Genomic DNA, 61,194 nt, shown 5'->3' with positions numbered 1-61,194 from the left:
TAATAATAAATGTATGTGTCCAAAGGGAAAACTGAATTCTTGGTTTATTGAGACTTCTCTTAGACTGCATTTAGTGATATGATGGCAGGGATAGTGAAACTCTTTCGAAGATCCCATTTCTCTCTGAAATGTGATTACATGATATAAATGTTGCTAGATAGATACTTTATTAATCCCGCAAGGGGAAATTTGTTCGCTACAACGGCAAAATATATACATAAGCAATCAAAGTAACAGAGTAAAAAATATTAAGTCTAAAAATGCACAAATATACGATAAAAATAACAGTAAAACATATTAAATGTAAAAAATGCACAGTACATACAATTAATTTTTTATATTTAATATGTTTTACTCTGTTATTTTGTATTACTTATGTATATTTTCAAGGTAAAAAAGACAACATAATAACAGGTCTCAACAGGAGGACAGCTCTCTCCATCATCCAGGATGTCCGCCAATCAGAATCCACGTAGGGAATCGGCCGACCAATAGGAACGCCCGGTCTTAGTGTGCTCCGTAACCAAGGACCGAGTAACAGAGCTCATCCACAAAAGAGAGTTCTGCTGCACGAGGATCTTCCTTAGTAACCGTGGATAAACATGAGTTACTACAGTATAAGGTAAAGTAAAACATAGTATTTGTATTTGTTCCGTTTGGCCAAACTTGGGCACGAGATGCTAACCGGTGTCTACCGTTTTCTTTTACCCGTAAAAACTTTTATTTTTTTATAAAGGCACCATTGCATACAGTAGAGGCAGCTAACGTTAGCTTCTAATCGCAACAAGCTAGCTGTAAAAATTCCCAGCAGGCGGATAAACACAGCTGACGGATAACATGTCTTTTCTCCCCTCATTTTGACGATATATGTGACTCATTTAATGTCAAGCTAAAGTAAGCGAGCTAACGGTCGAAGTGTCACAGCACAACAAAGGAAATAAATGAACTATTCGGCTACATTAACGCTATTACAAGTGAATAACGTGCTTTAATAGTGTTTATGATGGCTCGCTAGCCAGTACGAATGGAACAACATTTGGAAAGCAATGGACTGTCTAGTTACGTAATATATTTTTGCATTTCTGTATTTTGACTTGCAATTTCCTGCGGTATTCCCGTCGATACAATGTAGCGACAACTTCGCTCAATACGTAGCTTTGCGTGGAGTTTTGGAATGTGGAATTATGCGGCGCCTTCCGTTTAATTACAACGTATCACGTGTTATGCATCGCAGATGGTGGAAGGCACACGGTCACTTCAGAGCCCTGGCTTTAGGTTGAAGTAGCTTTAAGTCCAGTGACGCAAGAGGCATAATTAAAACAAAACATTGCATGTCATGTAAGAGCATGTCTTTCTGTAGCCTCTTGTCTATTCTTGTGTCAAAGAGTTCATGTTAAGTAGTTACGTTACACGTCCTCGCCACGTAAACGAGCAACTAAAGTTATTGACCTAATATATCGATAACCAAGTGAAAGAAAGTAGGGCATTTGAAAATAACAAGAGGGATCGATTGCACGCATGTAGCAGAAGCTTGGTAGTCATTGTCAGACTCAAACACATAATTCACCTCAGCATAATGCACAATAGTGCTTCCTACACGTTCCCTCTGATGTCCACTCACTGCTGGTCATGCAAACAGGTGTTGGAAAAAAGGATCGTGTGTGTGTGTGTGTGTGCGTGCATTTCAAGCACTGGAGCAGTGGTCTGCTTTCATTTTGCAGAGAGATAAAAATCAAAGTACCTCCCACTCTTTCCTGTTACATTCCCAGTCTGAGTATTTGTTGTTTTTTCTTCTCCAGTTTGTCAACCAGAGCTGCCATTCAAGGCACTGACGCATAATGCAACATATTCTTGATTGTAGTTACAGTGATGTTACTGCAAACAAGTATGTGGCTTGCTACATCCGTGGTATATTCTTGTTAAATTGTCTTTGTACTACATTCATCCTAAGTGGTGCCAGTCAGTGTCGGTGGGTTCGTGTGTTGTATAAGAAAACGACGAGCTACCACCCTGGTAATGTTTTCCCCCAGATGTCTATAACAAACACTGGGCTTTTGAAAAAGGGAAACTCTTGGCTTTATAGAAATGTGAGACACAGCAATGGACTCACTCCTTATGAGCCCACACGCTGTGATGCACTCTGCTCATCGGCTCGACGAACCCAGACAGCTTGTGTTATAAAGTTCACAGATGGCTGACTCAGCATTTGTAATGATCAACCTTCGTACAAAGTTGAATAAGGGGCCTTTTCTCTGCATCTTGTTGCTTTTTTTTTTTACTATCTCTTACAAATGTATTGCTTACTATTAGTATTACTGTGACACAGAAGTATTTCCAAAGCACAGGGACGTTACAGGGAAGCTTTTACAAATACCGGAGCCTGCTCGCAGAGCTGACACATCCGAGGAGTGGCAGCTTTTCATAACATCATCGCAAGTGTAACGGTGGAGTGACTGATAACATGAGTGTAGAGTTGAAAGTTTTCTGTTTGCTTGATGCATTATCGTTGCCAGGGTTAGCGGTAAAAACGACCGAAATGAGAAATGGAGAAATCTGTACTTTAATGGCACCTAAAGACTTCCTGTGTCGGGTAGAAGGTAATGAAAGCCAACACGTTTCCAGGTTGTTATTGTTGACGACTGAAGCTAGGTCTGCCATGGCTCTTAACCCTAGTCGGGCATTTGTTTTGCTATGAATCTGGGTACAATTACGTATCGTATCACCGAGTACCATCAGTGTTACTGTCCAGAATATCCTATAGAGTGGGTGCAATGTCAAGGTCAGAAAGATCACAAATGCCACAGGAGTTAGCAAGCAACTAACTGTTATGTGCAGGAATTGTCATCACGGTTGGAAATGCAGCTGACTAAACTGCCAAATGTATAATGTGTCGGTTCCCCAAGAGGAATCGATGTATGAAAATTAATTCAGTACTTCAGGACCTTCTCTAACTACACCGTGGCTTGTGGTTGAGTTGTGACTCACTGTGGTGTCCACACACACGGCCCAGCTGGCCAGAGTATAATCCTCTCTGCTGCTCAATCACTGAGACACTGAAAACACATCCCTGGTGTTTGTAATGGACTCACTTTGTCTCCTGGTTGAATGCTACCACACGGGATACATTTCACTGAAGACGCAGTTTCTGCTGCGTGTCCGCGATAAGTCGGTGTTTCTGCATGATGTTACGATCAGTGCAGTGTCTTCTTCAAAGCAAAGCGTCACTGTCGGAGAGAGTGTTTCCCTTTGGAGTCCACAAGGGACACGGTATCATCATCAACTCTTGTAGCTTTTTTTTTTTTTTTTTTACATCATTTGTTTTGAGCTCAATAATTACTCCCTGTGGTGAATAATTCCCCCGCTTATCATCCGTTGACTTGTATGTCAGAGCTGTCTCTCAGGACAGATGTACACAAACACATTCTTCATCTTCATCTTCCTCCCGCTCTTGCAAATAGGCTCAGAAAAAAAAAAAACGATTGGGAGGCTCATGGTTTCCTAGCAACTGGATTAAGGTCCCCACACCATGTCTGTTTTTAGAAAGGAGTAATCTATAGGTTTCACTCTGTTGAGTTACCTTTTTTAAATATGAGGAACACCGACTGGCACGTCTTACTCATATGCTGAGATTTAGGCTATTTAAAGCTCAATAAATTCCCACTATTGCATGTAAGTGAGATGCCAGACAGATTGTGCATCCGTGGCGTGATATATCAGTGGCGCCTTATGAGTCAGAGGATATGAGCTGTGCCTGCCGAGTCTTTCAGAAAGTAGCCGGGCAGTAAAATAAGAAGAACTCAGGTGACGGCAAGCTGTCAAATTGATTTTATTTTGGAAGTGTATCCAGCCACTGGGATATGGGGCGATGTTATATCACACATAAAAACAAGCTCAAACAGCCAACCGCTGCACTCACGGTGTCAATCCTGCTTATGTCACTTCACTGACATTCATAGAAAATTCAACCTTGTGCGACACTCGTATTCAGGCCGATCGCCTTCATGCCTACCCCCAGTTGAACCCTTGTGAGTTGCCCGAGCTGTGAAGTCATAGCAACAGCTCAAAGCCTCCAGACCTCAGTCGGTAGCTGTCACTCCCCTGGGTGGGACATAGCGACTACATAGTCAGTGATCTTGGTGCCTGCGGGGCTTACTTACTGTCAGGTAGGACCGCACAGTAACTCTGAGCTCCAGTGTGAATGAAGATCGGTGTGATAGGAGAGCCCTGGATTAGCATTCCTGCAGCCGCATCCATGGACGCTATAAAGGATGGGGGAGCTCAGCCCGTCTACAGCCGCTGGTCATACAGGTATAGCTGCGCACTGGCACACATATGTTATGCTCTTTGTACTATAGAGTGTTGTTTGAAAGTAGCCTTCCTTGTGTGCTCTCCAAGACTTATGGTTTATTTGTTCCAGCAGGACAACTGGCTCCTGCATCAACACACACACACACACATGGACCAACACATTTTTCCTTTAGTCCTCCAAGCTGTATTGACTTTGCAGGATTGAGGATTGCACAGTGGCCTGTGCCAAGACGAGAGGTCAGCGCTACTATAATGTTTCTTCCAGCCGCGCCGCTCCATCCCTCTGGCCAGCCGAATGGCTGACCTGCAGTCAAAGATGTGCCTCTCGCTCATGTTTCCGCCACCGCGTCGTTACTTATTCAGGCCGTGACTGAGCTGTAACCAGAGTTGGTGATTTTCGTGTCCAAGCTTCTGGCTGCTTGATTGAAACACTTATGTCACTGAGGATGTGCTCAGAATATCCATCCAACTGATTACTGCAACAGCTGAAATGACTGTGACTGTTCAATGTGTCCTCTTAGCATTTCCTTTGTCAGGGCTCAGCGATGTCTAATTTCTAATGTAATGGCAGTGCGTCCTTTATTCGTGATCCAGTGTGTTGAGGGTTCAGCTATACGCTTTGTTGTTCAAAGCACCAACAAAGGGTGACGTGAACCCCTAACTGTGCTCCTGTGCTATTTGCACATATTTAAATTAGGTAATATGCAAACAGTTGGTGCAAAATTGTCCCCTTTCTATGCAAATGAGCCACAGTGCAAAAACAGTACAATTCACAAAGATCGGCACTTACAGCCACACGTGGTGACAGTGAAATTATTAGCATCTTCTGGGAACTGAAGTGCATTTATGAAGGCTGTCTCACTCAGACTTTCCAGCGATCATGCCAGCAGTGATTGTATTGCATCGTCATGACATCTTCTTTTACAGTCTGACGGTGTGAGACCGACAGACGGGGATATTGAATCCCGAGTACGGTTTCTCTCACGTCACGTTTAAATTTGTTGCCTGAAGTTCTGCCTCTTCACCTCGTCGGTCAGGACCTTCAGCTCTTTTTCATTTTCTTTTTGCATCTCTGCCATTGTTCTGCCTGCTCAATATCTACATGGTGCTATCAGCCACCCCAATCCATTCTTTGTGAATTTTCCTCTTAGGGTGGACGTGGTTCTACTCGGGGTTGCTGTTTCAGATCAGTTTTACACAAGTGAGCTATGTAAGACTCCACAGGGAATCAGGCATTTAATCTCATCCGTCCTCCTTTTATTCTGTGTCCTCTTAGATGGAAGCCGAATGGCCCGTGGCAGACATTACGTTGTGCTCAGTCAACTTTAAATTCCTCTTTGAAGTGGCAAAGGCTTTTAATTAAAACGAACAGCAGCTAAAAATGGCCTGTGCTCCGATGAGAAGATAATGCCATGCAATGTTTTTTAATAGCTTTGATATTGTCATCTTGTCCTCCTTTGCACCCTGAACCCACAGTGGTGTGATGGAGAGTTATTAACATGTCATTATTTGCAGCATTAAAATCACATTATATCTATTATTTATGTGCAGCCCAGCAGTAATTAGACCCCTCCCTCTGTCGCTCTGTAAATCCTTACAGCACAGTGTTAAGACCTCCGATTACAGTGAAGCCCAAGAACTGGCTGCAGGCTTTTAATCAATGCTGGTGGAGGTGCGCTGTTGACGGAGCTCAAGTCTCCATGGCTACACAAGGAAGGGACAACAGGGGCCCGTCCTCCTCTTGTCACCCAAGCTGTGACGGACTAATGAAACATTGATCACTCACAGCTGTGATGAGGCACAAGTGTGTGTGTGTGTGAACATTTGCAGTAGAGGACATTCTCTCAACCCCCAACAGATTGAAGTATTTGTGATAATACTCTGTCTTTTATTTTATGTTGCACCTGTTCTTCAGCTGTCCTGTGTCTTAATGATCGGCTTGCTTGGCCTCATCAGATCATTACTGTCCTCCTAAAAGCATCACCTCTGTTAGCTTTTGATCATGTTTCTCAACTCGTTTCATTCTCCTGTCCTCACTGCCGCCTTGGTGCCAAATTGCCGTTGTCCCTGAAGACCCTCGAGCTCTGCCAGCTTCTCCAACTCAACGGCAAGGTAGGAAGCGACACACTCGCACGCACACACACTCTCTTCTCACAACCTGTGTCTTGAACTACCAAGTTAACAGACGTCTAGTTCCATTTTCAAAGGGCATTTTATCCGTTGTGTAAATGCCACGTTTGTCACATGGCTTAATGTCATGTCAGAGACGCTTTCATCGTTTATGATTGCTCTCTTGGGACTAGAGTGCTACAGAGTGGCACGTCTTTGTGTGGGAAAACATGCTCGACTATTTCGAAGCCACCATAAATACATTTAATCGCATTCTTTTCGGACAAAGATTGCCTCAGGGGTGAACCGCACACTGGGTTTGAGGTTGAAAACATCAGGGAAACTCTCCGATATAGAGGGCGTGTCTTCAGCCATTCACGAGACTGTACTTTGCATGGAAACAGCATTATTAATAGCACACAGCACAATGGGAAATCTAAGTCAACATTTTGTGGCTGTCCTTTGGTAGAAGTAAGTACTCATGCAGAGACCCGTAGTGCCTTCTGCCGTGTCTCGCTGTTCACCTGCACACATACGAGATGACCCATCTTGACGGAGAAGCGACTGATCGGAGGTGTTGGTCTACGGGCTGTGAGAAGTGGAGCGGGCCTATTGAAACGAAACTCGTCACCTTTTGACATCCAGCGACCGTTCTCCAGTGCTGAGCGGTGATGTCAGCCAGCGTTGGGCTTGAGGTCCGTTAAGTAGTGTGTGTCATCACCTACACACTAGAGCTGTGGAAGGGATGTAATATAACTGAGGGAAATAGAAATGGGGGGGAGTCAGATATCGGATGAGCTTACCTGATGGAGAGATAGGCCGCCTGATTTGACGACTTCTCATCCTATACCCTTAATGAAAAGATGAGAGAAATGGAGTTAGTGGCCTGCCTACACATTACATCAGCCTATGTGAGAGACTGGGATACTGCAGGTCTCTGACTCCCGACAGTACAGACTCCTGCTGTTGCCCTTCTCTCTCCTCACGGTAGCTGAGCAACACGGGCCCGGTCCCTTCAGATAGGTGTCCAGGGTGAATTCCCAGAGGACCCAGACTTCAAGGCATCCTCTCAGCTGGAGCGTTGTATTTTCTTCTTTTCCCCTTCTGTCACTTTCAGAGAATGACTCATGCCGTGTTTCACCAACAAGCTCAGAAGGTCACTTTTTCACCTGCAGATTTGTCGTTATTTGGTTTTATTACACGTTTAAAACTGCCACTACTGTGACTGAACCCTGTTAACGCCTTAATTGGTTTATTTCATTCAAGACCACGCAGGAGACAAAGCCTTTATTGCCTCGTGTGCAACAGCAGTGGTGACCTCTGCTGGTTTGATATGGAAAATCAAATTCAAGTGTCGATCCTTTCAGAGATTAGCATGTGTGAAATCTTTAACTCTTTATAAGACAGGTTTCTTCTGTTTTCCTCTGCAGTGGCATCGAAGATGACGGCACCAGTCTTATGCAGCAGAAGCTGGAAAAACAGGTAGGAAGCCAAAGTTCATTCACGAACACACGCTTAGCGTCGAGACCTTGATGTCTCCACTCTTTCATTATCGTAGTTTTAAAGCAGGGAAGCACCAAGGCTGATATCGGGCCGATACTGACTCCAGTAGCTGGATCGGGTCTCGGTGGCACTTAAAAGAATGATGCCAGTCACTTCCACACAGTGAGACAAACAGCCAGTATCGGCCAAAACCCAAAGCCAGGTATCGGTACCGGGACTGGAAAAGTGAGATTGGTCGCATCCCTCCTTCAAAGAACATCTGCTCGGCTTCATAGCTGTTGTGCTGCACCTTTAGCCTGATTAAGCCCTCCAACTCACACATAGGTGGTGTTTATGAGAGCTAACCTGTTAGTTGTCTATTTGTAAGCACCTGCCAACATTTAGCATGAATACGGGGACATTAAAAGGGCTGAGATGACTCTGGGTTCTGCCACTCCGGTGTCAACAAAGGGTGCCTGCTGTTGGCAGGAGCAGCTTCAACACCGCCGCAGTTTAGTGATTAACGACGGGTTCGGAAATCTCCTGTTTTTCACCCGCCCCGTCACTTGGAATTTTAAAGCTCACTCACTCCTGAGACTGAATTGTTTCCTCTTATCCACCCTTTACCTGACATAGCCCTTCTTCTGTCACACATTTGTTCTCTTTTCAACAAACCCCCCCCCCCCCCGAGTCTCTGTAAGACGCTTTATCCCAAACCTCGCTGAAGAGCCGCGGTGTAGAGCTTTGATTTAAGCTGGAAGCCGTTCTCCACTATCTCACACGTTAGGCAGAAAGGAGCGGGAGGTGAGTTCAAAAGAGAGGGAAGGATTTAGTGCGGGGCGCCTGGCTTTGTGTGTGTGTGTGTGTGTGTGTGTGTGTGTGTGTGTGTCCCAAGGTCCCACTGTGGCTCAGTTATGCTGCACACTTTCAGTTGAGTCCAAACAGCCTCACTTGAGAGTCTTCTGTTCTTATATAACTCATCATGAGGACAAACACACATGCTGTTCTTCCCAGAGGGGGGGGGGGGGGGTCACATGCAGGTTATGGAAAATTTATGAATATTAAATAAAAGTTAAATCTGTCTTCTTTTCTACGTTCTCACTGTTTCACTCCCCATTTCAAATAGTAAAATGAAAACCATTCAGACAATAATACCGGGAGCACTGTGGCCGTGACCGTATCTCACTTTGAGTGCACCTCACAGCCCCTCTCTCCCCTCTCTCTCCCCTCTCCCCCCTCTCCCTCTCTCCCTCCTGCCGGAGCACTAATGACGGCTGATTCAGTTAGCAGCACACACTGGCGCTCCGTGTTTGGCTGAGAGCCAGACCCCTTTTTGTCTGTCAGAGGACCACATAGTGCAGAGGAGGCTGTTAGTTTCTCGACTGTAAAACTCCAGTTCCAGAGGAGGAAGGAGGGACAGGGAGACCGAGTCATGAGCGCTGCTCTTTGGGGGAGACAACGTGCTTTCATCTGACCTCAAGACAAGTGGGACCTGTAATGTCTGTTCTGTAAAGAAACCGGTTAACTTTGGCTCACACTCAGGATCTCAATGGAACGGGTTGGTAATATCTAATGTTTCTGTTTTTGATATATATATTTTTTACTTTGTGAGGATAACAGTTTGTATGAAGTGTGAGGCTGTTCACCTTCCTGTCTGACTCTTTTTCAAACTTTCTGTCTGAGGTAGGAAAGATTCAGACACCCAGTAATCTCTCACTGACCACTTTTGTCGTCAGATTCTCTGAGAAGCCACACATTAATAAACCGTATGTCTCCTCTAATCAGATTTATAGTTTAGTCTACTTTACCTCATGTTTTGGCTGATACAGGAAAGGCTGTTAGAGCCTGAATGAAGTCACATCCTGCTCTCAAAATGCCAAGTACAGAGTCTTAACAAAAGAATGCAATATTACAATAGATTGGCTTAAAATGGCAGCGACACAAACTGTTCAGGCTTTGATTGTATGAAGAATTAGAGTGTAGACTCACTGATTGTCTTGTTTTCAGTTGTGCCTAATCAATCTAATTCAATTCATTAAAAAGTCACTATCTCGACAAAGGGCAGAATAACTGAATGTAGAAAATAACACTTAATTCAAGAGAATCTTTACGATATGTTTAATTTAATGGTTTGAAACCACCAATAAAAAGATGGGCTTCAGGCCATATTCATCTTTACATACAACTTCACCATCATCAGTAAACATCATAGAACATTGGCTGTATTTCCACCTCTATTTATGACCCTACCAGTAATGACGTTATTATGATAATCTAGCTGTATGTTTCGTTCATTTGTCGCCTTTATTTATAACCATATAGCGAGCATGCAAATCCAGAGTCTTTTGAAATGATAACAAATCTCTTTTCATTGAAGAACTAATGTATTCAGTGATACAATTTCTATTGCCTTTTGTATTATTAGTCATACCTCCTATATATTCCCATCGGTTGGTCAATTCCACCGTGCCTCTTTGCAGTCATGGAGATTGTTCTTTTTATGGTGCTGGTGATGTAAACTCTTCACACTTATCCGTTAACCTGTTCACTGGTAAGTCATAACGGTGGTAGCAGATGTTGTGGTTGCACAGAAACCGTGAGACGGATTTATTAGAGACTGACTGATGAGTTATGAAAGCTGTTTTTTGTCCGGCAAATATGAGACAAGGCCTCCTGGTCTCTTCAAGCTCGCTTAAACAGCATCACCAAACAGGACTCGTTGTGCACTTGACGCGCTAATTGATGTGCTTGCGTAATCCATCGGCTGCTTTGACCACAGAGACGGACCTGTGGGCAGTGGACACAGCATGTCCATGATGAACACCGCCACCTGAAGCACATACTCAAGCTGCGTAGTCGAAGGGCAAAACATACCAGCTGAGGAAAAGGAAAACAACTTAACGTCACTGATCACATTTAGTTGGAAACTACTCTTGTTGGACGATATATTGTCCCATAAATAATTGTGATTATTGTCATTTTAAGCCACTGATATAATGATAATATGAAAGCAAAATAATGCAAGTACACCCTTTCAAAGAGCAATGAACGTTAACGATATCCAGACACTGTCCATACGTCGTACGATAAGTCGATAACGTAATTATCATGACAGGCCCAGATCCTCAGAGGCCTCACTTCTATAAAACCTCATTGGATGGAATGTTGGCCATTCTCTGTTATAGAATAATACAGCATACCACCAAATGAGACTCTGGCAGCAGCCGTGAGTTTGTCTATTCAGTGAACCCGTTCAATGCACTCAGAGGCATTCATGCCTTGGCATGATTGTTGGGTTTTATTATGGCTTTATTTTTTTTGCCTTCATCTTTTGGCTTTACGCTGCTTAAGGGTATTTATTTTCTGCTGTGCGAGTCATCCTGTATTCACATTCACGTCACCTCTACCGAGTGTTTGCATCACCCCATGCAGTGCGTTCCATCACTGTACTCATTGTGTAAATAAAGAGATTCACGTTTTCTATACCATGAAAGGTTGCTTTGTCTGAAATGTAAAATATTCGTGTGGCTGCAACACTATGTTTGAAAGTAAAATATGTTTGGTGAATGGTAAAAATGGTGAATCCTTGCCCTTTTATCATTTAACATCACCCTCAGCTGTTTATTGAGAATAATTCTAATTGTGCAGTTGTCGCCTGTACCTTTTAAAGTGTCCCCATGTTTAATATTTCCTTTCTGGCTATTTGTAATACCTACTGATAGGCACAGGTTGGAGCTCATCATGCATACTAATGTAATTACCCTCAGCTCATGGAGTCAATGTTCTCCGGCTTGGCTAAATCCTCTCTTGTAACATTTAATAGAAGCCTTGTGTATAAATACGCGTGTGATTTCCCGGTAGTGCTCCTTGAAACTCCTTCCTTTCCCCCCTGTTTGGTGCACAGAGGGCACTGCTGGAGCAGAAGCAGCGGAGGAAGCGCCAGGAACCCCTGATGGTGCAGCCCAACACAGAGGCTCGGCCCCGGCGCTCCAGGACGCGGCGTGGTGAGGAGCAGGCCCCCCTGGTGGAGTCCCAAGTCAGTATCACCCACGATGTCATCATGGATGGTGAGGAAAATATCCTCTTGTTATTATGTTGCATCATTTCTGAACACCACATGAGGGATATCCTTCCTCTCTGCATAGAGAGTTGGCCTTGATGTGCTACGTTCTGTTTATGGGAACGGAATGATATCTATGTGTTTAAAAGCCAGCATTATAATACAAAAAAGACATTTATGTAATTTATTAACCAGAACATGAGACCGTTAACAGCTGAGGTAACAACTGACTGGTCTCCCCTGCTGCAGGTATCGATGGCCCAGCAGCTTTCTTGGGCTCAGAAGCCCCTGATCTCGGAATAAAAATCCTGTCAGTGAGCCAGTTCCAGTCCCAGTCCCCTGTTGCCGAGGAGCCCGAGAGAGATGGAGACACTGATACGCTGCTAGAACCCAAGACAGATATCCATGAATTACTGCAGAAACAAGGTGAGTCCTAGCAGAGCTTAATACTTCATTGGCTTTTCAAGAGAAACTACACTTCCTCCATTTTTCTGGAGACACAGACCAGCCAGGTTGCCGTTTTCAGGTGGCCTCAATCTCCCCTCATTTTGACCCAGTTGGTAGTAAAATGCACTTTGACAAAATATACGAATCTAATCTCATCAAAACATAGATATCGTTAGTGAAGTAGAGCAACAAGTAAACGCTCTCTTGTTTGGAACAATGCAGCAGGAAAAATCACCCACAAAGACCTTTTAAAAGGGGAAGCGCACTTTTAATTCACTTCACTGAAGGATTAGTGAGGCACTACTTCTCCATTCAGACATTTTAAATCCATTGATTGACTTTTATCCTGTGTTCAGGGAAGATGCGTCTTCAGTCAAATATCATTTGGTTTCATGAGCACGCCTGCTTAATTATTTGCCTTCCTCGCTGATTCTGGATGCTGTTTCCCAATCCACTCTGTTTTCATGTAGTCGGAGTTCTCAGTCACTCCAGATTAGCAGCTGTTTGCCAGACTTCTTGACATTTCCTACAATTCTAAGCACTCTGCTGCGGCGTGGAACAGGGACGGAGACAGTGGTGTGTGATGGATGGTGACGCAGTGAGAAATGGGTCATTTAATAATAGGCCAGGGCATTGTTCACACTGCAGTGCTCATCTATGGCATCATTATAGATACGGCCACCCACACTCACCAGCTGGCTGGCAGGGACTCTTAGAAGGTTTATGGAGGATGCATTAAAACCATGCCCGAGTGGGTCGTGTACTCTTCTGATCCACCTGCTGCTGTGGAGCAAAAACAAGTTTCTCCATCCGAAAAACATGTTCATTTAAAACCATAAAGTTAAAGTTTGTAGCAGCTCCACAAGTGTCTTAGTGTTTGCACAATTGAATCCGAAGTCGAATAACCAAAAGCTGCTCATATTTAGTTTTGACCGGGCTTTAGGGAGACGTAGTGCCACGGTGGCAAATGTCACTGTCCTTCTCAATAATGCAAGGCCTCACTGCTAACACCAGCCCAGTTTATCATAGGAATACGTCCTCAGGACTTGCAGAAGGTATTTTTGGCTCCCTGTCCTTGCATAACACCCCAACCCCCCGAGAAACAGAAAAGTTGTGGGACACTCATATTTGATCAGCTCATTTTTGACTTCCTGTGAAACATATTCTTCACCAGCTGCGCGTTGATAATCATGTAAATGTGTGTGTTCTTTGGAGGGTTTATTCAGTAGGTTGTTGGTTAGCCAATTATGAGTCCTCTCTGACATTTCCAGATGGTTGATTTCACGAGCCACTGGCCGACTTCTGCGCGGCGGTTTCATTGGAGCCCCGGTGTCACGGTTAGAGGGAAGATAACATTTGCAATCTGTGTTTCATGATGGTACTCGCTGTCTCGCAGGGATCGCTGCATATCCTGGATCCATCTCTTGTAAATACCCCAGGATAAATATTGTGCTTGGCTGCGTTTGTCTGTCACATTGTTATTCTTGTTCAATACTGCAGAGGCCGGTGCTCTCCCACCGCTCACGCTCGCTAACCGGCCGATGACGTGTTGGTCCAGGTGGAGGGAAGAAGTGGCAGACCGGCTCGTCTGTGTGCCGAGTACAAAATGCTCTCTGTGTAAAGAAGTGGGCTTTGCCATTTAAATCAATTCGAAGCTGAAGATTATATTTTGGGAAACTGGTGCAACATGCTCTATCATTTTCCACCAAACCACATTATTAGCATTAATGTAATTTCTGGTCAAGCAATTAATTTTACAATTCTTAAACATTGCAAAGCTCTGGTGACACAAGCTCCCCTGCTCAGTGGTGGACCACCGCCATCCCCTGACAGCACATTCAAATGGGCTCTATAGCTGCAGCCAAGAGCAGCGTCCTGGCTGATGAATCCAATTATCAATGAAGAGACAGATGTGTCAAGCAGTCTCGACTGGCTGCAGCGAGCCAAGGCCCATTTTACATCTGCGTGACTGCGCCGGAGCTGTCTCCTCACAAGCACGCAGATGCAAGCTGCGCATCTCTTCGCATTAATCTCACCATTGCAGGAACTGACTTAGAAAAAAAGATGCATTGTTTGTGACAGGTATTGAGGCCATGCCCGGATGTGAACTTTCGGTTGGGTGAGTGCTGAGCAGAGCCCTCTGAACCACAAGCGGTTTCAGGGCCTTTTTTTAGTTTTTGGTCCTCTTGTCACATTTTATTCACTGTGTCTATTGCAATATAATAAGTCCTGCAGGTCTATGGAAACAGCTGGTGTTAGTTAGAAGTTGGGAAAACTCAAAAATGTCTCTTGTGCAGTATTACACAGTCGCGATGCCATAAATCATGAAACAGAAAGAAGAAAAAAGATAATTTCAATGTTTTTGATCATTTATTTTACAAAAATTGGATAAAATATATAATAAACATTTTTCCAAGTGCCCACAAGTGTAACCAATATTGACAAATAAATGTGGACATTTACAGTTTAGTTTGATGTCTCAGTTGGATTCACAATGGTTTGTTCATTTCCCTCTTTTGCTGTTAAAGAGATTAAATAAATCTCCCGAGTAAACCAAATACCCTGCTTAATATTTCTGAGAAATATCTTTCTATTGAATAATGCACTACTTTTGCTTCAGCCGTTGCATAAGTATTGCATCATTTCTAATTGAGCTTTCATACATCAAAGACCGTAGATGAACCAAAAAACGGTGAAGTACAATTTTGTACTTGAAAACTAAAGAACCTCTGGGAAGTCTTTACACAGACAGAGCTTCTGGGATCTATTTTCAACGTCTAGTCTGGTGTGTATTTTTGTGAAATTATAAGAGGCCTTCATGTGGCATTAAAGCTCCGTCCCACCATTTGCCTCTTCTTCCTCACCAGGTCTGTCTGGCAGTATGAACTTCGATGAAGACAGCGAGCACGAGGACGATGCGGAGGAAGAACGTTCACGTTCTCTGTCCCCCAACGCAGACAACACCAGACCCGCCTCCGCCACCAGTGGCAAGGACATTCCAGTGAGTAGCGCAATAAAAGCACTTAACCAACACGCTTTTAACAAAGACGAATCCCAACCCCAACACTGAATATTGTGTTCATGCACCGTGTTGTGCCCAGGAGGTGGCATCCCCCGGATCGCCCACAGCAGAGAGCTCACTGATCGATGTGGACAATCCAGAGGAGATTGTCTTGCGTCCGGCTCCACGCAACGTCACCGTTAAATGTCGAATCACCCGGGACAAGAAGGGCATGGACCGCGGCCTCTACCCCACCTACTTCATGCACATGGAGAGAGAGGATGGCAAGAAAGTGAGTGTGTAGCCATCTAGGAAAAACAACTTTAATATACAAAACTGACTTACTTTCAAGATGAGCAAAGAATTAAGCTCTCAGGAGTACAGCATCTGTGTACAGTAGATATATAAACATTTTCTGTCTCTTTTTCTAGGTCTTTTTGCTGGCAGGAAGGAAGAGGAAGAAGAGTAAGACGTCCAACTACCTTATTTCAGTGGATGCCACTGATCTGTCGCGAGAGGGAGAGAGCTTCATAGGAAAGCTGAGGTAAAAAGCACACTTTCTCTCAGATCTACCTGCATCCACGGAGGTCATAGCATACCTGAATATACATCTCAGGGTGCTTTCTCCCATTACCTGTTTGGTTCGGTTAAAACAAAACTCGCCCAGTTAGTACGGTACATTTGGGCTGGTGGGAAAGTTGTCACTGGAACCCCGGTGTGGACCAACAAGCGAGCCGAGACCGCATGAAAATGTGGTGTGAAAGCAAACGAACTAACCACAAGATTTTATGTGAGCAGATGTTTAATTTTTTATCTTTCAGACACTGTGCAGCGACTGTTAGTAATTGCTGCTATTAAACTGTGTACAGGTATGAAATGAAACCTTGCAGTGGTTATGTTTGGTTGGTTTTAAGATGATTTGCCTTCTCCACTACACGTGATTAGGATGTTAAAAATGCTGCCAGCAGTGGACAAAATGTGAAACGGAGGAAACATTTCATCTCGGGTGTGTATTCTATCAGGTCCAACCTCATGGGCACCAAATTCACAGTGTATGACAACGGCACCAATCCCTGCAAAAACCCCGGCACGCTGCTGGAGGAGAGCAACACGCGACAGGAACTGGCTGCCATCTGCTACGTGAGTGAATGACAAAAGAAGCACACACAAGCTTCCGCTGCGTCCCGTGTTCATTGCTACTATGAAGTGAAATTGTGACGCTCTCTGTACCACTTGGCAGGAGACCAACGTGCTGGGATTCAAAGGACCACGTAAGATGACCGTAATCATCCCCGGCATGAACATGAACTTTGAAAGAGTCCCCGTAAGGCCTCAAAATGTGAGTCCGATGCTCCCGGAATCATTCCGTCGGAACCAGAGCATGGGCCGAATGCGTAAACATGAGTGTGATTGTGTTACAGGAGCAGGAGAACCTCCTGAGCAGGTGGCAGAATCACTCGCTGGACAACCTGATTGAGTTGCACAATAAGGCCCCCGTGTGGAACGATGACACCCAGTCGTATGTGCTGAACTTCCACGGCCGCGTCACCCAAGCTTCGGTCAAAAACTTTCAAATAGTTCACGACAACGACCGTAAGTATTCATCACTGTTCACCGTTTGTCCCCCACACATTTTCATGCTTACAGTGACGATTAACAAGACTGTGTGGTTGTTTTACCGCCCCCCCAAAACTCTAGCGGATTACATCGTCATGCAGTTTGGCAGAGTGGCTGAAGACATCTTCACTCTGGACTACAACTATCCCATGTGCGCTCTTCAGGCCTTCGCCATTGGCCTGTCGAGCTTCGACAGCAAGTTGGCCTGTGAATGAACCGCCGGTTTTTAGCTCCACACCACAACCTTATCCCTGTCCCCCCCCCACCCCCACCCCGTCAAATCTCCTCTCACGGGACTGTTTGGAAGCCCACAGCTACACTGCTTACATCATCAGGGGCCGGATCACGCAGAAGTCAAGAAACACATATGAGACTGAAGAAAAGAGCAGGAAGATACTGATAAGAGATGGTGGTGCTCTGTTGTGCCGATCCAAAACGCCCTCTTTGTTTCTGTGCGGAAGCTTTTTTTATCATATCATTTTAGTGGGGTTATTTCAGTATCAATCTAACCATTTTGTACAGTTTACATGTACACATGTATACAAAATAAAAGGGAAAAGACAAAGCAGAACACACCCCTCTTGTTTGTGCCAGACACAGGCACTCTTGTCAGACATCTGGTGCAGAAATATCCGATAATAGATGTATGACTCGGTCAATGTTTGCAGGAGGTGATGTGCGTATTAACGATGTATTTTCTGTTGCCTTTGAATTTGGTTTCCCTGCGTGTTTTTGCCACACTAGCGATTTGGCTCCAAGGACGGCAATGCCGGCCGAGATTTGACTCTCCAGAGCATAAACCATATTTAACGACGTAACAACGTGGCCTTTCCTCTGGCACCACCCTCAGGCCAAACCTCAGAGTTATCTGGCAACAAGGGACTAAGAAAGCAAAGTTGTTTTTATGTTTTTCATAAATCAAACTGCAAGTAAGTTGCATCATGGTCAGAATTTCAATCTTTATTACATGTTTAAATGTGACGACATGGTTTAATCTGCCGTCTGTCATCGTTATCGTTCTTTTATTGTATCGTCAACCTTTTTTATATTCTTGTGTGGAAAGTGCATTATTCAGAACAGACCTGTGTTATGGTTTTTGTTTGGGTTTTTTTTGTGAATAAGTGTAATTTTTATTACTGACGAGTTGGATTATCATGAGAGAAAAAAAATGCAGAATTGCACATGTAAACAGAAAGGATATACATACTGTATATAAAACACAAGGTAATGCCTTATTTGATCTCTTCTAGCAGTCTTTAAAAAAACACAAATTACTAAATGTTATTTCAAGACATGGAATTTTAAAATATTGGAGAGTTAATACACGAGATAGAGCTTATATTTTCACTGGTGCACAAATACAGAGGTCGCCCCAGACTTTGTTTGTATGAAGAAAATCAAGAACTGTTTCTACATTTGAGTATTCAAGATATGAGGGAGCTTTTATTAAACTGAGATAGAGGCCGTTATGTACAGCTCACAGGTTTCAACAATATAACTGCCAGTGTCTCCTCCCTTTAGAATTATAAGGGAAACTTAAGGGAAATCAATACAGGATGGCGTCCTTTACGGGTCTATATGTCATCATTAAATGTCTAATATTTTGTTATTTCAGTGTACTGTATGTCTGTGAGGGACATACAGTACATCTGTTTAGTACATAAATAATTCAGTTATTTTAAATCAGTCTAATCTGGATCCTCGAAAGAAAAGAACGTGTGTTATTCAGGGTTAAATATAAATGCTACTTGATGTCACAGATACAATCAAGAGTACAAACACCTGGTTATGTCTTAAGGGAATTAATGTTACATTTTTTCAAAGAAAGTGTGCCAGCAATTTATGAAATTCCTGTTTTGTCATTTTGTGTGCAATGGAGTTTTGAGGAGAGAGAGAAAGAGTTTATCGCAGATATTTTGAAATATAAATGCTTTTACTACAGGAGGCTTCTGTGAAACACATTCCAGTCTGACGACATGTTCATGCGGTTTTATTGGAACAGATGAAAGTGTAACAGTGGGTGATCATGTTCAAATACAGAGAGATGAGTGGATTCAGTGAACAGGTTATTTTCATGAACATGACCGATGTCAATTTGATTCAGAACACCTTTGAGAGGAAAACAACAGTACTTATTTACATCGATGTAAAATGTTTGAGTAACCAAAATAAAAAAACGTTTTGAAAAAGTGCTTCGAAAAGTTTGAACTACATTTGAACCGTCTGCTTACATAACGTCGTTGCACATAATCTACATATTGATCTTTTCTGCAAGTGATAACATTTGATAAACATTTCCGACAAAACACTTTTAACACTGTGTCGGAACAATCAACAGCTAACTAAGGCCTGTCCTCTTCTTCATCAAATAGTAATCACGTTGGGCAGGTCTCTGTACTTGATGAGGTAGTATGGGTAGCACTGACAGCTGTCAAAAACTACAAACATGGTGGGCTTGTCAACGTTGTCCACGCAGGTGTCGTAGAGAAGGAACTGACTCGTCCTGGAGTTGAGTGGCGGCGGCCGGCGGTAGTGGCTCCTTCCGAGGCTCACCTTCCCCACCAGGACTTTGGCCAGGAACATGCAGCTGACCTCATCCGTCCCCGACTTGGCTGAAAAGGTTTTGGAGAAAGAGGCGGCGGGGGCGAAGTAGGAGCCGAACCCGTTGGATGTTCCGTTGACCCCGGCCATGCGGGGGTCGAAGTTGTTGTGGCAGATGTCCTCCGAGGGGTCTTTGGTTGTCCCGTGGAAGAGATGTCTCTCCAGAGGCTCCTGAGACGTGGCGTGCTGCTTCTGCATGTACGCCTTGTGCCTGCAATGACAACGCAGATCAATGTAGACGGTGTCTTTTGGACATGTTTCAGTATGTTGTGCTGAAACAAGCTTTAAAAAAATCAATGTAAACTTAGTAACTAAAGTAGCTGGACCTTTGGTACTTGTCCCAGTGGAGGAGGTTCTGGACCTGCTGGATGCTGACGACGTCCACCTCGGTCTCAGGCAGGCTCTCGTAGAAGAAGTTCTGGACACTCCGGTAGGCCTGTGTGCCGGCCGGAAGGTCCACCAAGCTGTAGTCCTGTGCCGAGTCCAGACACCACACGGGAGGATACCAGGAGCTGAACTCCTCCAGAGGGTCCACGCTGAAGTTTGCCCCGGGGGGATCGCCGACAGGCTCAGTCAGGATTCCTGTCCTGGGTGTAAAGTAGAGGATAGGGAGGATATCATCGCGATGAAGAGGAGATACAGGACGACTATACGTGGAACCTGACAATAACTACATCATGCGACTGAAACAGAGACACAGAGAAATGGATACCGACTGCAGGTAAGGCCGCATGGAATCGGGGGAGCGGTAGAGGGGTCTGCAGCGAACATTTCTGCGGAACCCTGTGGTGAAGTTGGTCTGGATCATGGTGGTGAAGTCCACCTCGTAGTCCTGGGAGCCAATATCGAAGGTACACTCGAGCTCCTTCTCGCTCATACTCTTCAGCAGCGAGGCGGACGCATCCTAACAGAGAGATGAAGCAGTCAAGTGAACAAGGAGCCGCTGCAAAACTCATAGCTCAGGGAGCGTTTAGAGGTAAAAGGAATCATGCCAAAGGGGGCGATAATGGAGATGAAAAGTACGAGATAGAGAAAAATAGACACCTTGTTGTACTCTTCCCAGTCCTGGTTGTTCCACCAGTAGATTTTCCATTTGCTGGGAAAGTACGGGTTTATGACCAGGCTGTCAGAGTTAGTGAGTCGTCTAACTCCGTCATACTTCGATGAGTCGTTAATCTCCATCGAGTCAAAGACCAGACGGCAGTGGAGATTGCTAGAGGGAGTGTTGCACAACAGCATTGTAAGGTCAAAATGAAAACACACCAAGTTATATTTTTGACTCAGGGGAAACCAAACTTGCTGTCAACAACCCAAATGCAAAAAATGGGGACAAAGATAATTAGTTTGTCAATTTTCCGACTCAAATAGAAACTCTTAAACCAGAGATTCGACTCCAGTTCTGCGCTCTCACTCACCGATCGTCGATGCAAATGGACTCTTCTTTGATGTTGCAGTAGCTCTTCTCCAGTAGGACCTGAGAGCGAGAGGGGATGTCGATCCACTGGTGGGTGACCACGCTCCACAGCTGCCAGTGGAACGGGTAGGGAGTGTGGTGCATCGTACACTTATTCCCTGCGTCACACAGACTCAGGAGGAACTTGTCGCAGACCTGGACGTTAGAGGAGGTCTTGGTGTGGAACGGAGAGGGGACCGGCCCTTCGGACGGGGCCTGCAGCTTGGTGGGGGTGGCCGTCGGGGTCTGGATGGCGGGTAGGACCCGTCTCTTGGTCGGGGTGCTGGGCTGATGTGCGGGCTGCGGTTGGGTGATGATGAGAGGCAGGGAGAAGATGAGGGAGGTGGCCAGTGTGGGGTTTGCAGGTATTATCTGTGCTTGACCCGGAGGGATCGGCAGCAATTGCGTGCCGTTTTGGGAAAGGGCGAGCAGGACGCAGGAGGTCTGGGAGGCTCCATGCTGCGGAGTGATGGACTGGATGACCATCTGAGGCTGCAGGGTCCCGGAAGAAGGCGCCGAGCTCTGCGCCACGCTGGAGGCGCCTTCGGTTTGGGCGGGGGTTGCACTCTTCCCTTGCTTCGAGGTCGCGGGAGTTAAATGCACACCGATGCTGTAGGGGTTGACGGTCCAGGCGATGTCCACCTCCTTGGACCTCATGGCCTCCCACACTGGGAGGCTGGTGTTGGCGTCAGTGGGGATTTCCAGTAGGAAAAGAGACGGGCTCAGGAAGGTGACTTTGGAAGATTTAGACGGGGGCTTCAAAACTGCAACGTCGTCCGCCATCTTTCTCTTTGAGCGTCTGCTGGATGAAGCTTTGGGCATCTTGGACCTCCAGTAAAAAAAAAAAAAAACACACATTGGACTATTTATTTTGAGTAAATTAGCCCAAAGGACATGGGGACATTAAGTGAGTTTAGCTCAGTATGAAGTTAAAATGATATAAAATAGAATCAAACTACAAAGAAATGTGTTTTTTGTTAGCGGCTGTATTGAGGTCATAATTCATGTACATTTATCTTTTCTAAACCTTTCACCTTCAACACGTTTTAACGTTCTTGTGAATTGAATACACACTCTTGGCTACCTGCACCGTTAGCATTGCGGCTATAACGAGCTAATGAAAGCGTATCAAACAAGATGGTTTTGGGCTAACCTTACCGTGAACACCCGCCGAGGCCCTTTGACGTGGAAATGTGTTCGTAAAATTAAAATGCAGCTTCAAAACGAATTCACTGCAGTCCGACAGTTAAAGGAAGTAAAGTTCACGACTTGTTCGGAGTAATTTACAGACTGGCTGCAACTGTTCTGCTCTCAGTGAAGAAGGTGTCGACGTGCCGAACGAGAACGACACAATGTAACGTTTGTGGGAGTAAAAAACTAAACAGCGTGATGTTGCCACTTTAACGAATTTTCAGTAAGTGAGTAGTAATTGCACGTGCAGATTAAATAAACTGCATTTACTGGAGCATACAAACCAATATCATAGGTTTTGCTTTATATACGGCAGTAAAAAATAATCTCCCATAATTCCCGAATTATTTACTTTTTCAATAGTGGAATCACATTGTGAAATGCCGGTTTCACTATAACGATGTTATTGTGATATCTATAAAAAATGTTTTTAAATAATAATAATGCAATCAGTCAGATTCATCTTTAACTTTGTTTACTGTGCGTTTTGTCTCTTTTATGGGCAAATTAATTACACTTCAAATAGTGAAGGGAGGTGAGGAGATAAATCTGCAACCATAACTGTATATATAAAATTATTTAAGAGGCACTGGATTATTTAAAACAATGCAATATGTGTTAATAACAACATTATTATGTTATACTCAATACCTGCATATCGCGACACTAATAAACCAATTTTAAGTAACAAAGCTGTCAAAACCCTGTTGCCATGTTTGTTAATGCAGTAGCTGACAAGAAGTCATCTTTTTTAAACCGGTTTCACATTCTCATAACCCATAAAGTCATTGACACTTAAACAGTCATCGTTTTATTACAGGCCAGACTGGATTTGCAGGTTGCACAAAATAAAGGGGAAGTAATGAGATCAGCAAATCATTTATTTGTAGATTAGTATTCTCATATTAGTATTTGCACATAAAGCATATTTAGTCTTTGCAATATATCTGAAGCTGTAAACAAAATTGGGCTTCACAACCAACATTCAGAGTTTGACATGCAAATTCAAAATCATGTTACAAACAAACTAAAGCCACAAGTTTGGTTACTTTTTAAAAACACACATTATGCTTTGCATGAAACAATTTTGAAGAAAGTGCAGGACTTTTTATAGAAGATTAAAGTGCTGGGATCCAATTGTGTATCCATTATGTTTGAAGCTGGTCGTATTAGACATTTCATTGGACCAGGAAAGAAAGTGCTGAAATTATGCAATTTTAAATTCTGAATGTTCCCCTCATACCGTCTGAAAAATGAAAAAAAGTTCCTACTGCTTTTGTGCTGAGCAGAAGTAAAAATTGTGAAGCGGAAGAGCACTTTCAGAAATATTCTACAGCCTTCACAGAAACTTCCAGCGGCTCCAGCGTCAAAGGACACTGCTGACAACCCACCCAGAAGTACGGGAAGACTCTCTCGGTGACGGCGTGCTTGAAGGTGTAGATGTGTGTGTTGTCATCCGGGTCGTAGAAACACACCCGGCCCTTGTCACAGTCCAGCTGCACTCTGATCCTCTGCGGGTTCCTCTTCAGGTTGAGTCTCGTTAGAGGAGAGGTGCCTGCAAAGTACATCTTGTGGTAAAAGTACACGCTCAGGTAGCCGTTCTTCAGCACCGAAGACACTTTCTCTTTCCTCTGGATGGATTCTTTGGCCACGCCGACGACCCACGCCGTGTTCTCTCCCACGGTGACGACCCAGGCGTGCTTGCCTGAGGTGAAGCTCTCGCGGCCCAGCACACCGGTGTCGGGGTCGAACCTCTCCGGGTTGTCGGGCAGCTTCTGCTTCTCGTCACTGTCACAGACGCTGGCGAGGTCTTCTGACAGGATGAGCCACGGGGCGGCGGTGTTTGGGTCCAGAGTCACCGGGGCTGAAAACAAAAACAAAACATGGCAGACTGTCAGCCGTCTCTGGTAACACACTCTGACTGTAGTCCACTCAGCATCACAATCTTTTACGCACCTCAGGAATACATGACAGTCTGAAGGTCTACAGAATAAACCGAGAGCTGTGAAGCAGGATAGAGGATGTACTCACTGAATTTGACGGTTTGATGCATCTTCTCCCACACGTGGAAGTTCAGAGACCCCAGACATCTGGCCACATCGATGAGTGCTCCGGGAGGCATGACTGGATCTTCGATTGGGCTGTTAACTCTGCAGGGAGCAGAATCAGGCAGTTTAAGCATCTTGTTGTGAAAGCAGAGAAAAGACAGAAAACTTTAAAAAGTAAGGTTTTTTTCACCTTGCCAATGTCGTCTTGCATTTCTGAAAAAAAGAGGCAAAGTCACAACATTTTTAAGAAAATAAATGGTATATTTATGAGAGTATCTTTGCGCTTATTCATATTTTAAACGTTTACAAACTCACATGAAGGACAGAGATGCCCTCCAGAGCCATCTCCTCCTCTAAAACTCTGATGGATTCGGACACGGACGTTATATTCCCGACGATTTCTTCGATCTTCTGCATCAGCGCTCGACTCTTCTGCTCCTCCTCCCTCTTCAGCGCCTCCATCCTGGCCTCCTCCTCGGCGTCAAGGAAGCTGTGAAGCTTTTCGAACTCCTCCCGGGTCCGTCTCTCCACGAAGCGAGCCTGGACCTGAGGTAAAAACCATGCGTGAGCATGGCTTGGAAAGGCCCAGCGCTGCTTAATTTAATGAGTGCACGATCTTTAGCAGAAATGTCACCTGAATGTATGCAACAGCATCCTCGTAGTTTTTCTTCATCTTGTCAAAAGCGTCCCTCTTCTCCTGCATTGAGCCGAGGGCAGACTTCATCTTCTCCTGAGAAGGTAAATAAGAGAAACTTCATTTGAACGCTTGTTTGATTATTAAACTAGGTTTTAGACACAACGGCTGCTGTATGTACCTTCACATCCACGACAGCCTCGCTGACGGGGCAACAGTCGTGCTGTTTGTGCTTCCTGGAGGTGTGGCAAACCACACAGATAGGCTCCTTGTCCGGGAGGCAGTAGAGCTTGAGCCTCTCGCCGTGCAGAGGGCACATCTCCCCCGGATCGCAGTACAGCTCTCCCCCGGTGTCCTCCGGACCCTCGCCCTCCTGGATGTAGGCCTCACACAGGTTCTTCAGGGTGAGACTGGGCACGGGTTCATCCACACTCTGGGTCCTGCACAGGGGGCAGTCGCGTCTCCGTGGCCCTTGGGTCCAGTACTGCTGCAGACAGGGTGCACAGAAGCTGTGGCTGCACTTGAGGACCACCGGGTCCCTGAAGATCTCGCAGCATATTGAACAGGAGAGGTCCACCTCCGGGAGGGAGAGCCTGCCTGCCATACTGACACTCTTGTTTTGCTCTGAAAATGAAAGCAGGGCAAAGGTAGGCACAGATCAAAACACAAAGCCCTTCTTCATACCCACAATCCCCTGTAGTCTATTTACTTCCCCCTATGACCACACATTAGTCTTTGAAAGCATTTGAGTGCAAACTGATTAACTTTATGAAACTGACAGTCGGAGGCAAAACATACCTCACACACAGAGTCCTGTAACAGATATCCGAGCTTAGACGCAGACACTTCCTGCTTCCTGTTGATGAGTCATGATGAGTCACCCAAAGGGGGCGGAGTCTCAGAGGCAGAGCAGGCGTTTTTAACCCTTACAAGGCATTTACAGTCCAGATCAGTGGCTCTAAAAACACTAACTAAAACCAATCTGAGAAGATTCTTTGGTTGAACTGCTTACAACTCTCATTATGGGGGGGGGGGGGGGGGGGGGGGGGGTTTGAACAGTTGAAACTATAAATAAGAAATCTTAAAATTGTATATAAGGCTATGCAGTTAAAGCCAATATGCAAACATGTGCATTATGAAATATTGAATAATCATGTAGCACTTTGGTCCCAAACAGCAGCCTCTTCGCATTAGTCTCTGGTGGTGTTATGGAGTCCTGTAAACTGCTTTTAGCATATGTTGCCATCTAGTGGCAAAAAGCAGGGAAGAGTTTATCATCAGTGTGCAACCAACGCCAACTGCTGAGCAGATTATGCAGTCGAATGGGCAGTGTAATCAGTTAGCAAATTTCTGTTTTTGCCTGTTATGAAGGTTAGTGATCGACACACTCATTTGGTATTTCCGTCTTTCATTTAACAACAAATACGGCAGTTTGTTCCTTTCCGATTTATGCACGGATCATTTGATTTTATGAGAAAACTTTTCTGTGGATTTATCATTCATAATGTATGTTGAAGGGGTAAAGTTGTTAGTCACACTCAGGCATTTCTTACATTTCTTTCAGGATTCTCATCTTCATTCATCACACAGTATGCTCCAACTGTCCAAAAAAGACTTTCCTGTACGTCTTGCTGTTTTTATGCTCCAAAGAACAAAAGCAGATAAGAGTCTGCTCACTGTGGGTTCTTGCTCCTTGATAAATGTATTGTTCAACTTTAGGGCATCAGTGTGCAGACTCTATTCATCTTCATTTTTCATTCTGTCCACTTGGACCCATCTACAGCCTCCACATGGCTTTTGGGATTGTAACTTGATTAACTGTGTGTAGCGGGAACTTTTCTTGATTGTTTGGAAGCTCCTCGTCAGGAGCCCGGGGGCCTGATGATGTGCTGTGTTTGACCCTATTGTCCCTCTCTGGTGTCTGATTTGCGCCATGGACTCCTCACCTGGTCAGCACCATTTGAGTAATAGGGAACATTTTGGAAAGAAACAAAAAACACGACACATTAACGGATCCCCCGACCAACCTTGCATTGAAACGCAAGTCTATCAAGAGCCGTTTTTGGAAATGTGGGTAAAGAGAAGACACGGTGGCAACATTTAACTCTTTTTCCAAAAAACAATTAAGTTTACTTTCTGCAGGAAATATATCTTCTCTAAATGCATTGCTTGGATGTGGTATGTGGAAAGATCATAAAATGCTTTATACGGTATTGGGAGAATTTTGATCGCCTCTCAACAGTTCGCAACATGGCGAAAGGCTGAGCCGGCGACTTGCAGCTAACGGTGATAACAGCGCAAACATGCTCACAGAGCTAACAGTGTTTACCTTGATCAGCTGCCACCACCATCTGAGATCAGTGCTGGGCCAGTGGGACACTCTAACATGCACGGAAATGCACTAAAAGCACGCACGGCCGGACCGGCTACGTCAACAAAGAATGGAGAAGCTCGGATAACAACACACAGAGGGCAACATTACTCCACTGTATATTTAGCTAATAGCTGTTTGCTGCTATATTAATGCTCTGAATACCATATAGGGTGAGAAAATGTGCCAGTTTAATCAACCGACGACCCTCCGCTGTCCTCCAAATGCCCGAGGGACAGCCTCAAACACAAATCAGTTTCTACATTTAATTTTATTTTACTGGCTGTGTTATTCATGTAATCATTCAACACTTCATTAGTCACTTCTTTGACACATTTTGGTATGCCACAGGGACTCAAGAGTCTCCAGTTTTTCATTTAAAAAAAAAAAGGAGCTGCAGAAGATTATTTTAATCATAGATTGATGGTAGTCTGTACTCGGCCATCCTGTCACCTTCAAGAACAACGTCAGCTTTCCAAAACTAACTTTTAATTGAGCTGCGTTTTCCTCAGCTGATAGCGCTATACTAGGCTTCTATGGTTTTGACACGAGTACAGCAACATGCACAGATGGCCCGTTTGTCATTTGTAAAGGAGGGTTTGGAGTTTCCAGCAGATGCTCTGGTTGTTAATTTCTTCACTTCCCTCCTGGAATGACTCAGAGTCTTTTAAAAAGGCCTGCTGAGCGCCGCTCCAGTTTGGGTCAATGAAGCATTTACTCTGTTGATGCTCTGTTTAAATACGACATCGTGAAAATGCTGTAATGTCTTTGCTGGCCTGCCACTGTTCATACAGTAAGACACTAATGCTTTTTACGCCCGAGGGTGGAATTTATGTGACATTGTGCATCATAAAATGAACTTGTTATATGCTTGTTATTGTGCTTGCACTGCTTCGCAAGTCTTTATGAGCCATATGTCATGTACATATTTGTTTCTCGCTAACATTACATAATCAACTCCTTTACACAGCAGTACAGAGTATTTGTCACTTCTGAAGTCTGGAAGTTGGCATCTCACTTTATTGGGGAAAAACGAAATCATATTTCTACTCACATGACACCTTGGACAATAAAGACCGACACCATCCTTGTACTGAGATGAAATTCAGCACCTTTCTCCCTGATGTTGTTATTATCATTCGCCACTAGATGTCAGAGTGCACCCACGTATGGTGAAGTCAGCTATAAAGCACCAATAAAAAAGGTACTTTATGCCGCAGCATTTATGCAGAAGTCTCCTGATTGCTTCACATCTAAAATGACTCGAGGTAAACCGACAAATATCAGGAGACAACATGTAATCTGTGTTATCCTCCCATGTTAGGTGCTTTGGAAAAACCTGTGCCAACTCTGAACGAAGCAGTTTAATGCTCAAATGTACCTGGACGTTGCCTGTCCAACCTCTCCTTCCCTGTAAATTGGCTGTCAGCCGGTGTGACCCAAGCTAATAGTGATTCATTATTGCTCACACCCTGCTAGTGTTCACAGAGCTTCACAGGGGCTGAAGAGGGGGGGAAGGGGAAGGGGAAGGGGGGGGGGGGGGGGGGAGGTCTGTGTCAATCTCACAGCATCTAATGAGGACAGGCAGGCTAACACACAGCAGAGACAACTCCAGGTCGGACCCGTCTCTCGGCCCGATACTTTGCAGAGAGCGTCGCTCTGACGGATACTGTCAGCGGACGGAGCGCCATCCTTCTCAGGTTGAGGAAAGTATTGATGATTGCAGCCGAGGAGGTGCATTAAAAAATAATTAGTGAAACATAATTCAATATTTACTTCATCCTCGTACAAGCCTATATTTGCACACTTGTGACAAAAAGTCAATAGTCTGCTGTGCAGTAAAGCTGGACAGCAAAAAGTAAACTAAAGCCAGTGAATTATGGGAGACTAAGAGGAAGGAGCGAGAGAAAGGTAAAGAAAGACAAAGAGGTATTTTATTGTAGCTATAGATTGAGCATGTTGGCAGGCCTCCTTAGAGTCCCCAGCACTTGCTTTCACAACACCTGTTCAGTTTCCCCTTGGTTACATATCCCTTTATCAAGGTCCCACTTTCTAACCAGTCTTTGCAATAGTGACTAGTGCCTGTTTTAGTGGTCGATGCTTTGTTGATGAATTAAGCAAATAAATGAATGCTACTTAAAATGACAAAACCTGCATTAACTTCACTTTTCAGCCACTTTGTGGCAGCAGAAGAAAGCTGTAAAGACCCCCCCCACACTATATTATCACCTTCTTAATTACTTGCAACTTAATTACCCCTTTTATGCAGTATACCTCAGAAGGTGGTGGCGGCGTTTTTTAATCCTCTGAAGGATTTGTTTGTTTTGAAAGCTAAGCTTATTTCTTCCTCTCTTTATTCGCATGAATTTGACTGAGCAGTCTGTGTTTTGTTATTTGTACAGACATTAGCTTTATATGCGACCACATCAAATCCAACGTCAACGCTCGCAATGTATCAAGTCGAACTTCGTGGCTCAGTTGTTTCCAATTTGGAGAGCTCCTCCTACTTGACTGCAACCATACTTGTACATTCCTCTGAATACTGAAATGACTGCAGTAGGCAGCAGCTGAGTCAGAGCGTCGTGTGGAGAGGACATAAGATTAATCTCAATTGCTACCCGGGAGACGAGACAAAGAGAGAGGGACAAGGGCACCAGAACTGATTTATACTTTGCTGTATAAACATTTGATCTTTTTCAGATTAAAATACTTGTGACGCATTGACAAATCATTTTCATGCTCTTCACATTGTGACTCATGAGCAGAGAGCTCCATCGTCGTCAAAGGGAAAATACATCCATTTCATCAGAGGACGCTTTCATTCCGTCTCTTCTTTGACACATGAATTGAGTGCTCAATATAAATTGGATTAAATGCACAATTTCACTGGGGCTTGCGAGGCACTGTCACCAAAGACCAGGGACCCTTATTGTTAGTCATATATTGATTTTTGCCCTTGGTAACAGCTGAGAAACTTTTGACAGCCATCTCACACTGACACCGCAGGAGATGTAGTAAGAAGCAGTTTAGTTCTTTTCACTGCTGGCTATTTTTAGTGTGTATTTGGAGGTGTGTGGACTGAAACGACACACTTGCATGTTACACACCCACACACAAATGTGCCTGCACATGAGCACCCCGGCATTTTTACACAAATGCGCACTGAATTCGAGGTGAACTCCATCTTATTGGAAAGGCTGCTGGAAGAGCCTGGGGCTCAGAAAACCTCTTTCAGTCTCTGGAAGGTTGCCAGGCCCTCCAGATTCACAGGAAAACCACAGTTATCAGTATTTCCCCTCCCCTGCCCTCCTCCACTCTCACTCACACACACCTGCACACAGCGACCCAACCCACTGGAGTTTAAAAAGGAGTGACATCAATTCAATAAGCCCGGGCTGACAGGGACAGCGCAATACGCCACAGCACAGCTGCTCTCTCCATCTCTTTGCTAACCCATTTCCCCTCCTGGCTTCCTCCCTTTCCCTTTAAACTCTAGCTCAGCAAAGCAGAGTGATGACAATTTTGTTTTAGCCGGATGAATCTGCTGTCTGATGACCCAGATCTTTATTAGGTTTTTGTCACTGCTTTGCTATCAAAAAACGATTTAGAGTATGTCAGGAAATGGTTTCCCCTGTCTGGAAAATTGCTGACAATTATTTTCTGCTGGAATTGAGTTACATGTTCCTTTTTTATTTTTCTTCTTAGGATGTCATGTCATTTCGAGGAGGCGAAGTGAGATGTCAATTAAATTGCTCTCATTCCTGTAAAGATTCATGATATCGAAAAATAATCTCAATTACATCAAACAGATCGAATTGTAGACTTCTAAGGCGGATCTTTGTGGAGGCTGTCGCAGGGCCAGGAGGACCGTGCACCGGCCGTCTCTATGTGGGTCATTTGGCTCAGCCCAGGCCAGAGCCGCCTGTCACCGTCGATGTGTCAAATCAGCTGTGGCACGACAAGATAGGCTGCGGGGCTGAAGCCAGGGATCTAACATGGCGAAGCGACATGCTCGAAGCCCGCAGAACGCTCGCACTAATTGTGATCAGCACCTGCATCATGGCCGACTTTATCTGGTGTATCAAAATCCACTTTAAAAAAAAAAAAGGAGCAGAGCAAAAGCCTGTGAGGGGTTTTGTTCTCCAGGAACAGATTGGCCCCCAGCATCTTCTCATTTCATCTGGCGGAGGGAGGCTTGGGTCTCTTTAAAGCGCAGATGGATGTGCTTGCTCCACCAGCATGACACCCAAAGGGCCTCTGCCACGTGATAGTGCACATTACGAGCTGAACCCGTTGACAAATACCCCGCCCTTGATGGCTCTATGTTGGGGCAAATATAAGATATGGATTGCTGGATGGAGCTGCACAATCCCCCACTGACCCCTGCAAGTCCTCTATGTGTGCACACGTGTGTGTGTGTGTGTGTGTGTGTCAGTATATGTGTTAAAAAGCACAGGACAACACATCGAGGAGTGGGTGATAAATGACCTGATGGCCTGGACAAAACCGTGGCAGAATACAGAGCTCACTTTAAAAAGAAAACACGAGTTGCTTGGGTCGTCGTTTTCAGACAACTCAATCAAACACACCTACGCTGGTTAAAATACTTGCCCCGCTTTTCCTGACTGTACTTTTTGTGACCTCAGCGTTAACATTCCTGGGGCTGCACATGTCAGAATGATTTCAGCCACTGATAATTCTGTGGGATTATAATATATATCGTTTTGTATCTGTAGCTCCATGGAGGGTATGAATGATATGAATCCCCATTGCCAGAAAACGGATTGGAGCTTTCGCCGGACTTAAAGGTGTCGAACCGTCCGTGATGGCTGTAATCCTGTAATCTGGTCAGTCAGCAGCACCGCAAAAGGTCCTTAAAACAGTACGTACAACACACACAAAGAGACGGACAGAATATACGGAAGGACAGCACTGCCATTAAGACTAAAGCTGCCACACCAGCAACACCACCGCCCACATCGCATCTGCCATCATATCCCACCTCGCATTGCTCCATTTTACCCTCGGCTGAAATCACCGGGGTGTTGGCATTTTCTACGGGATTATAATAATGTTCACGCTCCCTTTCTCTTTGAATGTTTGTGCTTACATTCTTACATGCGATGGGTTGAGTTTTATACACAAAAGTAAATAGACCTTTGGGCACATTCCGGGTTCCGTTTGTATTGCTGTCCTTAAACCTTTATTAGAATGGTCATAGAGATACAGTGGGCTTCTGGGTTCCGGCAAACTGTTGCACCAATGGCACTAAAGGTTTGCCCTGACGCATGTGACCTACTGGAAAGGTGTTATTTAATATTCACTTCAGCTAAGTTTCATAGTGTTCAAAATTACCCTCAACCAGAAAAGCTAAAACAGCAAAGAAATCTCAGAAGGGCCTAAAGACTAGAGTCTAAAACGAGGTCTGCAACAAGTCAAGGAAGGATCCGAAGGACCCGACTGTACAATTCCTCACCTCTCTTAAGCCCTAAAGAAGGGGCGTCGTCACACCCTGATTGGCCAAGAGGGGAAATGCACCAAGCTGCTCTCAATTCTTAATTAGGAGCCGGTCCTGACACCCCGCGCAACAGGTGATCTGAATAACCCTCCAATCAACGGTCCTGACCCCTTAATTAAAATAAGGGTTTGCTCGTCCTTTGAAATTCGACATCTTGTTTGCAGTAACTGCTGGGCAGAAATGAACTCACATTCCTCTCGGTAACCAGCCCGTCCCCTCCTACTCCCTCATGTATAGGCTAGCAGAAGAGATTTAGAGGCTTGGGAAGAGGGACACAGACATGTTGCCGGGATACCAGAGAGCTGAATACGCTGATTGCATCTTATGCTTCAAGTTGTATGCTGAATCGGATTACGGTGGCTGTTTGTACCTTATTAGTGTTGATTTGTAAAAGAGGACGACGCTGTCCCCAGATGACTCAGAGAGTTGGCGGCATTTACATGTCAGACTACCGGGGCTAATAATCTTTTCCTTGACATACATTTTATGCTCATGAAAGCGGAGGGAAAAATTGCAGATGGCGGACAGAGAAACTGATAAGAGACCTTCTTTTTATCACTGCGGCTCCTTTCAAGAAGAGGAGACACAGCAAAGTCTTCAAGTGAAGCCGCGACTGAATGCATTTGATGATAGCAATTGCATAACTGGACTCTCCTGAAGCTTGGCTGAGTACCTCGACTTGAAAAATCACAGGTTTAGAGTGGGCGAGTCGGAACAATGTTTGAAGTCTTTGTTGTGGTCCTTCTTTTCAAATATTAATAACTTTGGGATGGCCTAAATCTAATAAATGTCACATCGAGTTGAAGGAGGCTCCTCCGTTTTCCAGTTTCTTCCTCAAAATATCGGCCCTCACAACAGAAAAACACATCTTTCAACAACCTTTCTTTTCCATCTTTTTAGCTCATAAGTGGCTTATAATGGGACAAACGTCTGTATCGACTCACGCCGCTGTAGTGCTGCACTTGGGTTTGCGACGAAGGCCGCTTAAACCACAGCAGGAGCAGTAATCAGCCATCGATCCGCGGACAGAGGAGTAGCTGTATTCAGTTAGGCCTTTTCGATTTTGATAAAACAATGATGTATGGTGGGTGAGCAGTTGGGGAAACGAGCTGAGATAATTATTTTGTTGGTGTTCCCTCCCTGACCACACCGTACCCTCGGTGGAGGTCACACCTTATTGAGTGTTTGGCAGCACTTGTGAACATAACCGCGCAGTTATGCGGAGTAGCGTTAGCGATCAACGCTGTTTCCGGCTGTGGAATATTCTATTTTACAACATTCAGAAAATGTCTCTGAAATATGCAGTGACAAAGAATGTTTTGAAATCTTGCGGTGGCACAAAAGCTTATCCGTCAGGGGTAATGAATTTTTGTGTTTTCAGGTGCACGCTTAACCTGCCAGTTGTAAAGTCTCATTATCATAATGCTGGCAGACTGGCAGAGTGGAGATTCGATTGAATTTAAGGCCACAGGAGTAGTAGCTGTGAGGGAGACAGAGACACCATAAGCTAGATGGGGAGTATTAAAGCTGCAGTTGGTAGCTTTAATAAAATTAACTTTACATAAAACGGATAATCTGTGAAAGAAACAGGTTCCTCTGCCTCCTTTTAGTGCTCCTAATGGCATTTGCAAGATTCCTCTGTGCCGGGGAAAAAACAACCCAAAAACAACAACCAATCAGAGGCAACCGAGTTGCGTTTATATCTCTGAAACAACCACGCGGAGGCTCCGGAGTCCGGACTAAGATGGTAACTTTATTACTTCGTCCAGCCTTGACAAAGGCAGCAAAGACAAGATCCTCTCCTTACATTCTTACCTTTTCAAAATAAAAGCTTACATTTTCAGTGCTGTTTATTGGTCACAACCAAGTAATTGCTCAGCGGCTGTTCAACAAAAGTTATAGGCTGGCTTTAAAAAAAGAATTCAAACCAGGTTTACTCAAAACCTAAAACAATTATTATACATCTGGCAGTGTGGGAGAAATGTATATGCATTTATTCTGTGACATATTTTTGTACATTAATTTTTGACTGCGTATGTTGGCACCATCATTTTTAGTTCCAGTTTCTTTTCCCTCAATTTGTTTCCCATGTATAACACCCATTTACAACAGTGTACTTTGCATGCATTTTTAAAATGAAGTACAGTTTATTGTTTCAATTGATGTAAACAAGTGGAGAGCTAGATAGAGATTAATTGGGAATGGACTCCACCCTGATGTCCTCTCTGCCATGCCGACAGATTGAAACCTCTTCAGTGAGCGATGTGCATGATCCAGCCAGTGCTTGGGTCAGTTGTCTGCAGTCTGTCTGCTCTTGTGACTGATGGTTATGGGGTGTTAAAGGTCAAAACAGTCTGGCCTAACCTGCTCGGACTGAGGCTATAGCCTCAACCTCATTGAGTAGAAATCCCAGAGCTCCTCTCGGTCCAGACGCATTCTCATCTATATTCCAGGAGACACTAATACAGACATCAATGTGGCTGGCGCTCTGCTCCGTCTGCTCGGCTAAAATTGACCCAAATAAAACACAAATGAAACACATATCACTGCAGCGGCTTTGCTTGGGTGATTCTTCACAGGGTGCCAGCCATAAGATTTGACTTGTGAATGCAAATAGCTCAAAATGGTCCATATATATAATGCTGCGATCAATATTCATGCTTAGTCGGAATAAAGTTAAAGGCTTATCTTTAAAAAAAAAAAAACATTCAGAGAAGTTTTTGGGGAAATTAAAAGTGCATAAAAAAATGTTGCCTTTGTGGTTAAACTTACAAACCCACTCATCCAATTTCAATAATGTAGACCATTTGGGAGGCTGCATTGTGATGCAGCACATTTAATGCTTGCTAATGAGAATACAGAAGTTGTATACCTCGGTGATAGATGGAAACTCATCAGTAAGCATTAAAGCATGGGGCACTGCAATGCAAAGGCGAATCCTTACACTTTATTGCTGCAAGAATGTCCAATTCCTTCCGTGACAAATTGTTCACTGCTGCTGAAGCACGTTCCCGCTGAGGCTGCTGCATGTGGCTTCATTAAAAATGGATGCTAATCAAAATGAGCTCGGCGTACTGTGATAAAAGTTAAGTCCCTATTTACAAAGACTCTACTTTGTCTCTAATTCGAGCCGGACGTTGGTGCGTCTCTCTCGTTGCTAGCTTCCTCCCAGCATCATGACCATTTGTTAGAAGCTGAAGAATGTGCCTCCTATTTACGAACATGTTGGTCACGTTCATCAAGATTGAGTAAATTGACTTCTGCAAATACTGCAGGCAGACTGGAGCAAGTCCTGCTAATTAAAAGGCCGACAATTCCCTCCTGTTTTTGTTTTCAATAATGTCCCGTGTGTGTGAGGAACCCTGGACGAATCTGCAGTCCGCAGAGCGCTGATTGCAGATGGTCCGAGCTGTGTTGTCAAGATGGACTTTTATTTACGGTACCGCCTCCTGGCTTGACAGTGAGCACCTGCAAAGGGCAGGCCCAGCGCCCGCTCAGCTGATGTGTGTTTACACGCTTGGCCGACTCGGAGAGAAGCCCGCGACTGGGGAAATGAGGGAGAGGAGGCCCGGTGCCAATCACAGACACTTTTTTAGCTGTCTCGCTAAATCCCACCGAAGAAGAGAGATAAAAACAAAATCAAGACGAACCCATCACTTTTGCATATGGTCCCCATCACCCACATGCTGTCTCATTACCGAAGGTGTTTCTCAATCTTTTTTTGGAAAGGTGGAACAGGGCTGAATTGCTGCTGTGGCTCAACCTCTCTCCTCAGTCATCCGGCGAGGTTGCGAGTGGTAATTTATTTTCTCATCGATTGCGACTGCAGGCCCTTCCAAACACTGACAACTGGTGATCAGCTGGAGTGAGACAGAGGTGTTTTATTATGAGGGTATTGACTTCTATATAAATTCACTTCAGTACCACAGGTAGGTCATCTTCGTACAGAATCCTGAAGCAAGGTGACGGTCGGAGCAAGTCGCATCACACAGAATCGGATGTTTGCATCTGTGCGGCGTCGACACAAAGCGACAGCAAAATCAGGTGTGTGGAAAGGGGGGGGCCTGATGTCCTCGGGTCAACGCCTGCTTTCCTTCAGCGTTCCCTCGGAGGACGCGGAGGCGGAGGGTTCAGCGTTTGGCCACATTTCGCTTCCTTCTTCCTCTCAATCGGTAGATAAAAGGGCTGTGCAGTGCCAAGTAAACAGCCCCCCAGCCCACTGGCTACAGACTAGATGACTGGGAACAAATCAGACAGAAAGACGAGTGCTCCCTCGGGGGTTCAGTCTCCATCAGTGATAGCGGTGATCCCAGGCAGTTTTGCCTTTTTTTCCGCTTCTCAGCTCGGCACTAATCCTATTGTCAAAGGTGACTGCTGGGAACACCGAGACGCTCCCAGCACAAGCACAGAGCGCTGTGTTTTTTGGGATGAGGACACAAACAGAACCGGGCAGATGATATGTCATTTAAGTTTTTCCTCACCTCTCTCACTCCGGCCCTCATTCTGTCTCTGTAGTTTTTATTTTTTTTCACAGCAATTCTCTCACTAATTGGCCTCAAAGCTTTTGTGTGCCATGCGTGCATTTTCTTTCTTTTGGAGAATGTGGTTTGTTTTGACAACTGAAAGTTTGGATTGTTGACTTGCCTTTGAGACATCGGGAGGAATGTGTTTTCTGTGGAATAAAATATGGACGGCTGTGTTTATTTCAGCAGAGCAAATACCCGAAGGGGAGAGAGAGAGAGAGAGAATCCATAATCCCAAAAACAGTTAAGAACAAAACACCAGAAACTACGTATCTTGTTTGAAAAGTATTTTTAAGGCAGACTTCTGGACCATCTTTTTGCCATTTGATCTCCTCCGGTTGAGTTTTTGAACTTACACATTTAGCAAATAGGAAGCTTTACGAGATCCAACATCTAAAGTTTGTTTTTCCCTCCAGCTGTGGATATTTCTTACAATAACTGACACACTGTGCTGCGAAGAATCCCCTTGCCCTCTATAAACTTAGTTCGGCGCGTGTCTTTCAGTGTCTTTCACAAGTTATTAATTGTTTTGTTTGAACTATGGCTTGCTTGAAGCTTTTATACATTTTCAATTTCTGTCATCATCTCTCCTACCAGATCTCATCCTCGATTATCTGCAGCGCTCACCATCAAATAACTACAAGAAGCATCACGCACATTTTCCATTTCCAATCTAAGCCTTGTTTTTCAGAAAAGAACACTTCATAATTCTTCTGATGACTTCTGCTCTATAGCATAAGATTGAAAAGCCATTAATGAGAACATACGCAGGCCATACCGGGAACACAGAATTAAGCCATTAGAGATTAATGAGTTTTTTGGGGGGAAGCGTACGGAGGCAGATAAACGCTGGGCGACGGGGCCAGACTGTCGGCTGGGAGACGAATCGGGCGAGAGCTGTTTTTTGCCGACGCTGTCACGCTCCGCCGGCCACGCTCGAGTGTTTTGGCTCCTTCAGATTAATTGTCAGTCATAAATTAAGTTTTGCAGTGTTTAAACAGGACAGCCAAAACAGGAGCTCTCACTGACATGCTTATACATGAGTATAGGAGAGGACATGTTCGATTATTCTGGTTGGAGTCGCATTAAAAATTCAGCTGAAAAAGTTCTGAGACGTTGTACACAGCAAAATGAACCCTGCGCTGTATCAGATTCCCATTTGCATGACTGGGAGCAGCCTCCGCAGTCTTTCACCCAAGAGTAACTGAAAACTTGACATCCTCCAAGATCCCCTGGGGATCACTGGCTTCCAATACGAGGGAACCACATTATCATACAAAAGTATCAGGCTGATGAATCAGCACTCATTCGTTGACACTCTGTTTATCTTGCTGATCAATACGTTTCCACCATAACACTGCTGATGCTGTGCTGATGTGTATGATGATTAATTAGCATTAACTAGATTTCTAATGGAGATTAAATACTGCATTAAGGACTGAATAACAATTGCAGCTGTGGTCTTGGAAGCATTGCAGGTAAACCGTTATTGCTTCTTACATTGCCTTTCAATGAAAATGTGAAAAAGTCTCGCCTGAAGCTGCTCGCTGCCAGAAGAGAAAGAAAACATGCCAATCATACTCCACGGGGAATACCAGGATGGTCTTTGGAAAGTAAAAAATCTCTTTACCATTATTAGCTTGGGCACAGGGATTTAAATATTAATATTCAGCTCATGCTTTATTAATGAAACTGAGCCTCTTGTGAAATGAAATGGGCATTGTGGAATACCGTTCATTACCTCACGCGGAATAGATGAGAACCATAAACTTCATCTGGAGATAAAGGTTGAGCTTTCATAAAGATTTGTGATGGGAATTGACTCCTAAAGCTGCAATAATCAGTGTTTCAACAGTAAAAAATGGATAAATTACTTTTTGTACTGTGAAAGGGTTCGCTTGTTGGGACAAACCCAGAGAGAATTATCGCCTGACTATGCAGTGCCCTTCAGGTTTACGGAGTGTTTTAGCTCCTTTTAGCTCATTGTTTTGGTTTTCCAGCCCATAACTTTTATTTCCATTGCTCTTATCAACCTAGTTTTCAGTGGAACAGCTCTACTAAACCCTCCAATGTCAGACAGGCAACATTAGCCACTAGCTGGTGAACACAGTGGAACGTTTAGCTAATAAAGACTCACATATTGTCTTCAGTTGCACTTCTGGTTCCCTCGTCTCAGTGAGTGTATTGAATGGGTTTTTGGTTAGATGCCTGAAATAAGGTCCGAGGTTAACACAAGCTTAAGAGATTGTAATGTTTTGTTATACAATATGAAATACCTCACTTAAGTAAGTATCATAAACGTTTGTTTGCCACAGATATGGTATTTATTTTTGACAATAATCCCATTGGCTTTTTGTGGAGGGATACAGTACGATGCCGACTTCAAGGGTGGCCTACAAAAATACGTCATTGCAGCACTTTTCTGTAATTACTAATACCAATAGTGCTGCTTCTATCCAGCACATGTGTACTTTAAGGGCCCTATATCCTGAGATCTGTCTCTCCACTTCTCCTGATAAGATTTCTTTTTGTAGAGCACTTCACTATCTCAATCAAGGGCGCAAGGACAGAGTGTGTGTATTGCAAAGCTTCCCGATACAAACTTGTGATTGAGGTCGAAATAAACTTGACTTGACTCAATAGGTGTCGGGTAGACAGCTGCATACAGTATTTAGCCGAGTACAAATTTAAATGGCGGTCATGGCCCCACAGATGTTTAGAGAGTGTGTGTGTGTGTGTGTGTGTGTTTTTTCCTGTGTTTGATATGACTTACGGCTTAGCGGGGTACATTCTGTGAATCACACTGTCAGGACATTTTGTTCCTGCATTTTGACCTCATGCACTATCTTCGTATGAAGAATAGCATGTATGCACAATAGCAGTGAAGAAAGCTTATGCCCTTAACTCTGGAATATGTTATATTATTGGAGGTTCCAATAAGCTTTCTCATGATTCTTTTACCTCCAAACAGCTTTTGAGTGATTTGGGAGGAAGCTCTGAGACATAGCTATTTTCTCTCCTTTTCTTACGACCATAAATTCAATCTCCATTTCCTTCCAGACATGCTGCTGAAATTGAATACTTGCTTATAAAAGAAAGGTGCGGAAAAAAGACTTTTCGACCCATTTTCCGGCTCTCTCATCTGTGCGGATACTTTGTGGTGTTTGTGTTGGGGAACGACGGGATGGAGGGGCAGAGCCGATGGATCTGTGGCTTAAAAAAAAAAGAAGAAAGAAAAAAAGACCGTGGCTGACTTCGACAGGCTGATTTCATTTGGTTTCATCAGACTCTCACCGCAGACTGGCCCAGTCAGTGCCGTCTTTTTATCGGGCTGCAGGCGGACATATGGTAAAACGAACAGGGTGAGCGGGGCTCAACGGTGACTTCATCCCCGGCTCTGTTCAGACTCACAACGACAGCAATAACGAGGGAGCTTTTGGACTCCATATAAAGATCATATTTCACTCAAACTCTGGTATATCAGTGTAAACTGGTTTTCTGGAGCCTCTTTTGTGCTTTCAGCTGGACAGAGAACCTCTCGGCCATCGAGGATCTTTTTTCATCATTTTCTTTTTATCGTTTGTCATATCTCATTTAATCAAATGTGGGAAGTGATATCATTGGAGAAGCTCCTCGTGGATGGCACAAAGCATATCACACACTTAGGGTAGGGCTGGGGGGGTGCAAATGGATGAAATCTATTATTAATGAGTTGAATATGAGACGGCAGCAGTGGACTGGTATATCATTATCAGCGGGGGGGGGGCCATGAGTCATACTAATTACTGGCCATCACTGAAATCCCCAACAGTGCAACATGATGCTGAACATGTGGAGCTGCATTGTTTGCAGCTGCATCACAAACATTCAAGGCAGCAGGAATGAACAATGGACCGAAGTGCAGGGTAATTATCACAAAAACACAACAACTTTATGCAGAAAAATTGAGATCGGAAAGACTTTCATTCCTCATTTGTAGAATTACCGAAAACATATTGTTTTTTTTTGATGCTATTTGGCTACGAGTGCACATGGAGTGAAGCTTAATTCTCAACTTTGTTCAACTGCTTGTTCTTGTCCAAAAATCAATGCCTTTATTTCTGGCTTAATCTATAGACTTTAGATGAGGCATAACTTTCTGCAGCAGATGCGCCAAACAGCCTAAAGGCTCCTTACTAAATCATCCATTACTTTGCTGCTGGTCTATTGCTCGCCAATTTCAACAATTTCTCAACACAGAGCCTCTTTGATGACTTTCAAAACAAGCTTTCAGTTGAAAGTCAAAGGGTGTTTGAGGCCTCTCTTGAAATTCATAACATTATCACATATCACCTCTTTACCCCCCCTCATCATTTTTATATCAACCTGAAAGAAGTTGCACAGCGTGGTAGGGAAGAGTTGATTCTTAGACTTGAAAGGGACAGTTTATTCCAAAATAGAAAATGTTTTTTCCCTGTATTGCCATTTATCCATCTACATTGTTTTGGTGTTAGTTGCCTTCTCTTATGGAACTAGAAGGCACCTGGCTTGTGGTGCTCCAAGCTTGACTCAAGATAATCCACATATCATGTTGTGAACACTTTCATGTAGGAACTATTTTTATTCTAACGGAAATTAACCCTTCAACAGCGTATTTCCAGTTCATGAAAGTAAATTGTAACCCTTTTGGTTGCCTAAAAAGGACTTATTTAGCATTTGGTTGTACTTGGTTTCACTCTCTCGTGTCACTTCTGGTTGCAGAAAGCTAAGATGGTAGTAGCCAAAACCAAAAATGGCAACAGCCAAAACCAAGATGGCGACGGGCAAAAACCAAGATGGCGGCGGCCGAAATGCCAAACTTCAAACTTCAAACCTGTAGTCCCCAACGACGCCACAGTGGCTATGTCCACTTGTTATATACAGTCTATGATCCCAGCTCAGCCAAGGAGGATGTCATTCATATTTACATCTCGTGTAGGGAAAACATTTCAAATTTAGTGTAATATTAATGGTAATCAGAGGGACTTGTGATTTGCTTTTAAAGACGAGACTCATCTTTGACTTAAAAACATCCCTGGTGGGAAGATTCTGCCATTAGTTTTAAGAACGAGCTGATCATTGGTGACCATTAATGGTAATTTGTGTCCCTCTTTCAGAATTAATGACGCTGAGTTTCCATCACACTTTTTAATAGTTTTTGAATATGCTTCCGCCTGTAAATGACCATTAAAGTAGTGAAATGGTGCATTATAATCACATTGTGAACAGCTGTGTATCACCTTAACAGCAGGCTGGCACTAAAATGTGTTATCTAAAAATGATGTGCTGAAGAGCTGCTCTCTTGGCACTATGAGTTATCGGTGCCAGCCCCTCCAATCAATAATGCGAGCCAGAAAAGACAGCCTTATAAAGTGAAATATGGGAATATCTCTGTGTGTGGACTACATAGAGTTCACAGAGGTGGTCAGACATCAGTATTGTACATAGTTCTTTGTGTGATCTAATGGTAGACTTTATTGATTGTGTGTGCTGTAACCTGTCAATCCAGGCTTGTCCAGATGTGGCAGAGTGCCAGTGCTGCTCTATAGGGTCAACTCCAGCCATCTGCCATTCCAAACACCCTGAGAGTACAACACACACACGTTGTTACCACACTCCCTCTAAAAGCATATCTGGCCACAAACGAGAGCTAAAATGGATCGAACTAGAAACACGAGAGGAGAGAGATGAGAGAGAGAGAGAGACAGACAGACGGTAGATTAACTGGCTCATAGATGTTTAGGTGAGTTATCCAAATTCATATTTGACAATTAAAAGGAGACTCTTTCATTTTTTTTTTAATGAGTTAGTTTGTTTATCCCCTCCGATACAAATAGCCTTCTACTTGGAAATCAAATTGTCACAAAAACAGTGATTTCGCTGGCTTCAATCACTGTAATCACATAGTTTAAGACCTTAAACCCAGCATATAAAAGAAACAACATATTATAAAGTTAGACAACCCTTCAATCTTGCGACAAAAACAATGATTGGAGATATACACACTCAGATTTCATTCACACATGACACAGAAAACATGTTTTCTGCATTGCTTGCCCATCTAAAAAGCTGGAAAACAAAATGCAGAGCCCAGCTGCTGCTTGTCAATATTTTATTGATTGCTGTGGTTGGACTCAGTTTTCCATGGATCAACAAGATATTTTATATAACTCTGTGTAGTTTGGCTGAGCTGCTGCTCCCAGCCTGCTCACTCCGTGGGCTCATAACGGCTCCTACAGACACATTTAGCTGTTGTGTGTGTGTGCTCGCTCCTCCTGAATATCTCCCTCCCTCCCCCCCCTGTTAGCATTTGGATCAGTGGCTCTCCACCGTCTCCCTTCTCATTCTGTTTATATGTATCTGTGCATCACTTTTTCTCTCTCGGCTCTGTCTCCTCGTCCCCGTGGAGCTCCCGGGCACTTTGGCTCTTAACTGCTCTCTTCCTTCCTCTTTCTCTCACACTCTTCGTTGGCAATCTCACATCTTCTCTCTGGTGTCTCAGTGAGTGCCAGGCAGGGGCGTCCCTGGAGTGACCTTGGGGGTAATGAGCTCCTGATCACGAGACAGGAAACCCGGCATTCAACACCCACCCCCCCCCCCTCCTCACCCCATGCAACACACACAAAAAAAACGAAAAAAAAAAAAACTACACAGCTATCGCATGCTCAGCCCACAAAGAGAAGTAGTATTGGAGAGGCAGGATAGAGGGGCAGAGGTGCAGATGAAAAGAACCTAGAGAAAATACTTCTTCAAGCTCTGATATATACAACTACCAGACCTCCAAAGTAAAGTAAGTGGATTTTTCTTCTCTGGCAACACACTTACAGATGCATGGCTTTCGTTGGGTAGGTGTGATTACATGGTGAGGGGGTTTCTTGAACAGAAAAGTTTGGAGTTCAACTGTGTTCTCTGCAGAGAGACTCGGCAGTACAGGTGATATGAAGGCCATTTCTCTGTGTGTGTGTGTGTGTGTATCTGTGCGTATGTTGGGGGTGGGATTTATGCGATTTGCAGAACTGCCGATATCAGCCCTCTGTTGTGCTCATGTTTTTAAATCTCACAATAAGAGAATTTTGCGTGAAGTTGCAAAAGAAACTCAGTTAAAAGTTTTTTTGCCGATCAAAACATTGTTTTGCATTCCTGTAATTTTCCCTAATATTTTGCCTGTTTGTTTTTACCATTTCATGCTTCACCAGAACGCTTCTGCAGACATGGTCCTAATCGCTTTTTTGTTGCTCTTCCCATTCTAAGCAGATTTTGCCCCGAGGCTGTTGATAAGAGATAATAAACATATGAAAACATAAAAGACTATTAAGCTTAAAATGCTATGAATTATAACTGCAGATGGAAAAGTGGCTTGTAGACATATTGGGTAAACAATCGGAAAAGTCACAATAATCCAGCAGCCATGGGCTATGGACTGTGGTATTAAATCATTAACAGGGCCATCTCCTCAGTGATTAGACTTCAAACATCCATATGTTTTGTTTATTATCGCTATCAGCCAAATATATGCAAGCCCAATTAAAGCATGTCTGTGCATGTGCGCTGGTTGAAGTAGGCCACTTTTGCCGGGGATGTCGTAATTTGGGTCAGGCCTGACTGGAATGACAAACCCGGAGCAGCCGTTTTGTATCAGCGCTATGTGGTCCGGACAGACCTTCTGCTTGCGTTGCCATGGCTTTCTTCAGCACTGGTATAGCAACCCGAGTCAGACCAAACAGTGTTCCTCTCTGTTTTATGGGCATTCCTGCTGTGGACAATAGCTTTCTCCGGCTCATTCTTGCTCAAAATGAGGTGTCCGCTTCACTTCTTTAGAATCAACACATGGTGTGGTCCTAATGAAAGAGCTGTGGGAGATTAAACATGAGGTGGAGATGAGCTTGAGAGACCAGCTTTGGGTCCGTAGGAAGTCAGAACACAATGTGGATTAAGCTGGATGACAGTCAGCAGGGCCAAACTCATAAACCTGCTTTATTTTTAAATAGGTCCTGGCATCTTCCTACTAAGATTACCATGAGGAGGCCATTAAGAGACATTTTACACATTCTGCTCTTTCCTCTTGTTAAACGCTTGCCCCGCAAACTTCACCACGTGATCGCGCCTATATATACATGTCAAGACTGAGCACAAAGCCAGTTCATTTCCTTCTGTGTCTTCACAAATGCTTTGAGGAGACTGCTCTCCATGGAGGAGCTGGAGCAATAAGGCATAGAATTGCACTGTTAGGGCTCTGAGAAGTCCACTCCAGGGGGGAGGGAAGAGCCGTGAATGGAGCCAATTCTCATCTATAGGGCACAAGTAAGTGAGGGAGAGAGAGAGGAAAAAAAAGGGTAGGGGGATGAGGACATACACAAAGATCCTCACATTGAGTGGCTGGTTTATTCTTGTAGGGTACGCAGTGACCCCTCACATGTGGGATGAACAGAATGAGCCTTGATGGGGTCCGGAGGGCCTCCAAAGAAAGGGAGGACGGGATAAAAAGAGGAGTAGAAGAAAGGAGGAGGGGAGAGATGCCAGTAGAGAGGCCGGTCAGGGAACCATCCTTCATTGCATCCATTTGTAGACGTCATATCCGAAAAGCGTCAAAAGTTGCAATAAAGTAGAGCTTGAAAAGCTAATGATACAACCCTAAAGAAGGATTCTGGGGTATTGCAAATTGGGCCTTATTTTATTGGATTTCTTTCGGTGATAAGTTAACTACTGAAATCTGGGAACATGGTGAAAAGAAGAGAGACAGAGCAAGAAACAATCATACAGGTTTTAATTCACAAAAAAATAAGCCGATACATCCTGACATTCCGTTCTAGGCCAAGCTCCAAAAACCCTGGATCCTACACTTGCCATTATGTAACTCAGAAGTATCTTTTGTTAAACCCCTTCCTGCCTGGTAAACAGTGACTGGTAAACTCCAGAACACCAGCTTTTATTTTGCAATGCTATTTCCTTCCTCTGAAGCGTTCATTCTATCACCAAAAAAAAAGATATTACACGGCTCTTTTAACAGGCAGAGTAGTAATTTCAGATGACAAGTAATCGCAACATGATGCATAAAATCGGTAGGTTGCGACCCGTTCTCGTCACAGCTCGTCACATTCTGACGCTCGGTCAGGACCCTTGACGTCAAATCCCAACGCACTGGGTAGCCCAGTCCATCAAACAATGACCCACAATTATCATTCTGAATTCAAACTAAAAAACTATGTTCAGGCAACAAAACCACTTAGTTAGGTTTAGTAAAAACATCATGGTTGGGCTTAAAATAAGAAAGTAAAACATAAAAAACAATGTAACATAAGTATGGAAAACATGCCCCTTCAAAATAAACCCGGCCTCGAACACTGGTCTCCTAGTTGAAAGTGTTAAGTGTGTTTGATATTTCACTCTCCTGATCTGCTCTCCTGATCAATCTGTTAATGGTAACGTGTGGAAATGCAGACGTTCTCATGGAGACGTCAAGCCAGCAGCTATCTCATTACAGCCAAGAGCGAGATAATCAAAGCTGTCTGCAAAACCTCGAAGCCGGCGATGAGAGATTGTTCCTCTTGTGTGGTGTCGGTCCCGATTGTCTGAGGGATCCCATTGCTGGGGCTACCAATGCTTTTGTGGAGGAATTTAAATACACGAGTAAGGGTTTGTGTTCGTGCACAAGTGTCGAGGCATGTTATGAACCTCTCTGTCGCTCTTTGATCAGAATCAAACTTCCACCATCTCGCTTTGTGCCCTAAAAAAAGGTGCTCCTTTCTTTCCTTCCTTAGATGCGTGCAGATTTTCTACTTTTCCTGTGGAAAAACAAATATCTAATTGAGGCCTGCATCTCTCCGTTCTGCCGTTGGCTTGATCTGGTGTTTGATCCTCGGAGAGCTAATGCTAACCCGAGGCTTTCCTCTGTAATCAGTCAGCTCATTAGTGTCCCACTCAGTCACACATCCACCCCCCAAATACGTACAAACAAACCGTCCCCAGGCCTGCTGGTGAATGAAAGAGGAGAGGGCTAAGGTCACAGGGTTGGAACATAAGTTCTCTACCTACTGAGAAAGTAAACATACAGTAATGTAAGACTGGAACATGTAATTGGATGTGAATCGATTGCAGTTTGTCTGTGGCACATTTAAACCCACACACCAGCGGTTTTGCAAGTTCACTCATAAATAATCCTTTTGCAAACCATGCAAGTATTCTGTCTACTATTCCAGGTTTCCAGTGTGAGATGTGAAACTGTTGTAACGGCGTCTTGCAACATTAATTCTGTGTCACGGTGTGGTTGCAGATGACATCTAACTCAGTACCCCTCCGCTCACTCCTCTCTTTCCAAAACTGCAGAATCGCGAGACGTCGAGTGCAAAACCGTAGTAACGCCGTCCGCCTTGCTCAGAGATCATCTTTACCACTATAACACAACGCTTGTATACGGAAGTCGGAAGGCGGTACCTCGGTTTTTCGCACTCTGCGGCTCACGTTACCGCAGTTTCACAAGCGCAGCGTAGAGAACTGCCGCGGCCTTCACTTAACGTCTCCCCGGCCAGTGTTTGGTAATTCTCTTGGGGTTCATCATTGTGAGTGACTCCTTTAACATCACACAAAGTAATTTAACCCAAAAGAATATTAAACAGCTTTATGATATGTAAATAAGGAGCCAAAAAAGAGCTTGCATATTTGCGTATAAGCTTGTGTGCCATTTGATTATCTCACAAGCAGCTTATACACTTCCTGCAGAGTACAAGATGCAGTAGAGGCTTTGGACATAGATGTTGCTGTTGTATATCTTAGGCACATGTCATACAGGGAATACAGGTCCTGAGGGTCCCCCCCCCCCCCCTTAGTTTGCATGTGTGCAGGCTTCGGAGTGTGAAGCACAGGGGAGTGGGGAGTGTTTGTATTCCTCTAATGAACTGTGGGATGATCGTGTCTCTCACGAACCATGTCATCAGAGAGAAAGCTAGACACTGAAAGGAGGGGAGTAAAAAGAAAATAAGATCAAACTGGATATTAGCATCACATCAATTCAGTGGAAGATGTAGAAATTGTCCGTTTTTAATATTGACCATCAGGTCATTCTTTGTCCCTCTCGTGGTTATTACAGGTGCAGCAGAAATGAAAGTTATTGACTAAGAAAACTTTCTCCCCAATCCAGAGCCTCGCTGAATGTCTCACAGGTAAAAGCTGAAGGGTGCCATTAAATAACATACAGCCAAATATGCTGCCAAAACTCCACCTAAATGCTGTAATCTATCTGCTCAATCAATGCAATCTCATTTTACTTAGTCACTTCTTTGGCTGTTATGTAGCCGGGAGTGGATTCGACCCGGCCAGTAGAGTTATTAGCGATATTATAATCATTTCTACAGGGAGAATTTGATTCTTGTTCGGCGTGAACAGTGATAAAAAGAGGTTGGAAAAGCATTCGGAGACGTGTAGCGGCAGGTCGCTCACACTCACACTGATGCAGGGATTGGTTGTGATGCGGCCACTGATGTTCAAATGGAAAGTTAAATTGATCGTGAGCATCGCAGCGCAACACCGTCTGCCACTTAGTATCTGCATTCCAATCCCGCTGCTAATTGGATTGCTAATGGTGAAGATGCAAAGGGATGACAAACTTCTCTGATTAGAAGAGCTTGAATACACTAAAACCGTCCGTATTTTTTAAAACGGCACTAAAGAGAGACCAGTCATGCGATCACTAATAAACCTTTGTATGAACCAACTGTTTTCAACGTGGAGACTATATAATGTATACTTTGTATGACATTGCGATGCATATATTTTTCTACAATCCTCTCTCAATGGATTCAATGAAATTATATATCCAAAATAGAAAATCGCTTCCCTTTCCCTCCTGCAGATCTTATTATTTGGCCTAACTGTGGTTACCAGACTGCTTAAAGCTCCCCATCTTCAATACTTAATACCAAAATAATTTTAAACAGTTTATACAGCCCCCAATTGCCAAAGGGGGTGTCTAATCCTTGGTTAAATCTCAGCAGGTTTTAATCTGGCCCAGTGGAGAGATTCTGCAGCTCTGGGATGTCTTCCCGTTTCTCCCTCAAGGCGCCACATTCTGGAGAAAGATTTGGAAAGTTACAAACCTAAAATGGATGGGCAGAGGATTAGAAAGGCCCACGCTATGGTTGCAACGACTAGGGATGGTTTTATGACCACCCACCAATAAGTGATTAAAAACCAGGATCAGTAATGGTGGGGGTGTGTTCAACAAAGCCCCAAGAGAGAAAACATTCAGCGCACTTGTTACTTGCCCTAAATACTGTAACATGAGCGTGCATGTCACAGCTGTCCCCCTTCGTCGTAACTGAATTATCCATTTTGAAGCTCTGGCTCGAGAGTTTAAAGTTTCATCCACAACGGGAACGGGAAAAGGAGGGGTGAGAGAGGAGAGTCGAGTGTGAAGGAATCAAGGAGAGAGGGAGAGAGGCGAGGGAGAATCATTAGTCTTATCCATTAGTATTCCGTCCACAGCTTGTGCTGTGAGACAGCCGGTCTGTCCAAACAAACAACCAGCAGAGGGGGGATGCCTCATTATTACTTCCTCTCTTTTTTCTCACACAGAGTTCACATTCCATCTGACCACAAACACCAGGCCAGGGCTCTGGCCTTGCCCTCTGTCTCCGCTGGAGTTTAGAAATGTTAGCGGGGCTTGTAAAGCAACAATTCACATGCTGTTTCGGTACATGACGAGGACAGTACAGTGCAAGGCCTCGGCCTGGGAGAGGGAAGACAAAAACACAATGTGAATTCATAATGTTTAGCCCTCTGAGCATTTTAGATCGACGCCCTCTACAGCCCGATGCATTGTCTGGTGGAAGGGGGTGTCTGTCCACCCTCGAGACGCCCGCTCTTCACACACCTGCCACCTTCCCTTCCCGACAGTGTATCACAGAAAGATCCCAGCGCTCCCAAGCCTTCAGCTAGCACACAAACCTCAACTACTGAGCATTAAGAGGCTACGACAGAATCTCAGTTTCCATTAAAATATCTGCAAATGTAAATCTGTGCATATTTGCTTTAACTACCTTTTATATGTATATGTTCATGAGGAGATGACAAGATTATACAATTAATGGAACATGAGTAACTCTGATAGATTGAGACATCTCACTGCTGCATCACAGCTGAGATGGCATTTGTGTCTTTTAATGAATACATTTGTCTCTTCTGATCCACACGTGGTCTTTTTATCAGCCTTTATGGTTTACAGACAGCCAGGTGACATGCAACAGCCCCCCCTCCCCCATCCATGCACTAATTCCTTTTTTATTGGGCTATGCGGAGGCATATATCGGTTCACAAAAATACTTAGTTTGCCCGTATTCCAAAAAGGACAACAGTAAAAAAAACAATTGAGACGTGTTTTCCAAATGTGCTGTATACACGTCCAAAGAATGCTCTTAAAACCCGAATAATATCGGCATATCCCACATCTTAACAGACAATGCGACATTAGGAATAAAGCCTGATTGGGAATATCCAAATGGAATATGCTGTTTACACGCCCCGTATCAAATTCAGACTATTGTCATATTCAGAATAATATTGGAATATTAGTGTGCATGTTAACGTAGTCATTGAGTGGCAACACCACATTAATGCTAAACAACTTTCCCACTACAGCTTTTGTCCTTTTCATTTGAACTTCTGCCATTTCCACTTAGGTCTTTATGCACAAATTGAAAATGGCCACAAAAACAAGCGGACGGAAAAGTACCGTGAGATGTCATCCGACACCAGCTGACCGCCTCTGAAAACGTGTTGCACTGGTTTTTGAGCACAAAGGCTCGTCCCAGGAGCAGCACCCTGAACAAGTGCATTGAAGTACCCTTTCCGGCAGCTCAGACTTTGAACCTCTGCCATTTGTACCTTGAAAAGTTCAATTATGTACCCGAGTGACCTTTAAACATAATCATCAGGGGATATAGAGAAAATCAGTTTAGCCTCCATTTGAACAGCCAGTTCACCCTTCACTGCACTTCTTGCTGCTTCTATCTGCTGCTCTTGGCTTAAACAACCAGAGGAGATTGATCCCACCCACACTGCCAATTGGGGTCAAGCACTGCTGCTGGGAATTGGTCCCCGATCTTTGTGTTTTTCTCCTGTGCCAACCAGGTACCCCGATCAGTGCGCTGCCTTAACTGACTTTAAGAGCATCACATTTAATAGTCACTTTTAATGGAGGCTGAACTGGCATCCAAAACTACCTTTATGGTTGATAAAACACACACATTGGCTCTCTTGAGGGTCTATTATTTCCAAATCAAATATCTAAGATCCACATTTGTTTTCCTGACTGCTGCCATGTAAAGGACTAGAGGATGCAAAGGGAATTTTGTTGACTTTTTGTCAATCTTGTGTTATCGTCAATAATTTGTGGTGTGCATTCATTTTTTACGAGCATCTGTTAGATTCCTCCACTGATCTATTCACTTTATTGTGAACCGTCTGTATGATACGATGCTTGTCAGAAATCTAACTACGTGCCAGCAATGCGACATTTCTTTTTATTGTAGAAAATTGTACCCGACTTTGTTCGCTCTGCAGAGACGAGCAGTTCAGCACTAGAGTTACAGAATCAACTGTGTGTCACGTCGGTACGTGAAACTATACCTTGATGGCAGAGGCTTGTGTGACACGCATTAAAGTTAGAGAGCTTGTTCGGCCCGCCACTCTGCAGCGTTTGTACAAGAGGACTCGATGTCTCCTCTGACCGGTCTAATGCTCAGTGGCAAGGTGAAAGGTCCCGTTCAGTGCCCTGGGCTGTGACTGTGGGCAAGAACCACTTCCCCCACCGCCTCCCTCCAGCCCTTAACCCCACACCCACCCCACAGCTGAGCACAGCCCGCGTCAGAGTGGGGCTTCTGGTGTTCGCACGGCAGCACAGAGTTTACATTTTGAACGGGAATGATCGGATCTGTCCGTGCAGTGAAATGGGCTCCCTTATTTACTTGTAAATTGTGTCACATATAGTATCGTCGCATTCACGGTTTTGTAAATAAAGCTGGAGCAAATAGTGTTTTGTGCAGATGAATGCAGACGGCGACAACAGCGGGCACACAGGAAAATCTGGTGGGTTGCATTCCTGATGGATGGAAATAGATTACTGCAGAGGCAGGGTGATGGGGAATGGGATGGATTTGTGAGGTGGGCATCAGCAAACGTGTGTGTGTGTGTGTGTGGAACAAAACTAAATGAGTTTGGTTGCAAAATGGGACATATTTTGAAAGGAACATTTTCTTTCTTTATTATCTTGTGGCCACCTTTACAGTGAGAATAGATGTTTCCACTCTCTTTAGTGTATGTGGCTTATTGGATTGTTCAATGTCCTATTATATAACACCGCTGCAGCACATAATGCAGTAAATGAACCGTGGCTTTATTGTATTTTAAACTCATGGTTGCTTTTAGGTTTTTATTTCTGTTATTCTGCACTCGTTTTAGCAACTTAACAAATATGTGAAAAGAGATTTTACAGAAACCTCTTTGGCTGAAGAATCGGTTGTGAACTCCAGTGACGTTCATCGGCCCGAACCGTCAATGGAACTGCAGACAAACAAGCTGCAGTCGATTTTATTGTGGAATAAATTAGACGCTGTGGATGCTCGGTATTGAATTCCCATCAGCCTCTCCAGCTGACGTCAGAGGACCTCATGGACCTCAGGCGGTGGATCTCTGTGGTGCTGCACGTGCCCTCCTCGGTGACTGCTCTCCACTTAAAACTCTCTCAAACCCACACATACAAACAGACACATGCTTACCCCTGAGACCATGGTACCAATTACATGACAATCACTACCCCCCCCCATCCTCTTTTTTCCAAGTCAAGGACATTACATATAAAACGTTATTTACATATTTACAAAGATAAGTGTTAAAGCAAGATTTCTCTTTGGGAAAACAGGTGTTTAATTAACTTCCAGCCAGCTGGTGTCAGAGATGTTTTATAGATCGCTTAAGTTGTTTTCTGCTACATAAAAAAAAAAGATGTGATAGACACACAGGCGGTGCATCATCGTTTACTGTTGGGTCTAATAACTGTGTGTTTCAGATCAGCAGTTCACTCTGGAGAGCAAGGCCAGACTCTGTGAAGAATTGAACGAGTTTTTCCAGACTCTACAGGTTATAGACTGGACTTTGTCTTCTTCCGGGAAACTTAGCAGCGGAAGACAGTGCTAGATGAAGGCAATGCGCCGAGGTTAGCCTCCAATTCCATCTCCTTGTGCCAAATGGCCCCAAAGGCAATGCAATAAAAGTGAATGATTTGTTTCGGCAGAAAGTCATGTCCTTGACAGATCAGGGATGTCCAATCTTCTTCTGTCCACCTTTCTCAGTAAATAACTTTCCCCCTGCTTCCTCGATGTCTGGAAATAAGACTGTCACTAGGTCTTGGAATATAGTGCGTCGCTAGCTATGCCTGATTCATTGAGGGTCGCGCAGAGCCTGGCAGTGTAGGAACTGAGGGACACTATCATTGCAGATGTAGTAAACAATTTAACAATAGGAGTCTTTCTTAGAAGCGTTTAAAAAAAAAAAAAATCCTTTTTTGCATAGAAAAACAAGATAAGCAAGTTTTAATATGTTAACCATATCGTCACCTAATAGCTAACATGTTACCAAACAGCTGCCGATTATACATCCTGCAGATGCAAAGCAACGTTAGCATTAATTTGGAGTTGGTTTCTGGCCACCTGACGAATGTTAAGTCCAATATTCACACAATGTTTTGCTCTGTTTTGGTCTCCACAAACTCCTGAAGCAAATTTCTGACTCTTACGCTGCTCAATGCTCCTTTGTGTTCACCAGCTAGTCTCTTACTTTGTCTGCCTGCTGTTTGGTGTTGGGCAGGTAGTGCCCAGTAGGTTTCTAGTTTCTAGTTAAAAGCATGTTTGTCTATAAAGATTTGATTCAGTTCTCACAATCAGTCTAAATGACTACTATGACAATATGTGTTGGTTGATAAAGCATGCATTGGAGATACTGTATCATTATATATATTGATTCAGAGAAAGTAAAGTAAAAGGCTTTGTGTCTCATATGTAAGTTTCTCCCTGTTTCACTATATTTTCTGAGAGATAGAAGAGTTTTGACATGTTTGAGGGGTTCCTGCAGTCAGTCGGGTATTTCATGCCTGTTTCGCTGAATGAATTTTGATGTGCTGCTCTGGTCCGGGCGTCTTTAACAGTCCCGACAAGCCTTTGTTCTTTCCCTGTTTTCATGTCTGATCCCCAACAGCCCACAGGGGAAAGCTCTGTCGGCCATGCGCTCCGAAAGCCTTTCCGTTTGATCAACTTCTAACATATTTGAACAATTTAGGCAGGAAGGAGAGCAGGTAATTCAAAGGCTGCCAAAAGGGTGTTTTGGGTAGATGAGAAGACGAGCAGGCTCACAAGGAGTAGCGAAGAAATTCGGCTTTATCGTTTTCTGCGCCGCTGCGTCCTCTAAAACTACCCGTCAACATGAACACAAGCCCCTAATGCTACTGACATCCTCCATCTCCAAAAAAACATTTGAAATGTTATTCTCTCCCCCAAAAGCATCTATACCTTTCCTCTGCTTCCTTCTCCTCAGGCAACAACTTATTTCACCCAGTAGAGGCCAGTGTGTAGCTGATGAGGTCATCCACTCAATATGACAGCTACACCGCAAATAAAAGAAGCTTTGAACACCTCATAGTGCAGATGGGGGGGGGGGGGGGCATGGATATCATAGTCCAGTCGAAGCAGAATCACTGCGAGGGAATCAATGGAACACTGAGCAGCAGGTAACAAAGAGACAAATTGTGTTTGACAGTGAAGTAAGGTGAACATTAAAGCCGTCTCCGCCCATTGTTTGGAGTAGAGAAACATAGCGAGCGGCGGAGAAAAGCCCCGTTCAATATTTCCATGAAAGGACGTTGATGGTGGGTGTCATTGAATGCAGTTCCTGCATCAGAGTGCAGATGAGAGGTCAGGGCCATTGTGGATGGATCATGAGAGCCCTCTACTGACAGTTAAATCAAAATAAACCAATGTCACCAAAAAAAAGTCCCCTGCTTCCAATTCCTGCCGCACATTAAGAAGAAAAATAGACTTTACTGAATAGGTGTGAGTATATCTGTGGTTGAGTCATCGGAAAAAAGGTTGCTTTTCCCCACTTCATGGGGAGAATAGAAGTGGGACTGGGAAATTCTAATCATCATTTAGCACTAAAACCTTATTCCAAACACCCACCTACTGCTGTAAAATAAATGAAGTACTGATTTAGTGATCAAAGGGGAGGTGTGGAAAATAACAGTGTGAATATGCTGAAACTGTTCACAGCCTTGAGGAGTGACCACTGATTTATTTTCAGTTTTGATCCTTTATGGTGGAAGCTGTGCAACTTTACAGCCTCTTTTTTACAGATGTGATCCGGCAGAAAGAAAGAGTGAGCAAAATGAATCATGCAGCCTCTCTTTTTACTCAAATTGTGACAGATTTTGCCACTTGAATGAAGTCAAATGCCTTATTTCTGATGCACATTAACCTCTTTGTGTCGGGAAAAAAAAGACAGAAAGGTAGAAAACGTGTAAGAAGTTTGTCTGCATTGAAAAAAAAACGAGATTCAGACATTTAAATGAACGATTGAAGTTAATAATTTATTGTTTTGTCTGCTCTATTTCACACCTCAAGTCCTTTTATTTATAGGGGAAAAAAAGCGAAAGAGCTCTTTAATATTCAGTACTTCGTCTCGTGAGAAAATAAAATCCATTTGACATGTTTTGCGAATAATGTTGGGAAGAAAAAAAAAACAACAGCTTCACCTCAACTCTGTCTGACTATCTTCTAGTTTCAGACAGGCTGCTGGGGGAATTTGATGAGGAAAAACCTGCAGGGAGAAGCAAATCCCCCAACCAAAGCAGCGGAGGAACACCGTCATCGAACGCTGCAACCGAAACTATCCCGTCTGTGCGGGTCGTCCACGTGGGAGCAGCGTGTGAATGAATAGTAACCAAGCAAACATCTCCAACTGGATATGTGAGAGGGAACTGGAGATGGAATCCACACGTGTTGGGCACATGTGTTGCAAATTGCAGGGTCTCTGATTGATGTCCTTGGGGGAGAACGTAGTTGACAATGACCACTCATGATTGCCTCTTACCAAATCGCCCAGGTTAGTGATTAAAAGGCCTAAAATCGCTCGGTTGCAGTCATCCCTGAAATTGGACGGATATCTCGGTAATGCTGCGACTCAAAGGGCTGTAGAGGCAGATTTTTATTGTTATTTTAAAATCAATAGGCTTTTTTTTTAGGCATTGCTTGCGGGGGTCTCGACTGGTCGAGGGTGTGCGACGTGCGTCACGTAGATGTCGAACTGTTGCTATTTCTCTCCACTGCTGCCGTGTGTCCTGGAGGGAAATGTACAACTGCTTGCCTTTTGTGAGGCTTTCGTAATCTGCACTCAAGCTTTGTTCCGCTGCCACACAGGCTACAAGGGAACCAACAGGACTGAAGTGATTCAGCAAAACAAATGCACCGTATGGTATCTTTGCTATTCTACATCAGAGACCATATAGACCTGCACCTTTAAAACCTGTTCCAAGAAGGGATAAAGAAACTCATAAAAGCACCTCTGATTCACAGTACGTGGGCTCAGGAGAGCACCGCTATCAACGTGAGAGGTGTGTGTATATATATATATATATATATATATATATATATATATATATAGCATGCACTGTATATGTTCTCCAGTATCTATGCCAGCAGTGTGACACTAATATTGTAAACACGACATGTCCTCAAAATAGTGGGAAGAGCTGTCGAAACTGTCCGCCACAATTTGTTTTGCTGAAGTGAGCAAACATGGCCCGCCCACACTTCTCTCAGTTATTGTCTTGCGTTGATGTCAGACAGTCAAAACTTCTCATCTTGCGGGGCGCGCGTCTCGGTGACAGCACAGCTTAGCGAAGCCTCGCGAGCTAATGTTGCCACCGCTGTCACAACGGCTTCCCTTTTAAGACGCGAGATGAGATCTGCAGGCGTCGTGTGAGAGGAAGAAACTTTCCTCCTCACACAAGTCACCATTGTTCTGATGCATAAACCAGTTCAATCAGTCTGCCTGGCAGAAGCTGCCACTGCGCCACAATCTATTTAGGTTATGTCATGTCCTGACTGCAGAGAGCAGCACATACTCTGCATCCAAATGATTAAGTGAAGAGTGATTGCTGGCTTTAACTGACATAGATCTTTAGACCAAGTGGGCATATCTTTGAATTCTTACCTGTCCATTTTACTTCAGCTTTAAGATGGTTTTATAGGCCGGTTCATGCTCCTCCATCGGGTTGGAGGCATTGAAGTGACTGCTGTCATGTTGCACTTTACTGCAATGTTTTTGGTTTGTGGTTTGTTTGAAATAAACGAAAGATGATCTGAGGAAAAGAAAGCCGCCTGTAGCGGCTCAAACTTCAGGCTAAAAAGAGAAAAGAGAAAAATCTGATATCTTGAGAATAAATTGCAGAAAGAACAGACAAACAGATGTTGTAGTACCTTGAAAATTAAGCAGAAACACCGACAGTCTTTTCTGTTGGTGGCTCTTACAGTATTGTTCTCCGTCTCGGTTAATCCCGGTCCCATACTCTGCTGCTGTGACCATTAAACCGTCTGGTGTGGGATTACAGGTAACTGGAAGCCTTATCTCTCCATCGGCAGCTTTAGTCGTGCTCCCTCTCGGCCTCGCACTGCGACGCCTGGTTTGGGGGAAGTGGGTGGTAAACCTCTGTGGGGAAATGTTGGCGTGTGTGTGTAGGTGGTAGATTATCAGAGACTGGAATCATAGTTTAAATCCAGAGGATGAGCAATATCTCCTTTCTGGTGTGTGTGGTATGCAATACGGAGTCCTGCTCTGAATCTGAGGTTGTACAGTAGATTGTGATGTACCACGCTTTCAGCCTGCTGTCATTATTATTCAAATTAGCATCAGAGCGTGCACAAAGGAAACGCGTTGCTTTTTAGCATCACACAGCCAACAGGGGGCTCCCAATTCCGATTATTCCTCTGCTCAGTTCGCAGCCTCTATACTTCGAGTGGTAGCGTAGTGGTAGTTTAAACAGGACTAGTACTCCTCCGTGGTGTCCGCAGCTGTCCTTGTGCACGTTTATAACTGAGGCTTAAGTATGCCCCCAGATGTCTAAAATGTCCTTTTTTTGTGTGGGTGGGACAGCATATATTTTTTTAACAAATTGGGGGGGGAGTGCTTAAAAAATGATGAGACTTGGGGTGCACAATAACAAATGTTAGAAGTAACAAATAACATTTCTTTGGCAGGTTATATAAAACCTTCGGTTTGTAGGGAACCAGAACAAATTTGGAAGGTAACAAAAATAGCAAAACCTGAATTTTGGCTACTCATAAACACATTTGAGGATAATTGGGATGTTTTAACAAATTCTGGTGCCAACATAAAACGAATTTGGGGCATTAGAGGCATCATTTTATGCTCATCAGAAATGTATAACTGGCATAACAAACCGAGGGTTTGCGGGCACCGTGATACATTTCAGAGATAGTGAAACTAGTTGCGGTCACTCTACCAACATTTGGAATTTGGTTGCACATTAACAAATTTGGGACGACAAAAATTAGGCGATCTGAAAACAAGGGTTGTAAAGACAACTTTTGTAATTTAGGGGCACAATAAGAAATATTTGGATTATAAGGACAACAGTGTTTGAATATAAAATGTTATGGCTCAGTTACCACAAAGAAACAACACGGCAGTGCAGATCAGGGTCATGGATTGGGTGTACGGACTTTGAAGTAGCAGAAAGTCGCTCAGCTTCTTCCTCAAAGAAAGCTCTGGAGCCCGCAGAAAGTTAACATTTTATTGATTTGTTGTGATATGACTGCATCATCATCAGTCAAACTTTTGTTCTCCGTCCTACTCTATGATCTCCCTGTGTGTCAGGCTGTATGCGAGTGAGTGGGGAATCTCTTTTTCGTGTACTTTATTTTAACTCCAGTGAGTTCAATGCCAACTTTATTTGAAAAAGTTTTCTTCTCTAAGTCAACTTTTCTGCGAGACAAGATCCAAACATGAGTCTTTGTCCCTGAGCTGTTAGTTATCTAGTGTCTTAATCAGTCTGTTTATTACCTGTAATGTAACTTTATAGAGAAATGTATAGATTATATGTTGGTACTGCAATGTTGAAGTTAACTAACTTGCTCCTTTTAACCACATGCATCTCTTCTGTAAGCTTCAGAGGGCTGTGCATTAGATAGAAGCAGCAATACTGAGCAGACGGAGGGACAGCACAGAAGTGGACTATTCTGCAAGAGTGGTTTGAAAAGTTCCTACAGACATTCTTATTCTTGTCTAAGCCATAAAAAAAAAAAACTTTTCTCAAACGTCACTATTGGAATTTATTGTAAACGCAGTTCCAAATAGACCTCAGCCTCCATTTCTTGTGCAGATGAGGTGTTCGCTTTATGGATTAACTAATCTTTAAGCACCGAGTCCTCAGTGTGTCGGTGACGGACCGAAAATGCAGATGCAAGATCTAAAATCACGATATAATGAGTGACTTCCCGGCTTAAAGATTACTGACATACCGCGAAACCCACAGAAAAGAGCATGACGGCGGGTCACTTGGGCTGCAGCATTGTTTACCTCATTCCACAGTCACTTTTAAGGAGTCTCTTGAATAAGCTGTCACAGCCGTTCAACTCCAGTCTCTTTACAAGCTAAATTAAAAACTCAGATATGAACGGCAATGCTCAAGTGGACAGAAATACAGCGGAGAAGAGAATAGATAGAGATAGAGAGAGAGGCAGACAGGTTGGAAAAGAGAGAAGGAGGCAGGACGGCTTAATCAACAGGCGGACAAAGCTGCCCACGCTGTGTGCAAAGACTTTCTCATCCAGCACACTTTAATGAACAAGTGACTCAAGGTGCTTTCAGCGGGTTCTTGAGAGGAACACTCACACACAGAAGCACACTCACGCAAAGATAAATGTTGCCTATTCAATTAGACAGACACCTCTAAATTGGCGCCTTTGGAGATCAGGCGGGAGACGGCATCCGAGAGAGGGAGGCGCCGACTGCTGATGCTAACAGCGTGGGGCTTGAGGGACGGCGCTCGGTTTCTGGGCTGTCAGCGGCTGCCATGGGGGATCAGACTGCACCAGGTCCAGCAGCCAGACAGCCAGGATGTAAAGGGAACAAACCCAGCTATTTCTAGCAATCAAAAGGCACCCAAACACCCAAACAGACAAGCGCGAGGAGCGGCGATAAGACGTCCCCTGCAGCCATGGCTGTGCGCAGGTGATTCAGGAACGAAGATTAATGGCCGGGATGAGAACAGGCGACTGTATGAATACAGCAAACCCATATCAGCGTGATCTAAGATGATCAAACCTGCTGACTCTAAACATTCACATAGTGTAGCCTTTTTCAGCATATTCCCTAAATGCTGCCACCTCTGTCAGCGTTTAGCCGGTGAACCCTTTTAGTTCTGACATTTCGCAGATGGAAAAACCACAATACTGGTGAATACTGTTGCAGCTTGAGTCAAACCCGGTTTGTACGAGTGAGAGCCCTTCCAAGAATCTGTGATCTTGCCGTTGCACGAATGAACTCAAGTTCGTCCAAGCGCTGAAATATTTCAATAAACAATTTTTTGCAGCAGAAAACTAGCAGAATTGTACCAATAACTGCATTACTTTGCATAAACATAATTCATTTCAGATTCCAAAAGTGAGATGGTCGGTCCCTTTTGAGCCCCTGTAGGTGACCAGTGTGTAGGATTTAGTGGCATCTAGCTGTGAGGTTGCAGATTGCGATCAACT

The 61,194-nt window shown here is 44.0% G+C and overlaps 3 protein-coding genes across 3 annotated transcripts; 1 reads left to right on the top strand and 2 right to left on the bottom strand.

The window, feature by feature from the left end:
* Window positions 1-524: 524 nt before the first annotated feature.
* Window positions 525-19,213, top strand: tulp3 (TUB like protein 3). The gene is made up of 12 exons (XM_076111843.1): window positions 525-622; window positions 6,382-6,420; window positions 7,848-7,899; window positions 11,804-11,966; window positions 12,209-12,385; window positions 15,274-15,407; window positions 15,508-15,699; window positions 15,839-15,951; window positions 16,430-16,547; window positions 16,648-16,746; window positions 16,829-17,000; window positions 17,106-19,213. Exons 1-12 carry the CDS (start codon window positions 603-605, stop codon window positions 17,237-17,239), a joined length of 1,413 nt encoding a protein of 470 aa, XP_075967958.1. The 5' UTR covers window positions 525-602; the 3' UTR covers window positions 17,240-19,213.
* Window positions 18,906-22,104, bottom strand: LOC142971192 (protein mono-ADP-ribosyltransferase TIPARP-like). The gene is made up of 5 exons (XM_076111842.1): window positions 21,041-22,104; window positions 20,670-20,838; window positions 20,342-20,529; window positions 19,952-20,212; window positions 18,906-19,836 (listed from the first exon to the last, which is right to left on the bottom strand). Exons 1-5 carry the CDS (start codon window positions 21,934-21,936, stop codon window positions 19,389-19,391), a joined length of 1,962 nt encoding a protein of 653 aa, XP_075967957.1. The 5' UTR covers window positions 21,937-22,104; the 3' UTR covers window positions 18,906-19,388.
* Window positions 22,105-23,132: 1,028 nt separating this feature from the next.
* Window positions 23,133-25,818, bottom strand: trim35-14 (tripartite motif containing 35-14). Its single transcript, XM_076111773.1, has 7 exons — window positions 25,750-25,818; window positions 25,133-25,575; window positions 24,952-25,047; window positions 24,633-24,863; window positions 24,508-24,530; window positions 24,301-24,419; window positions 23,133-24,133 (listed from the first exon to the last, which is right to left on the bottom strand). The coding sequence occupies exons 2-7, from the start codon at window positions 25,553-25,555 to the stop codon at window positions 23,589-23,591; spliced, it is 1,437 nt and encodes a 478-aa protein (XP_075967888.1). The 5' UTR covers window positions 25,556-25,575; window positions 25,750-25,818; the 3' UTR covers window positions 23,133-23,588.
* Between the last annotated feature and the right edge of the window lie 35,376 nt (window positions 25,819-61,194).

The sequence above is a fragment of the Anarhichas minor genome, unplaced genomic scaffold (genome assembly GCF_050575085.1).
Source record: "Anarhichas minor isolate MPS153535 unplaced genomic scaffold, ASM5057508v1 ptg000045l, whole genome shotgun sequence".
Lineage (NCBI taxonomy): Eukaryota > Metazoa > Chordata > Actinopteri > Perciformes > Anarhichadidae > Anarhichas > Anarhichas minor.
This window is presented reverse-complemented; position numbering and strand designations above follow the sequence as displayed.

Excerpts from the sequence above, each read along its gene's own strand:
- tulp3 (XM_076111843.1), top strand. The coding sequence starts at position 603 with ATGAGTTACTACAGTATAAG. Across the intron at positions 15,408-15,507 it reads CCAGTGGCAAGGACATTCCA|GAGGTGGCATCCCCCGGATC; the intron begins GTGAGTAGCGCA and ends TGTTGTGCCCAG. Across the intron at positions 15,952-16,429 it reads AGCTTCATAGGAAAGCTGAG|GTCCAACCTCATGGGCACCA; the intron begins GTAAAAAGCACA and ends GTATTCTATCAG.
- LOC142971192 (XM_076111842.1), bottom strand. The coding sequence starts at position 21,936 with ATGTGTGTTTTTTTTTTTTTTTACTGGAGGTCCAAGATGCCCAAAGCT. Across the intron at positions 20,530-20,669 it reads ACTGGGAAGAGTACAACAAG|GATGCGTCCGCCTCGCTGCT; the intron begins GTGTCTATTTTT and ends TCTCTCTGTTAG. Across the intron at positions 20,213-20,341 it reads TCCATGCGGCCTTACCTGCA|GACAGGAATCCTGACTGAGC; the intron begins GTCGGTATCCAT and ends CTTTACACCCAG.
- trim35-14 (XM_076111773.1), bottom strand. The coding sequence starts at position 25,555 with ATGGCAGGCAGGCTCTCCCTCCCGGAGGTGGACCTCTCCTGTTCAATA. Across the intron at positions 24,864-24,951 it reads ATGCTGTTGCATACATTCAG|GTCCAGGCTCGCTTCGTGGA; the intron begins GTGACATTTCTG and ends TTTTTACCTCAG. Across the intron at positions 24,420-24,507 it reads TGCAAGACGACATTGGCAAG|AGTTAACAGCCCAATCGAAG; the intron begins GTGAAAAAAACC and ends TGCTCCCTGCAG.